Raw genomic sequence first — 71716 nt, forward strand, 5'->3', positions numbered from 1 at the left:
ATGGGTGTTGAAGCAGACACCACACTCAGTGACTCAAAGCCCACAGCTCAGACCCGAATCCATGCCCTCAGACTCTCATACCTCAGAGAAGGCTGGGAGCATAATCCAAGAGCTCACCTCTACAACAGAGAAGAAAGTTAATCTCAAATCAGAGAACTATCGAAGGGCTGGAGCACTTCCATGGAGACAGGCTGAGAGAGTTGGGGTTGTTCAGCCTGGAGAAGGGAAAGCTTCAGGATGATCTCATTGTGACCTTCCAGTACTTGAACTGGGCTTATCAAAGAGGGAAAGAGACTTTTCACATGGGCAGATAGTAACAGGACAAGGGGGAATGGGTTTAGGAGAGACTATTGTCTCTCCTAAAAGATGAGAGATGGTGTCACTTCCAGTGTATAACCACTTCTATTCAAAGTGTACCTGAATCTCCCAGAAAAAGGAGATTTAAGGTTAGTGGACTGCTCCACTTGAAAGATTTGAGGCCCCTGTCTCCCAACAAAGCCCCTTAAACCACCAGGCTACTTTAGGAAAAAAGGCATCTCACCTCCTCACGCTGCAATTAAGTGACTGTGAAACCAAGAGTGAGGAAACACGGGGGAGTCTGATCTCCCTTTGGATGGATACTTTGCCACCTAGAGCTGTCTTTGTATCACAAACAGTGGCAAGTGTTAAATGTGGAGACCACATCCAAAGACCCTCTGCTGCTGGTAGACACTGTGTACTCCTCCTGTGGGAGCAGAGCAACACCAAGCACTTGCAATGGTGTCAGAACAAAGTGTGACTCCAAAGCTACTGTGAAACTCGAGCTCATGTCTTGCCAATTAGGCCTCAAAAGCTGAATCCTCCTAGGTCAAGCAAGTTAAATTCACTTGCACAAGAAAGCACAGAAAGGAAGGAGGAAACTCCACAGTAGCAATGAGACTGCTGGGAAGTGCAATTCTGTATGTCTGAAGATCTCAAAGTTCTTCTCAGCATAAACTAAGAAGCAAAAATCATCTTTTTGCCACTTATCTCTGCCTAATTTAGCAGCTTTTCAGATGTGACCTCTTAGTCCATTGAGGGCATCACTAAGCATTTATGCAATTCATAACATCTTCTTTGGGTCCTCTAGGTGTCTGTAAAGTGCACTGAGAAACAAAGATGTAGAAATTATGTTCATCCAGCCAATCTAGGTACTCAGGTTGGGGTGATACAAGGCACCCACTGGAAGTTCTCTCTACCCATGTAGAGGGAGCCTTTGCAATTTTTACAGCTGTCTCCCTATAGTCAAGTAAAATCGAGTGAGATTAACTTCAGTCCTTAGCAGACAACCAGAATATGGCTCTCTATGCCTATTTATGCACATTAAAAATGAGGGCTAAAGTGGCTGCTCCAGTGGAGCTGAGAAAATACGGCATTTTTTCCTTATTCCCATGACATGTCTCTCACTCAACCACATTGTTTCTCTAAAGGTTTGCTACTCCTGGAAATTTACTATTTCTGGATAATGGCTCCCAAGTAGTTGCTTAATTAAAGCCCCCATGTAGCCAGTTTTATTCCAGAATTCTGGAACAGCTATTCTGGTAAATTCTGAAGTGTCAAGAAGCCCTAAGGCATGTGAAGAGAAGTGTGTGCCTGTCTCAATGAGAAGCTGTTAAAAGGAAGGTGAAAATAACGGGAAACTTTCATATATTGGTAAAAGGCAATGAGTGTGTTGCTGGTAGCATCACTTTAAATCATTCTGGCACACAAACAACTGAAGCTGCACAACTAGTTTGGAGGGGAAAAAAACGACTGAATTAATGCACCTTCTTTTTTGATTCACACATGGTCTTCAAGGTTACAGTTTAGTCATTATTTGAATTAACATTCCAAATAATTTCTTGGAGGCATCTCAGTCTCAGGTCTATGAGCTGTTGATTGTATGTGTTTGATACATGAAAATCAAGCTGTGCTAATTAGTTTTGATTTTACATATAGTTTATGATGTGTTAGCTCTTTGCCTTGATTGGACTAATGCAGCTCTTAGAAACATGTTACACACAAAAAAGGGGATTTTCAAATGCCTCTGACACAAAAAATTGTTGGAAATTCCTTGTTTATGCAGATTTTCCTGCAGTAAACTTACAAGTCAATCTATACATTAAAAAAATTTATGCGCTGGGAGCCCAAACAGGGAAAAAAAATACTTGCAGTGTTTTATTTGAGCAAGAAGCCAATGTTTTGTAGATTAGCCCAGCACTGTTCACTATTGGGTTCACTAACTGTATCCACTAATTCTGTAGCCCTTGTTCCTGGCACTGAGAGTCCTATGCTCGTACACCAGCCCCATCACACACACACACACACACACACCCCGACCTTCAGCTTCAATCATGCCCTCCTGCCTGCACTAACATGTACTCACTCAGACACTTTCACATTGGGTTACATGCCCAACTCCTGGCACTCACATTCAGTTATGTCCGGAGTGTTACACCCACACTTAATTACAATCACACCCTCACACGCCCTATTCAGCTACACCACCAGTGCTGCCCACCTCCCCCCACGGTCAATTATCATCACATGTGATTAAACCTGCAGTTCTGCACCTATATGGCATTCACATCCACTTATGCTCACCAGCCCTCCCTGGGATGCACATCTGCTCATCACATTCGTGCACACATGGAAACACCGGGTTTCTTCTTTCATTCTGACAGTGGAGGGGTTTGTTATTTTTTTTTTTAGTTTTCCTTTCAGTGGCACAAAGAGCACCCACTTCTTGCTGAGGAACAGAAAGACTTGCTGTTCCTGTGGACTCTTGCCCTCTCAGAAAATCACCTTGAATCCTTATTTTATACCTCCTGAAGAATGTATGCTCTGGTGGTTTTTGTTTTAGTTCCTGGTAGGACTTTAAATCAAGGCACCATTTCACAAAATGCTGTGTACTTGAAACAAAAGGCAGTTCCAGCACTGTAGATTCAGGCTGTATCTTTCATCTGGAGAGAGTATGGAGTTTCTTATGGAGGAATATAGTCACCTCCTCAGTCCCCTGTTGCATCCATGGCTATGTTACGAAAGCAAATTCCTGATGTTCCCTGACACATGGACAAGCACTCACCTCTGCAGTGACTCACTGTCCAAGCAGTCTGCAGGCACCTGAGGTAATCCATATAAATAATCCTCTCTTCATGGCTGCATGGTCTTCCTGAGCAGTTGGTGATACGCAGGTGAAATCCTTCTTCTCCCAACATCAGCAAAAATGTTTCAGAGACCACAGACCTGGAGGTGCCCAAGGCCAGGTTGGATGGGGCTCCCAGTAATGTGGTCTGGTGGAACGTTCCCTGCCCATGGCAGGGGAGTTGGAACAACATGACCTTCAAGGCCGCTTCCAACCCAAACCATTCCATGATTCCTTGCTTCTATGACCTTGTCCTTAAGCCCATCATGTCCTCACGAAGACAAGACCTACCTCAGAGGCGTGTGAAGCCCACACAAATGTTAACGAGAAATCTGGGAGGCAATGGGACTGGTTTCACCAGATGCATTCAATTCCAGGAACACTAACCACAGCCATGAATATTAATAAAAGATCAGTAAGAAAAGAGGATAGGAAAAAATGTTGTGTACAGACACTTTAGAGGCATAAACAGAGAAGGCTCATCTATACCAACCCATGTGCACCCACGTGCCCAGACATCACCTTTTTTTTTCCATATTTAAAACCCACAGTCAGTCTGAACCAGACTTAAGAGGAAGCTCTGACAATCTGAAATAATTTCTAAAGCAGGTTTTGATTTAGGAAGATAAGAAAAAGCTCTAAGAAGCCAAATTTCCAATTGTATATTCCTGACAGAGACTTGGACCTGAGTTTTTATTAATCAAGACAAGATCCCAACAGAATTCACTCCTAGAAGTAGTGGCAGGTGGTGGGGGAAAGGAAAAATAAGAATAAAAAAAAAGAAAAATAACAAAAACAAAACCTAAACAAACCCCTGCAGGAAAAGGCAGAGTCTATGGATAAGTGTCTGCCACTACAATAGGATACACATGGCCTGTTCAAGAATGCTTTTGCAGGAAGCCAGGCCACAAATAAAACAAGACACGTGGTGTGGGGTTGAATTGGCCACTTTTTTAGTAAATAAACAATTGATCTGCATCAAGTAACTCTAAATCATTTAGGAGGTCTTTTTTGATCCCAACCAGAACTAATATGTGCAGATAACCTGCACTTGGCATTATGGTTGTCATTCCCTGTGCATCTACCACCCATCAGAGATCCCAGTTCTGTGTGTCTCAGAGGGGCAGGAGAGCAGAGAAGAGAGAAGATAGGGAGGGACCCAAAGAGGGGGAACAATCTCTTTTCATCATCCAAACATCTTCAGGACTGTCCAAGTCTGAAGAGATGCAAACCACAGAGGGGGGACACACCAGTGTCAGTGTCATGGGGATGGCACCCCCATTCCATGCCCACTACTGTGTGTTCTGCCCATCATTCCATGCAGGGAGGACTAAAATAGCATGACTGCTCCTATCATAATTCTTGGCAAAGTCAACAGAAAGTGGTCTGAAAAATATTAATGCATCCTGCCATCTCCTCGTGGAAGGATTAAAAGCCAAATTTATGCCACAACCTGATGACTTTAAGGATGCTATTTCTAACAGAAGTATAATGCAACATAGAAAAATTAGAAAGTATTTCACCATAGCATTGTCATGATCAACAAAGATCACAATGGCAACACAGAAATAATATTTTGTCCAAATGCCTTGCAAAACGCTCTCATTTGAGAAGGGTGAGATTCAGGCAAGGCTGCTCTGAATTCTCCAGGTTCACTCCTGTGATTATTGTGGCTTCAGATGAGTTATCCTGCTCCAATGTTCTTGTATGACTTTTATAAGCCAGAGATATTTTGGTCAACATTTTTTCAAGCTGCTGTTGGTTGTTTGCTCCTCATTCTTTTGCAGGACCCTGTATTTTAACCACCATTCTTTTAAAAGCCATGCTAAATGGCACCACTTCATAGTCACTACTCTTACAAATCCTGCAAAAATTGAAGCATTTTGGAAAATCCAATTTGACCCTGATGTAACTGAGATAACACCTGTGAGCTTCTGCCATACTTAAGGCAAGGATTAGAGAGAAAGGGCAAAGATCTGGGTTCAGAAGAGTGAAAAGCTTTATGGCGAAAGTAAGGCTTACAATTAAATCATTTGCTAGGAACATGAAAAAATTTTTTAATGTTGTCACTCTCTAAGAGGTGTATTCTGCTTTTCAGCTGATGATCAATCACTGCCCATTTTGATTTTTTATCAAAATAGGAGAAATGCCTTCAGAGTAATATTTTTCTGGAGGCTTGATCCTGAAAAATCAGACCCAGCCACGAGAGTTCATTGGGATCTCGGCAGAGTTTCTGTGGCACCACTGGCATCCCAGTGCTCAGTTAACCCTCTGTTGAGAGTGTTTTTGTGGATTTACACCCAAAATGATCCAGATGCGATGTTTGTAGTGGTCTCATTTCCTATGGAGTAAAGGAAGGGAGAAAAATCATACAGCACAATATTTGCCATTGTTAAAACCAAAATGATGATCAGGACAGAGCAGGGAGAGCAACTTTGCAATGAAAAAGATCCCAATCCACATTTTGGGTTCACACCTCTCAAACAGCTTGTGGGAAAATAGTAACAGCGACAACAATAAACACAGGAGCAACAAAAAAGTGGAATCCCAATGCCTGTGCCCACAGTGAGAATAAAAAATGCAAAGCCTGGGCCACCTCGCCTTTAATTTCCTAACTGCTGTTTTGTAAGGCTGTGTCATGCTTCTCAGTTCAAACACGCTTTGGCTCTTTATTATTCATGGGCCTTTTTCTCAGTCAGTGGTGTTGAATAATAAAACAGCCCAGGATCAAATGGGCCAATTCTCCACGCCTGACACCAACTGCTACTGTTCGCTGGGCTCTGCCAAGCGTTGCCTCTGATAATGAGTGGGATTTGGTTAAACAGTAAATTAATGAATAATGAAATATCCAGGTTGATCAGTTAGAGAGCACGCTTGCTTTGCCCCCGGCCAAGTGCTCGGGGCAGAAATTACTCTCAAACGGCACTTGCCTGTGTGCTGGGCTGGATAACTATTTTACAGCCTATTGCTTGACAGGATGTTGGGAAGGGGGCGAGGTGAAGGGGGGAAGTCGGGGAAGCAGAGTGGAGAGGGCAATCTCCTCATCACCCCGCATGGAGGGGAGAAGGGGCCGCTTTGGGGTTGTGCAGACCCTCCTAGAAAGGGGAGAGGGTTGCAGGGTTGAAGGAGGTCGTGATGAGGCTGGATGAGCTCCCTCTTAGGTCTTCCTCCCTCTTCTCCCGACTTTTTAATTATTATACCGGTGTTGGCATTATTATTATTACTATTATTATTATTACTAATATACCCTAGTCAGGATTACCTTGACCCTGGCTATCACTGGGGTTAACCCAGACTTCCCCCTTTCCCCATCACTATCAATTCTCGCCTCCATCAGCCCTGTCCGAGCGTGTTTCAGAGCGGGGCCACCCCTCCTGGTGGGGCTTGGAGCTCAGACGGCAGAAAGAGCCTCCCGGAGCTGTGTGTCAGGTGTTTGGGGCGAATCAAAGAGCCTGTGAAAGGCTCTACCTGCACGGGATGGGGCACAGAAACAGAGAGATGGAAAAAGCAAGTGCGGAAAGGAGAAAACAACCCTGAATCCTTCATTTTAATAACCCCGTACCCTTCATTTTCTGCATCGGGAGTAATAAGTAGCTGTGAAATATTTCCCGCAGGTCAGTAACACAAGCACGTGTATGTACACAAACACACAGGCACGATTTTTACCGCTAGAGAAGGGGAAAAAGCTCCCACATCCGGAACTGTACCCCAGCCCAGGGTGTTTATTTGGGGTGCTGGTATTGCTCCAAATCAGCGAGAAAACCGCTACAATTATCACCTTTTATCCAGAAGGGAAACTCTGTAACCAACTCACCTTTTTTTTTTTTTTTTTAATGGTTATTCTTTCCAAACTTCCCAAACAAGCCCGAACTTCCTAAACCAGAGCAAGGAGTGTGAGGGAAAACCCTATATACATACTAAAAGTAAAAGAAGAGAGTAGAAAACCCATCTTTTTCCAAAATGCGAGGTTTCGGGTCGGGGCTCAGTTACTTTCGCTTGTCTCATGTCACTCCTAAGTTAAAGTTTAGAGAAACCTGTGAAGCGTAAGGAGAAGGAGGTCCCTGCTCTGCCTCGGCCATCGCCCCCGTCCTCCCCCAGCTGCCGGGCGCAAGGAAAAGCCTCCAGGCGCCGGCTGCGGTGGCAAGGTCCCGGGAAAGCAGGTTTGGAGGGGTTTAACGAGAGCCTCCTTCATTTTCCCAGTGTTCATTCATCTGACGGAACGGCGTTGTGCGAGTGTAGGGAGGAACAGGCTTCTCTGGGGCAGGTTAGAGCCGGTGTTTGCTTTATTTCTGGAGCAGAACCACCTCTCACATTCACCGTCTCACCTTAATATCAAAATCCAGAACTTTTCGTTTTCAGGTATTTCGCTTCGTTCCTTCCTGCTCGCCAATTTAAAATGCATTTTTTACTCCAGACTATTTCCGTGAAAACCATTTACCCAAAAAAATGTTTTCTAGTCCCATTTGAAGTTCTTCCACCACCACCCCCCACCCTTTTCCCACCATTACCAGTTATTATACTGTGATTTTCCATACAGAGCTGGAAACAGGCTCCCTTTTTCCCAGCCAAATTAGGTTCCACTCTGCACTGGAATAAAGCGGAGTTTACCAGTGACCGGGGCTGATCTCTCATCCCCATCGTTGCTCACAGGTTTTTGGGAAAACTACAGCTTTCGGTTAAGTTACTGGGAGTTTCACAGGAGCAACAAAATTGCCAGGTGATGCTTTGTGCACGGAGATAAACTATTGTTAGTGCTGATTTCATGAGGCAAAATATCTTCCCTGGTACTTTGATGCATTTTTACAAGGAAAATAAATGCCCACACGCATTTCATTCACATTGGTGTTTTAAACTAGTAAAACCATGGATATAATTGCAATTGCAGAGAATGCTCTTATTAAAACTCAGCACGCACTGGTCCATCACCTGGAAGAGACCAAAGGTTTCTGTTTTAAAGGAAATGTTCCTCTGGTCCTGAGGAAGCATCCTCCTCTCATGCTATCAGGAGACGCAGACAATTTTGCCGTGTACTTAACAGGACTAATAATCACCGTCACAGCACTTCCCCACGCTGGGGAACCGTGCAGGTCCAGTGTTTGCCTTTGTAGTAAAAACACCTTGCAAATGTTAGATTTGGGTGGTTTGAGGGTTATTTTGGTTGTGGAATTTTTATATACATTTGCCCCATTCGGGGCCGGAGGAGGTAAAAAGATTCTGAAAATTCGGGTGAGAAATACATGCACAAACACACACACACACTTTTTTTTTTTAGTTTTGATGTTGTTTGGAGGAAGCTCCAAAGTAATTGCAGTCATTTCGTAATTGCGTGAGATTCTGGGGTTTTTCTTCTTCATATTAAGCAGAGAGTATTGAGACACTCTTAACTCGTAAAGCCCCAGAGATTTATCCCTCCCTGCCCCAGGACGCATTCACAGGCAGAGGGGGGTGTTTGCTGGAAGGGTAATCGGGGCAGCCCTTCCTCCGCTGGGACACCGGGATGTGCGGGAAGCAGCAGAGCCCAGCCCTGAGGGGAGAGCTCCGGGAAGGACCGGCCCCTCGCACCGGCTGGACTCTCCTGCAGCGGTTAAATTCCGAAGGCAAAGACAAGGAGCATATTTGGTTTTCCCTTAACTCCTAAAAGCCAATAGTGGAACCAACTCACTCTTGTGACACGAAATATAGCACAATGTCCTGGTACAGCTGTGCACAGACACACTTCCAGCTACAGGGGAAAAATATGTGTGGATGCCTGTTTACGAGACAGACAGAGAAAACGAAGGAATTCGGTGAATATACTGGTCCTGGGGATTATTTAAGACATTTGACTAGTTCCGTCATAGGGACACCAGATGTTATTTATGAGGTCTCGTATAAATATGGGCCATACCATGCAGGTGGGGAGGGAAAGGCGGAAAAAAAAGCCAGAGGAAGGAAAGAAAGAAGTTCACCCCAGAGGGATGAAAGACAACACCGATGTTTATAACTATATAAATCACGCTGAAGTTTTGTAATGGAAACTAGAACTACCTGGAGTTTATAGGAAGAGAATGGGACAAGGCGGGAGAGGCGGAGGGAAGGAAGGTCCCTGCTGGTCATGGCTGGGAAAGCAGATGAGAACCCAGCGCCGTGGGGAGGGGAGGTGGTGCTGAGCTGGGGTACGGCTGCCTTTGCTGGGGTTACTGCGGCTGCTCCCTGGTTTTATCCTTAGCTGGAGAAAGTGTGAGGAGGAAGACTAGGACATAGGTAGGTAGGTAGGTAGGTAGGACGAGAAAGAGAAAGAGAGAAAAAGAGAGAGAGAGAGAAGGAGAGAAAGAGACAAAGAGAGAAAGAGTGAGAAAGAGAGAAAGAAAGAAAGAGAGAAAAAAGACAAAGAGAGAAATAGTGAGAGAAAGAAGAGAGAAAGAGAGGGAAAGAGAGAGAGAAAGAGAAAGAGAGAAAGAAAGAGAGAAAGAAAGAAAGAAAGAGAGAAAAAGAGAAAGAGAGAGAGAAAGAAAGAGAGAAAGAGAGAAAGAGAGAAAGAGAGAGAGAGAGAGAGAAAGAAAGAAAGAAAGAAAGAAAGAAAGAAAGAAAGAAAGAAAGAAAGAAAGAAAGAAAGAAAGAAAGAAAGAAAGAAGAAAGAAAGAAAGAAAGAAAGAAAGAAAGAAAGAAAGAAAGAAAGAAAGAAAGAAAGAAAGAAAGAAAGAAAGAAAAAGAAAGAAAGAAATCTGATCTTGTCTTGTTGAAGATCGCTGAGAAAATGTAGTGGAAAAGAGGAGATCATCAGGAATACTCCTGCTTTCCTGACGCCACTTTTCCAGAGCCCAGTGTTCCTGTGTCCGAGCTGGCTGCACGGCGAGGGGAGCGGGAGGAGACCCCGGCCCGGGGGGAGGCAGGACACACCACTGCCTCCCGAAGCAGCGAACTGCACTTTATTATAAACGCATACATAGATGTGCTTTGAATTTACCACCTTGACACCGTCGCCGGGGGCCTGGGAAACTCGGGGTGAGCCCTTCCTCGTCTCATCGGGTCCCGTTTTAAAGGGAGCTCTCGATTTCCACAAGCGGGTGCTTCTGCTGAGTTACAAGAGAGCTTTTCCCGGTGCATTTGTTTTTGTTTTTGTTTTGGGGTTGGGTTTTTTTTGTTTGTTTTTTGTTTGTTTGTTTTGTGGTTTTTTTTTTTAATCCCCTTTTTATATAACTGTTGCACAGTCCTTTAACAACACAAAAACTTCCTGATCCCCCCCCCTCCCTCCAAACAACCTCCCCCCAGACTCCGTTGGGAATGGCGAGGGCTGTTTTGGAAGGTTTCATGCAAAACATGTGCTCTACTAAAAATAATACCATTGGTGCGATTAAAACAAAAGCAAACTAAACAAACTGAAAAAGCGTGGCATGCATCCTAGCTTTGGGGAATCAGCTCCAGTGCTATTCCCAGCCCACCGGCGTCCTTACCCCCACACCTGCACACAGCTGGATCAGAGGGACAGAGGATGAGAGGTTTGGGGGTCCCCGCTCCCCGCCCTGCAAAGTCCCGGTAAAAATTAGGAAAGGGAAAACAGGGGGATTCCCTTTGTTCTTTCTCGCGCAGCTCCGCTGCTCCCCCACCTTGTTTTCCCCCTGCTCGGACCCCGGGCGCTGCTGTCCCAGTCCCCCCCATCCACCCACCCGCCTCCTCCATCCCGGGCCCCACAAACTTGCTCCGGGCGTTTTTGCCATCACACCACGGAGAGAAAGTAGGTCACGGCTGAGTCCAAGCCTGGCTGAAGCCGAGGCAGCCGAGCCTCGAAAGCTTTCCCATAGAACACACTTTGGGGTCGTCGTTTGCAATGTTGTTTGGTTTTGGTTTTTTTATTATGATGAAGATGATGATTTATTTTGGACACCATGGGCGATCAGCTGAGCCGGCTCCTGTAGTCCAAGCTGGAAGGAGAGGGAGAAGGGAGGTAGTTTGGGAGATGGAGGTGGGGATGGATTTCTTTTTTGCTATTCCCCCATCCCCTCCGAGAGAAATATTAAGTTGCAAAAACCAATCCACCGCTTGTCAGGGCTCCTGCACCTCTCTGCCTGCGCTCTCTAACCACTGACCGCTCTCTCTAAAAACCAACAGATAAACCCCAACCCAGACGAGCCTTCAAACCGGGTATTTAATTGAAATAGTTCACCGCAGTAAAAGCGAGGTTTTAAACCGGTTTTCCACCCTCAGGGCTCCGTTCGAGCACACGTGTGTGTTTGTTTTCAGGGTGACTGTGCGGAGGGTTAAATTGACAGTCCTTTCCAGGAAAAAATAAAAAAAAAAAAAAAGAAAGAAAGAAAAAAAACCGGGGGAAAGGTGTTTTCTATAATACCAGTAAAAAACAATTAATTAAAAAATCCTGAGGCCCTCATCTGTTCCCCCTCCTGCTTCCCCCAACCTCAGGGTAAACCCCGAGTCACTCCGGAGTGGCTCCGGGTTCGCCCTGGGGATCCGGATCTCAGCTCTGCGGCGATTACAAACCTAAATAAAGCCGATTTGGGAACGAAGGTGAAGGGAAGGGGGAAGGGGGAGAAAGAAGTTTTCATTTGAATATTTCCTCTTGCTAATAGCTGGTGCTGCAAGTGTTGACCCAAAGGTAGAAAATAAACCCGCATTGTGAACACGAACATCACTCCCGATCTCCGTATAAGAGTATATATAAATACACATCTATTTACACACATCCAGGTAAGCGTAAGCGAAATGTACAGTAACAGTAACATAGCAGTGGGAGGGAAAAAAAGTTTGCTGATGTTGCAGGTTTACATAAAATTTTCTTTTAACGGCTCATGCTTTAGAAAGAAAAAGATTTACTCCGAATTCAGCTGGTTAAAGCAAAATGAAACAAAAGCTCACGTTAACATGACATGAGGTTTATTATAGGTCTGCTTAGAATGAAGAGGTAAGTGTGGGAAAAAATATGGACACTTTTGAGTCAGACAGAAATAAAATACCAACATTTCTGAGAAGCAATATTTATTGTCTTTTTTTTTTTTGTCTTTTTTTTTTAAATGTAGAGACATGTCCTGAATTTCCCCAAAGCCTAGATTGGGAAAATAAAGACTTCTTGGCGTTATAAGTAAATCCGTCTGCAGAATCGAAGCAGCACCAACATTCAAAAAAACTGAAGAGGAAAATACAACAAAACACAACAACCTCTTTTTTTTTTATTCTTATTCTTATTATTTATGTAAATCAGGTCATCACTGGACAAGAAACCAATTTCTACCCATTACCATAACAGCTTGTCTATAAAGAACAGAAAAGATTCAGATAGGATACTATCTAGTCAAGCGGGAATTTTTTTTTTTTTTTTGGTTTTATTTTTTCTTTCTTTTTTGTTAGTTTTTTTATACTTTTCGTTTTTAAATTCCCCCACCCATTCACAGAGGTATAGAGTCACAGATAAATAACCCAAAAACTACTTGCTCGCCATATTTACACATTCCCGTTAAATTAAGCATAAATAAATATATACAAACTCAATACTGAATGCCTCTCCGCATTTCTTCTCAGGAAGAGTCGATAAACTGATATTTCTCACTGCATGGTCAGATTTTTCAAGAAGAGGAGGTGAAAGGGATCGTTTGGGGCATAAAAGGAGAATTTTTTATTATTTTTTTCTTTCATCTTTCCCGTTTCTCATTCGCTTTTTCAGAGCTTTGCGTTTGTTTGGGTCTTTTCTTTTTTTTTTTTTTTTTTTGCCTTTATTTCTCGCTGGCACACAGTGTTTCGTCTCTCTCGAAATGTTCAGGCGTTTGCCAGTGTGTTTGGGGATGTTTTCTTTTATTTTTTTTCCCTTTGTATAAGAAAATATACTATTTGTAAAAAGCCTACGGTCTCTCTCACACAGGGAAGCCGGAGGGGAGGGGGAGGTTGTCTGGATTGATCTGGTAAATGCTTACGGCAGCTGAAACAAGCACCAAATTCTCCGAGAAATTTATTAAAACAGAGCCGGACAGGTCTATGTGATAAACCGGTCAGAAAGAGAGGAGCAGGGGAAGGGAATAAGCCCTTTGGGCACAGCTAAAGGTCTTAAAACCATCCTTCCCCCATCCCTCCCAGCCCCAAATGCAAATCTGGGGATTTGGGGAGAGATTGGTCTGGGATGCAAGGGGACTTTAAACAGCTTCTCACAGAGAATTTCTATTAGGTGGGACAAGACACGACCCGATTTTAAAGAAACCATCGGGTTGTAAAAGGATTCCCATAAAATTGGCTTCTTGTTTCCATCACATCTTGTGTGAATAACAACCAGCAAAAAAAAAAGTCCGGGAGCATATGAAAATAAAGATCTGTCCAACGGCAAATAAAGAATTGTTATTAAAAAAAAAAAGTGAGACTAAGAATGAAATAAAATTTACAGCAACCCACCTGTTTGGTTTGAAAACAAACTTTTCACGGTCTCTCCTCAAACTTTTCCCTTGAGTTACAAAGCAAAGCTGTTAATCCTCCTGTTTATTGATTTATGATTCCGAGGAAACCAAATCTTTTAATAACTCAATTATCAGATAAACGTCTGAGGTGCCCCGCCAACACAAGTAGTCAGGCTGGGAAAGTGGAGGGGAGCAGCAAAATAGCTTCCAGAAGGAGGCTGAGTTTAGTTTCGGGGGGACCTCTGTACTCAGCACTGATAGGAGCCACCTAGAAATGGATGACTCCCTCTGGGACCAGCACTAGGCTAGGGGGAAGGACAGAGAGAGGTGCTCCTATCCTATGTTTTCTGCCTGATTGCATTAAATCATAAACCTCGTGAACTTTGTCTCCACACTTTGGGGAGCAAGTGGGGGGAGCTGCAATCAGTGGGAACTTGGCTTTATTTTGCCTGAGCAATGCATAACCTGGCATTTGCAGTTTGTCTCCTCCAGGTAGAAGACACAAGGGACAGACTGAAACTCTTCCCTCAACCTGCTCAAGGTTTAGGTCATGGTCCAGGTGACCAAACCTGTGCCTAGGGGGGATTTCAGCAGTAGCAGGATCACGTGTGTGAGTAGGTCTTTCCACAAGAAGTTCTAAGGGTTCCCTTTCCCCGTTAACACACAGCAGTGGTGGGATACTGTCCTCTGCATTTAAAAGGAGCACTGCCTACATTTCCCCCAAGACAAGGAAAGGCCATTCCCAACATGCCCCCAAAGCCTTCAGCTGGAAGTTCTGGGGTGGCAGGGAAGAGTTTCCCATGGCCCTGCACATGCAGCTGGGGAGGTGGAAGACAGAGCTAATTCGGGGTCTCCCCACACCCAAAAGCCCCCCTGAGCTGGATGATGCTGGAAGGCTGGACCCACAAGCTCCTCACAAAACCTATTTGCAAGGGGCAAACAAGGCAACATCCAACACTTGGTGCTCTGCTCCAATAAACAGGATATTCCCATCAGGCAGAGAAGGGAGCTGTGCTTTCAGGTGGGGCCATTTGTTCCTCCCCAGATCCCTTCTTTCCCTTTCCTGTGCATCACTGCTGGGCCATGCTCTACACTGGATCCTGGATTGTCCTTCCCCAGAGCCCTGATTAACTTTAGGGTGGTTGGCAAGGGGTAAGATTTGGAGGACTGGGGGCTGCCTGGAGGTTGCTTTTCAATCAGGGGGTCCCCAGCCTGCTGGTGGGGGATCCATGATTTGACCACACCTCCTCTGGTGACATCCACAGGGATGTGACAATCCCTGCCATAACCAAATTCACTGCCAGGGACATGCCAGGGTCTGAGACTGCCTCTGACTCATCCCAACAGCCCATGGAGAAGGCTGCCTGCCTCAGTTTCCCCATTTTCTCACAGGAGAGTCCCCACAGCACTCTGCCCCAGAAGAACCAAAGGTACATGAGCAAGGAGCAGCTTGGGAAGCATCAGTGCTCCTTGGGGCTGGATGATCCCTGTATTTCTATTGCTACATGTGTGCAAATCACGAGTAGAGAACAAGCGCTGGGACCTGGCTGCATGAAGATTTGAAAAGCAGAGCAGGCCCTCAGCTGTAACCATGTCTCAGAGAGCCAAGGGCACTAAGGGTGACAAGAGGATCGTTTGCTCTTTTGTTTTGAGAACATTTCATTGAGGGATGTTGGGGGTATTGTTGAATTATTTCTCCCTCACTATCCACTTTGGAAGGTATCTCAAAATTAAAGCAAGGCTAAGCCTTCTCTCTCTCTCTCTCTCTCGTTTTGAGTTCAGGTGTTCCTGCTTGGGATGGTGAGAGTGAGTCCTGCAGCTTTCACAGGGATCCTAGGGGGAAGCCTGACCCTACTGGAATTTTGCCAGCGACTCCAGGAGATTTACCCACACCCAGTTCTGACATTAGCAAAAAGATGTGTTAGTGCACGAGCCCTACCCCACTGAGAAACTCATGTAATTACCCAACACGGCAGGATCCAAACAGAAATTCATATCCTTACACTTCAGCGTTATTTTACCAGAGAAGACAGAGAAATGTATGTAAAAAAAAAAAAAAAAGAGGAAAGAAATAAGACTTCCCATTCACCCGCACCACCCCAAATCATAAGCATAAGACATCCTGTCAGACACCAAACCACCAAGAAAAACATTGGAGTTAAGAAGTTTTGCCCCCCTTACCACACCGGCTTGTTCTAAAGCAAGAGTCACAAGACATTAAAAAAAAAAAAAAAAGCTTTCTGAGAGAAACAGATTTCCTCAGAAATCAGGATATTCCCTGGCAAACCCTCCCCACTCCCATCACGAGGAGCCAGCTCACATGGCAGCTCTTTCCTCCCTGGGTACAAAACCCTAGTGCCAAGCAAGTGCAGTAACATTCAACACAGCTCTTATTTTCTTTTCAACAGTACACCTCGATTTCAACTTATATTTTTATCTCGTTCAAATTATTCCCTTTGAGCTTCTTTAAAGAAGTGCACCTACAGAATTCGGTAACAACTGGCTTTGATTTGAAAAAAGCAAAAAAAGCAAAAAAAAAGTATCAGAATATCAGAATTGTGGATTTTTTTTCTCTGTACCTGATATATTGTGTAGGGATCTCTAGTCCTCTTTGAAGAAGCTCATAAGCCAAGCGGGCAAAGCTTTAGGAAACAGAAGAAAATAAAATAGTGCATACTCCTGAGAAAGAATTACATACTCATATCACTCATTTTTTGTTGTTGTTAACAGTTTTTTAAAAATGGGGGAAGATCTCTCTCACACACACTAGTCAAGGAAATTAAGGACTGAAATATTGGCATAGTTAGGAATATAAAACTCCCTAGAGAAAAAGAGGAGATCTCAGAAAATTAAGAAATCAGATAGCGCTGACATTTTACCAGACCTTACTTCCAAAATTTTGCAACCCATTATAGTCAAGGCATTTTACCATCAAAGATAAAATTACTAAATTACAAAGGTATGTTTGCATGCATTAATATGTGTGGCTACGCACACATATTCTCTCTCTATATATGTATATACCCACATATATACATATATATCCACAAACATACATAGGATACACGCGCCCCCCCCAGGGAGTCGGGTGTGCACATACACAGATGCACACACAGCGGCACACACACACCCAGACACACCTGTAAACGCTGGCAATCTAAACAGAGAGTCTGTCTAGACCAGGAAAAAACACAAAATAGTTCTTAAAAAATAGACTTGGCTAATTCAGCTGAGCCACGGCGACCCCGAACGTCCCTTCTGGTGGCACCTAAAGTTAAGACGCTGCCGTGAACGCAGCAGGTGTTGATGGCTTGGTGAGGGGTCTGGGAGCTCCTCTCCTTTCCTAGTCTAGACAGAGCCAGGGTGGTGAGATGACGTGGGAAGAACTGAGGGGAATGAGGCCATGGAGTTGCTCAGAAAGGAACACTCTGGAAGATCATTTTAGTCTAGGTGGAGACAGGACGTTGTTCAAAACAACAAAAAAAAAGGAATAAAATAAAAAAAATAATAGCAAGACAGACCGTGCAGCTCAAGAAATCAAAGCACTGACACCAAAAATGTTTCTCCGATTTCTTCCAATAAGTTATTCATTTCTTTCTTTTATTATTATTATTAATTATTATTATATTCCCCTCCCCCCCAATCATTATTTAAAAAATGTGAAAGAACAGAAGTGGGAAAAAAAAAATCCTGGTGGTTGTCTTCACATGTTCCTGGCAAGAGACTCTGAACCACTGGTCTTGCGCCATTGTGCTCCTCTGATCTTAAATTATTGTCTTTCTTTTATTATTATTATTTTTATTTTATTATTATTATTATTTTGTCCTACCTAATAGAATTCTTCCAAAGCCCAATCCAGTATTTTTAAAGCTAAAATTAAGACGGTTTTTTTTTTAAAAGATTATCTCTCTCTTTTCTCCTTTTATTTATTTAACTTTTTTTTCTTTTCCTTTCTTTCATTCTAATTTTTTTCCTCTCTCTCTCTCTTTCTCTCTCTCTCTCTCTCTCATTTTCTGTGTTTCTCTTCCTTGTCTCCAGTTTTACTACCTGGTCCTTCGCCAGATGTGTGCCTGTTAGCAGTGTTGTTGTTCAAGAACATCTTGTCCATGCCTTTGAGAGCTTCAGTCAGGTAGTTTTGGAGGGCCGTGAGGGCAGCGCAGATAGCAGGGGCCCCAAAGCCGTGAGTGATGAGGCTGAAGTGAGTCAAGCAGCTCTGAATGCCCGGTTCCAAAATAGGGGTGGGCCGGCTGTTTCCAATGGGCGTCCTGTCCTGGGCCAAGAGATCTGTAAATTCTTTACAAAGTTGCCTGCATGGAAGAAAGAAAGGCAAAGAGAGGGAGAGAGGGAGAGAAGAGCAGTTAGGCTCATCCAACAATTATCTGTGAAAACCAATGGGCAGGTTCAGGCCAAAAGTGGTCCCAAGACATGGGATGGGACCTTTCTGCCACCATCTTTTTCCCCAGCAGTTCTTGGGCATCAGGCATGGTGAGCCAACACCTCCCTGCTCATAACGATGCTCTTCAGGGGATAACACCAGCTCTGGAGATTAAAATCTCTCCAGCAGTCACAAGGATGTTTCTGAAGCACTGTGAAAACTCAGCCCTGCTCGGTGGCTTCAGAAACAACCAGGCTGAAAGGCAGATAGATGTGCCCTGGATCTGCCAAGCACCCATCCTCCTGGAGGCCTGACCCCGGCTCAAAGCAGCTCCCACCAATGCTGTCCCTAAAGGAAAGCGCAGCCATGCACTAAGAACTACTGGGTGACACAGTGACCTGGTACAGGGAAGGGCTAAAACAGAGCTTCTCTGAGTCTGCTCAGGCTGGGCCACCTTACTGAGAAAAATCAGGATTTTGGGACTCTAGGCTGGCTTATTCATGGCATGAGGAAAAAAGCAAGCACTTCCCATTTTATTCTGGGGGTGTGACAACCCAATTAACACATCAGAGCTGACACCTGGCTCTTGGTTGTTTGCCTGCACCTTTGAAAATCAGATTTGATTTTTCTAATGAATTCACACACAATCACTATCTTTTGCATTACTCTAGTGCAAAAGACATTCAAGTCAACAGGTGCCTGGGTAACACAGAAACCCTGGAGGCTGGTGCAGCTCCCACAGGAATAGTCTTTAAGGGTTCCCAAAGGAATCAGTTTTTTAAGACAGGTGCCTACCCAGGGAGTGGAGATAAAAAGGACCAGAATATTAAAAAAAAAAAAGGAAAAAAGAAACCTTTAAAAAAGACATTCAGCTCTCATCCTCTGAAATTCTCTGAAATTCCCAGTGGGTTAAAGGTTTCAGAGGGTGGGGAAAGATAAAGGTCTACTTCTATGTGTATTATCCATTAAGAAAGTGCAAGAGAGGAAACTTTGAATTTGGAGAACAAACAGTAATGAGTCCAACATTTTACATCTTCAAAGAGCAAAGCAGGATCTGCGAGCAATTAAAGTTCTGGGACATTAATATCTTCTGACCCTGCGGAAAAGGGCAATCAAATTCCAATCACGTCTAAAAAACATCTGGACAAATTTGAGCAAATGATTTTTCAACCCTCCATATATTTCTTTAAATTACGCTGTCATCGGAGGCAAGCCACGTCCCAGAGCATGAAGTAAATGAGAGCTGTTTGGGCTGGGATTTTTCTTTCCCCTTTTTTTTCCTGACAGACGAAGGTGTGTGAACACTCAGCACCCACTGCCGAGTACCCGAGCAAACCATGAAGCACCCAGTGAGTAGTCTGGAAGGCACAGCCTGGTGTAAATCATCACATACAGAACACCCACCAAGGAAGTCCCGAGGGAGAGAGATGGATTGGGGGGGGCAAATCGAGAACCATTAGCAGTGCATGGTGGTGGGCTTTTCTTTTTTTCTTTATTTTTTTTCCCTTTTAAAAAAAAATATATATTTTTAATTAAATCGTATGGGAAAGACATTGCAATTTGGTAGCAGACAGACAGGTGTGTGTGAGCAGCAGGAGGGACAGACAGACACGCTGTGGAAGGAAAATACAGATTTTTTGGTCCACTTTCCACAAAAAATGTTTAACTGGGATTGGTTTGAAAATGATGTTCTATAGCTAGGGGAGCATCGCCTACAACCTCTATAGGGGCAGGGTCTGCTGGCAGGAACCCCACTGCAGAGGGATGCAGAGCTCCTTGGGGCAATTCGAGCATCCTTCCTCCCCGCGGGGCTGTTGGAATTTAGAGCCTGGAAATTCCATCGGCCTTCCAAGCGGGCTCAGAGGAAGAGTTTGAGGAGAAGGAGGGTTTTCTCCTGGAAAGGCAGAAGGGGGTTGGTTAACTTGGCACTCACTTTGTGGCAAGCAGCATGTTTTTCCTGGAGTGGAGGTCGCTGGGGTCCGTGTGCTGTCTGTTCAGGTACTCAGAAACAGCTTTGGCTGGGAACTCCGTTTCACAGATGTACCCAAAATCCCGAGCTAAATGAACGGCTTCACCTGGAGGGAACGAGACGGGGATTAACACCTCCGGGCACCGCCTGCCCCGGGCTGGGCTGGCTCCGACCCGCCGGGACACCGGGCGGAGCCCACCGCCCCCCTGGGAGGCAGCAGCTCCTTTGAACAGCGTTTGGAAACCCGTTATCACCCCTTCCACCTCAGGGACAGGCTCCATAGCATCCCTTCCACCTCAGGGACAGGCTCCAGTTGTGTGTTTTCCCCCCACCAGCACTATTTTGGGGACAGAAGTCGATGGGACAGATTTTGAGCTGATGAGATTTGTCTTTGTTACACTGCACTCGTGTCGGTCTGTACCCATCAGCTGCTTGTGCAGAACGGAGGGAAGAGTTCACACACACACCCACCACACACACACAAAACTTTACTGGGCCAAAGAAAAATGCGAGGGGAAACTGGTCAAAGCCTGAAAGACTAAAGACCCACTACAGACCCAAACTTCTCTTAAGAGCAGAGAGACCGTTCCTGTTTCAATACCTCAGATCATTGTCCAAAATTTTACAGATGTGGATATATTGTTAATATTAGTGTTGATTTTTTGTGGGACGTTAGAGATACACTTTATGCACACACGGGGCACTTGCATCATTATCACAGTTATCGCCACATCTGTAAAATTATGGAGACAACCGAGTTAAACCCGATGGCAATTTAACAATCTGCATTTTAACTGACCATCATGAAACAAGAACTCCTGTCTGCCGGGTGGAAAGATAACAACTAACGGCAACTTTTTCTGTGAACAAAATCATTATTATTCTAGCTCTAATTCTAATTCACTTTTCCTGCCTGCCTGGTTTCAGGTTTCTTGCCTCCAGAGGTTTGTGTCATCCAACTCCTACTGATGTACTTCATGCCACAAGAAGAAGACAGTAGCTGCGGAAAGGAGGAAAAAAGGAGGGGGGAAAAACCCCTCAGACTCTAGAGGGATTCCACCAGATTATAGCTCAACCCCTCTAGAATAAAGCGTTAAACCCTTTAAAGCATCGCCCGAGGGACGAGGGGGAAGGTTTCCAACACGCAGGTATGTCTAATAACCCCAGGACCACGTTATTTTTAACTATCAGGAGTTGCTTTCCAACGTCATCTCCTGCTTTCCAATGCTTCTCGCTAATCATCAAACCGGTTAATGGAGGCGAGAGCACCCGGCAGAGCCTGGAGGGGGAGTTCCCGAGCCGGGCAGGGTCTTCCCAGGCAGCGTTCGAGCAACGCGGGCCGGGACCGACCGGAGCGTTCCTGTTCCTGGCGATACCGAGCAGTACAGGAGCAGCTACGCTAAAGCCTGGCTGCTGGCAGGAGGAAAAAAAAAAAAAAAATAGAGAGACAAAACTCCATCAGGTGCAGCTTCTTCCGAAAGGAGGGAGCTCTCTGGAGGCAAACTGTTGATTTGTAAGGGAATCAGGGGAGAGGAGGGGAATGTACACCTTACTGCACACTTGACACAGATTTTAGCATCACTGCGCAGCCCCACCGGCTTTTGAACCTCACGCCAGTTTCGAGGAGGGGCTGGTGCTGCTGAGAGCAGAGTGCACGGTGTTCCACACACACCGCGGGGGTGAAGCTGCACTAACAGGGTGCTCAAGGGCACTTGTGCCCCCCGAAATGCTTCACACCTCCTATAGCGAGACCCTGTGCTGTAACCTACACTGAGCCTTGCACTCTCGGCATCACACACATGCGTGTACCAGGGGGAGCTCCTGCCCCTCAGCCCCCGTCTTTTTGCGAGCCTTCCTTCACTCTGCAAGCGGCAAGGTCTTGTCGCTCACATAACTCAATCAAAAGAGTTGAAAAGTTAATATCTAGCACAAATATTTATGCTCGCTTTATACGCAGAAGAGATAAGTGGATTATTTATACGCCTCTCAGTGTGTATGTGTAATGCAGATACATATAATTCATAATTGCATCCATACTATTCCAGTTAGGTTTTTTTTGGAGGAAATCCAACTTCACTTAGCATAAACACGCACATAACCCTAAACTTTTTAGTGGCTCTAAATTTTCCTTGTCGATACAGTAACAACAAATCAAAGAAACACGCTGGCCACCAAAATGACATTAGTTGAAATGACTTGAAACTTCAGTCTCCCCTGTCTCCTCCCTCAGGAGTAGCTGCTCTCTTTGTTCAGCTCCAGCCACCTAAAGGGAAACCGAGCTCTGCTACTCTTAAATTGCCCTGCTTCATACAAAAAAAAAAAAAAAAAAAAAAAAAAAAAAAAAAAAAAAAAAAAAAAAAAAGAGTAATTTTGTATTATTTCTCCGCACTGAGCATCTTCTGGAGGCCATAAATCAGCTCGGGAGGAGCGAATTAGCGGGAGGATGGAGCAGATCTAGAGTCGGAGATCACAGGGTGGAAACGAATAGCAAAGAGGAATGGGACTGCCCTGCAGAATTACACATGCACACAAATATATACACCTATATCCACACAGACACACTCCCTCACTCTTGCCAGCAGGAGGGATCAATGATCCTCCAGCCAATGACTTCATTTTTGGGAATGGGATCCTTAACCGTGCCGGTGTTCCTCCTAACCCGCCCTGATTTTCACCTCTGCAAGGTTTTCCCACCTGATCCCGAAAGTTGGTCGGGTTTTTTGGTGGCTTTTTTTTGTTTTGTTTTGTTTTGTGAATGTCAGACAGGAGCTCAGAGCAGGCAGGGGTGTGAAGGGAGCTGCGACCCTCGGCTTACCTTCCACCAGGGAGGTGAGTAAAGTGACATTTGCGGCCTTACGCCTGCCGGCTGGTAAATTCAAACCGATTTTTTCTAGCCTTTCTCGCAAAGATCTCCCCCCGTTTTTCGATTTGGCTCTAGAATTGCAAAGAAATTAACATCGTGATTAACCCCGCAGTGTTCCTGGAAGAAACGTTTAGTCTGTGCAGTCAGCGAAGCCTGGGAGGGTTTTCACTCGATGTTAAGGACTCTGGGGGTGTGGATTTCTGCTCGGGTTTGCTGAGATTTTCTTAATTTCTCCCAGGGGTAGAAGCGGGGATGAACCCATTTTTCTCCCGATTTTATCCAGGGAAATCAAATAACGCCAAACAGCAATAATTAATGGAAAGGTTCTGATCTAGAGAGCAAATGGATATGACACCAACTTGTATTAAGACGGAGTAAAGAGATGGATAGGAAGGTAGAGGAGGATTAAACCCTCTGTTATAACAGGAAAGAGCCAGAATGGGACAAGGGGATAAAAAACCGAATAAATCTGAAAAGTTCGAAGGGAGTGTGTGTGCGCCTGTGGATAAACTGTAAAGGAGGGAAATATTTATTAAACCTTCTCGCGCGTGTGAGTGTGTTCCTGTGCGAGGAGGCGACTCTGAGAGGAAGAGCTCACCTGAGGCAGGGTGCGTTATAAAGAGGGAATGGATCGCCTGGGGGAAGATTGGAATATCTGTCGGAGGTTACTGATAAGGGCTATAAAAGAATGAGTGAGCTATACGTGGGAAATTCAGAGCTATTGTTCGAACGCCCATACATATGTAAACCCCCAGGGATGAAATCTTGCCACCTGCGAAGTCGGGTAGAGTTTTGGCACCTAAGAACAGAGTCAGTCACAACACTCTCTTAATTCTTACTTAGAATTTGTTTAAGAATTAGCAGTCACACTTAGAGAAAGGAAACCAGAAACTACAGAGAAGCCACACTAGCTTCCCACTATTATATATCGAAGTAAATAGGGCTGGATGGCAGAACTGCAAGAGAGCAGCTTTCTATATCTCATCTGCTCTGAACCAAAATCTTGTTTAAAATTTAGATTCAAGATAGGAACTGAAGTCAGCAGCAGCCAATGATTACGGGTTGGGCCACCTCCAGAAATCTGCTGAAGTTCAATAATAATGTTTCTTTACCTTGGTAATTATATTTTCTACAGAGCATCTCTCAGATGTTCTCCCTGCTCTATTTGTAGTTGTACAGAAGGAGCAGGCAGGTTAGCATCTGTAAGTAAAGATCTCTGCTGCTGTCCCTGGCAGCTGAACAATGATTACAGACATTCACGTGGAACAGCAGCTATTTTGGGAGACCCGAATTCTCACGTGTATATTTGGGTGACTGACCGCATGTAGCAGAACTTTACCCCTTTTCTCCAGTCACAGAGCCAGAGCCCTTGACGTCATCACAGAATTTTTTGCGGTGGGGAGGGGGGAACTCCAAACACCAACTTCATTTTAAAGCTCCTTATAACCAACGCATCCAAATTGCTGCTGCAGGAGTTGCCAAGATTATTTCCTCCTCTAAGATTAGCAACTTTTATACAGTATCTGAAGTTTATTCATTTTCAGTTTGTATGCATTTGTCTCTGCCTAAAAGTTATGTTTTTTATTACAGTCTACCTCACACACAGAAAATTAAATCTTGTACCCTCTCAGCCTGAGTGGGTGAGCTGGTACCTCATACTGTTGCCTCATGGCTTCTCCCCTGTTGTGACTGGAGATAGAGCCTTAGCTCACCTTTCTTACAGACAAGTCGTGCTGACAATTCACAGTCCCTCAGGCACTGCCAAGAAGAAAAAGCCCTTTCTCCCTGGCAGCCTTTCCAACTAATGGCCCCAGAGCTTAAATCCTTGTTGCTTCTACATAAAAGCACAGTCTCCCACTTGTTATGATGGAGTGGCAACCGGGCCTGTAGGTTGTTCCTTGCTTCCCACTTCCTTCAGTGCCAACAACGCCAACTATTTTGAGGTCTTCAGCAAAATCCACCAGGGCATTAGTGGTGATTCGCACAAATGTTAAGCAGCAAAGGCCTCAAGACCAGCTGTGAGTGATTCCTCTAGCAACTTTCTCTGTGTGAAGCATTTTTTCTGACTTTCAGAGCTACCTGTTGGTGGTTTTTCTTTAGTCAGGTACCTGCATACCTTACAGTTTGCCTATCAGATCCCTGCCAATTTCTTGTATGACACCAGGTGTCATAATTGCCATAATTGCCTGATCATTATTGCCATATAGAGGAAGCCTCGTGGGTTTATCTAGGAAATCCCTAGAAATACATCAGGTCCTGAAATACTTCCAGTTCATCCTGAAACACGCCCATCATGGCATTTTATTTTGTCCACTTTCTAAGAGAGAAGTGTGAGGAGGAGAAAAGATAGAAAGTGTGTGCATGGACAAGGAGAAAATCTTTCCGTCTCAGTTCCTTCATTTGTGGCTAAACCAGGCCAAATCCTTGTCTCCTCTCCATACATCCATCCCAGTGTCTGAACACAGCATATTTTCACCTTATCACCAGCATTACATGCACAGGCTCTATCAATAGGACCAATGCATATTTGAAATCATCTTTACTGTTGACCAAGGATTTCTGGTGCATGCATGGAGGCCCAGACACATTCACACATTTGCCCCAGACTCTTACCTTCTAAGTACTCCTCCTAGGAGAGATGCATTCAGACACTCTGGAGGGGAAAGGCGTCTTTGAACTTCTCCCACAGTTACTTTATACTTTGAAGTTGAGCTAAGCAAAGACAAGCGGCCAGGTACAGAGCAAAACACCTCTCCGGTATTGACTGAAATTCCACCCAGGAAGCCATCTTTATTCATCATCAAAGAAGTAACAGATTTTGGAGGAACCGGAACTGGAGAAAGAAAAGGGGAGGAGGGGAGAGAGAAACCATCAGGCCACAAAGGAGAACAGGATAACCACAGTCTCTCTCACATGCACAGAACAGCAAAATGAAAGGGAATTTTGAATCTCTGGCTACCTCCAGCAACCTAAAGGGTGCTGCTCCCCCAACCTCTAGGAAATTGCTCCATGAATGATGGATGGAGAGAAGGGTGGTACAGTACAGCCTCTATGCAGGGTTTGATCATTGGGAAATAAAATACATATTGGCAAGCACCTGGCAACTTTCGGGTTTGAGCCTGTGTCTCACCCAGAGCCCCCCGATGCCTTTTGTACAACGGACAGCGCCTTTCTGGAGGGGAAAAAAAGAGGAAAATTTACTTTTTTTTGGCTAATGTTTCCATTACTGCTAAGCTGAGCCAGGAATAAATTCACTACACAAAGGGAGTTGCTGTCTTAAATGAGTATCAAGGCTGGAGGATACAGCAATGAGAAGACAGCTCTGTTATTGCTTTGTGTTTTTATTAAGTCTGGTTTATGAAATAAAATGAGTCTTTTCCTTCAGAAAAATGAACACCAGGAAAAAATATCTGGTCTAACCATGGTGTTCTCCACTCTGATCATATTGTGCTGTCCGTGAATTAGTAGGAACTCTCCTGCCCCTAAATAAAACTGATTTAGTTACTGCAACACATATTTAAAAGTAGTTATAGGGAAAAGTAAAAAGAGAATGATAAAGTGAAATTAACAAAATAAAACCATGTTGTTCTCTCCAAGATAAAACGAAGTATTTCCTTTCTCTGAGAAACCAGTGAGGTTATTTTAAGAGTAACCAAGGGGATTATAATGAACAAATTCCTATAATAGCAACCAGACACACTCAGAAATAAACAACAAAATTGGTTGAACTAAAACTGAGAGCCATTCCCCCGTGACATGAATTTTGTTTACAAATGAACTTAAATAGCTCTCTCATAATTGTGTGTAACTGTTATGATTTACAGCAGGTGCTCTAATCAATCACCCAATCACTTTAATTTATAGGGAGCCTCGCTGCATTTTCCCAGTTGTTTCATTTCTGCAAGTAATTGATAACAAACCATACTTAAGGTATGTTTTATGCAAGAGTTAATAAAAGCTGACAGCTGCTACTGCTGCTTCCTCTTGGATCCGCGGCAACACGCATTTCCTTATAGAAAATATACGCTGAAATTGGGGCTTTTGCTGGTGGGAGAGCCCTGGCAGTTTCCAGCGGGCATGTTTCAGAGGAGAAGACTAATTGATTACACACCCTCTTTGAGCAGATACTGCTCCACAATCTCCCGTTTCCACTCAATCAATTGCAAAACCAATTCGGCAAATAATAAGGTTCTATTATGCACATATGCCAGCTATTTAGGTAGTTATAATACATGTCAGTTAAGTCATAAAAGCCCTGTTTATTTGCAACATATCTGGAGAATCAAACCATTAGGGTTGAGCGGATATTTAAGTCGTCTGGAGCTGCTAAACAATAAGATCGGGTATCCTAATATATTACCAAGTGCTAACTACTGGGCAATTGCCAATTTTATAACCTCAGTGCATGGAATAGACACAACCGTGTTTCACTGTTTTTATTACAGATCATTTCCTACTGCCAGACCAGACCCCCACAATAAAAGCTCTATAACAGCTAAAAACCAAAAGGCATGTCGATTTTAGATATACATATTGCTTCGTATGCCTTGTATACAGTCTCCAGTATAAACAAATTATTTTGAGTGGCTTGACTTCAGGGAATCGGAAAGTGAAATGGATTCCTATTTCTCTATTATTTTTAGTTAGGCACTTTATGCAGCTCATAAAGGTGGTTTCAAATAGTTTGAGAGCAGCTCAGAAACAGTTATAAAAGAGTTAGAGGCCTGCTCCTGCTTTCGTTGCTGTTATTAGGAATTTTTTTGCCATTGATTCTATAGGAAAAGACTTGTTTGTACATCAGAGGCAGTTCCAGCAGACCAAAAAATTGTATTTATATTTTCCCCCTTGTTATACATAAGTATATCTCTTATTTCATGCACAATAATCTGTTTGAGTGAAGCATCAAGTAGAAAAAATAGAAATTAAAAAAGAAAAAAAAAAGTTGTATTAAAGCAGTGCCACCAGACAGATTTTCATGACTGGCATTTTTTTCTTGGGACAAACACACGGGCTGTGCAGTTCGAGTACACCTTCACCGTGGCTATATTTAGTGACCAGTTTATCAGGTCACTGTCCAGTGAACTGAGAAATTAAACAAGAGGCAGCAATTCCACGAACATCTGATCTTAGTCCAAACTCACTAAAGAGAGAAGGACCCGTGCAATGCTTAAATGTACCTCACCCTGCTCGCTTTGGCCTTTTGGAGCACTCATTACATTAGTTAACCTTTGAATTATGGATTTTCACGTGCTTGGTGTTTTTTTTCTTCTCCCTTGCAAATTGCTTTTGGGAAGCAGGCTGGCTCCCTTCCCTGCTATGCTGAGAGCTCCTCAGCTTCTCTTCCTAGCAGTGTTTCCCTGAAAAGAACGACATGAACAAACCCATCAGCTGGAGTCTGATAGCTCTGAACCCATCTGAGAGGCTTGCCAGGCGGTGTAAGCATATCTATCGCAATTTCATAGCTTCAGAGAGATCTGTTCTATCTGGGCTCTATATCTTCTGTAAATTACCTAATGCTGCCTCAAAAAAGTGTTTGCCATGGAATGAATTATCTCTATCTATATCATATCTATATGTTTATCATGGCTGGAGCTTTTCAGACACAGCCCAGACATCAGCAGAGATAACAGAACGTGGAGCTTTTGTGGGTGAGGAGATCTCCACGTCCGTGCGTGCAGCGCGTGTGTCAAATCCCTGCGCGTATGTAAATAAACCCGAATGCAGAGGATATTTTTAGCCGATATCAACTTCCCCAGTTGGTTAGGGACTGCCACAAATGCTGAAATGACACAGAATAACACACACGTATCCACGCGGCGTCCCCACCATTCCTGCTCTCACTTTATCCCACTTAGTTCTTGTTATCCCCAGCAAAAGCTGTTTGATTTTCTTTCACTCCCAAATTCTATTTGCTGCGTGTGTGTGAGCACTCACAAATACATCATTCCCCCTTTCAAAATCTCTGCCTCCTCCCTTCCTTTATACTTCTTTATTTACCTCCTTTCTCTCTCTTTTTCTTTCCTCTCCTTTTCCACCTCTTTATCTCTTTTTCCTCCCTTTTGGTTTTTTTTTTTTTTTTTCTCTCCTCCTGTGGTTACTTCCAGCCTCTTTGTCATTTCTCCCCCTTCCATTTCTCTTCAGCTTATCAATAAACCGGGAGAGCAACAGTAGCCGCTTGATTTGTTAGTAATTATAAGCATACTGTTCCTGCAAACGGGATCTCTAGATGAGTGAGATCGCTTTAAAACGACAGCAGGAAATGGTGGGGAAATGGAGCATGGCGAAACTCAGCGTGAAGCTTTCAGTTCTTTACATGTTTACAATTTTCTGTGCATACATTAAGTCTTAGGCTTCTCCTTTTTTTCTTTCTTTTTTTTTTTTTTTTTTTTGGTGGTGGTTTTCTGTTGCGTTGCTCGCCAAAAACGTGTGAAAATGCGCACAAATGTGAACGCACAAGTGGAAATGGGGTGGAAAAAGTTGTTTTAACGACAGTAAAACTAAAGAAATAATAGATTTATGTCCTGCAAACAGCTGCTTAAGAAGGGTTTAAGCTATGGATATCATTGCAATAACCCGGCTGAATAATATGGTAGTCGAACAGCCAGTCAAATAATCAATCAGAAAAATTATTTCTTGTATTTTTTACTAAGAAACGTCCTGGACAAATTAATTACTAATAAACTATCAAACTACTTTCAATTTTTTTTTACTCTGCCTACTGGGCTTTAAATGAGTAAAAAGTTCTTTGTCCATGCTAACAACAGGACTTTGCTGTAACTGGTGATTTGCTCTGACTCTGTAGCCAAGCCTAAAACGTCCAGGAGCAGCATCTTAGACGCTGAAACTAAAGAGACCCGGATTTTATCTTAATTTGAAGGAACAAATATGAAAATTGCGTGTTCATCTCCCATTTCCTTCTGTCCTCCTCGTCCCCTCCTCTCCTCCCGCCCCTCTCCTCCACCGCAGTCCCCGTCCCCTGAAAGCCAGGACTAAATTTCAAAGTGGAATGTATTCCCTCGAAACTGTTTTGCATTTAATTAAAGGGGATCCTTAGGTTCAGCGGGTAATTCAGGAATAAGCACGAAACTGAGTGGCATTGAAGCAACATCTCTTGAGCCCCAGATCTATCACCTGAAAAGCTGAGGCCGGAGTGGTTTTCAGTTAATTATTTATCAGCTGCTTCAAGGGGTGGGGAGGAAACTCGTGCTGGATTATTAACAGCTAAAAACAAAAGGTTAAGAGACCTTCTTTCATATGTTTCCTTAAGATAGGAGGAACAACGGAGCGTGTTTGCAAGGCCATGAATTAAGGTCTTCCAAGTTAAAATGGCCTTTCATGCTAAATCAGATGTGAGTGTGCAGAGATCGTCAGAAACAGTTGAAAGTAAATAAATACATCAGAATAATTTTAAGGTCACTGACTGTGCCCCAGAGTCACAAAAATTAACTTGGGACTCGGGCCACATAAGGTTTTGCAGGAAGACAACTTCTTTCGCCATAGAGAGTGCCAAGCAAATTTCAGATGAGCATTTGATAAGGGGACCCAATCTTTTATTCCTGACACATGGAAAACCTTCCCTTCATTTCAGCAAAAATCGAGGGAAAGGCCTCCAAACGTGCAGTCAGCAAGCTCTGAAAGCTGAGTTAAATCTGATATTAATGCTCTTGGTGATTATTATCATCTTGATGATTTATCTGGCTCCCTCCCTCCCACTTCCACCACCCAAATCCTAATGGAAGTGGGAGTTAAAGATGATTTTTTAATGTCTCGTTGGATTTTTAGACTGCTAATGTACCGCATCCTTCTCATTATTAGTTTATTGATTGTTCATTGATCAGCCCCCTTCAAATCGTATTAACCACCCTCTGCCAGTTTAGATTAGGAGAGTTTAAAAAGCACCTTCCATTATTTCAGCGCCACCACCACTACAGTGGAGTTCAGGCTTGGTAGCTTAATGCTCTCTCTAATGGGGCAGCTAAGAGACAAGGGGCCACGGTCCCTGCCTATTGCATTAATAGCTCAAAGGGGGCTAATACAGAAAATTAGCCTTAAACGAGCTCTGGAGATCTCCAAATGAAAGAGCCATTTATCACGCTGGCTACCTTCACTCCACTCGTTTGCTCTCTCTACTGGGAACAACTCATTTCCTCTTAACTAAATTACTTCAGAAATGTCAAGTAAGCTCAGATAGCAAACATAACAAGAGCCTGGGTATATGTAATCTGTTGTGCGGGATCGATACCTGAGATAAATCAATAGCCATGTATGAATCCCTATATAATTTCCTTAATATTTTGGCAAACCTTTTGCATAGAGAGACAATTCCCTTTGCAGGCCTCAAAGGCCATAAAGGAACAGACAGAGACTGGGTGATATAATTACGTTTAGGCTTCAAGTCCCCATCATACTTTTCCCACTACTTTGCAATTAAAGAAATTGAGGCACTCAACTAGGATTGGGTGAAGCAGACCCCCTGCGACCCTTGCCTACCAAATATGTAGCCCAGGAGTGTTCCACTGCACAAAAATCAGGCAATACCCGTGTGTCTGTCTATCTATCTGTGCCATCTGCCTGCAAGAACGACTCACAGAGTTTAAATAACTTGTTCTTGTTTCAAAGTAGATCCTCACAGCTACAAACTGCAGGGAACAAAGCGAAATTGATACTGAATGCTCTCTGCATTGCTCCTTCCCTTGTCCTGATTAAATATTGACTGCCACAAATGTGACCTGCTATTTATTACCCATTTATTTTCCTCTGCACCCAGGAAACTCACTGTGAAAAAAAAAAATACAATATTCCTTTATGCTGAAAAGTTTCTTGGAGCTCAGCATTACTTCTAAGGAACAAAATGCTGCTACAGTGACTTTTAAACAGTTGCAAATGCATCTCGGGCTCTTTTTTAGTAACCTTATTTCCAAAGAACATGTGTCTCCTGTTCATCATGTGTAAACTCAGAGTATCTCTTCTTCTGTCTGCAAATAGGCACAAGTAATCCCACCTAGATGGGACTGAGTCTCTTTAGGCAGCAGCTGCTCCATCTGGGACCATTTCAATGCCCACACACACAAAGCACACCTAAATATATGCCTAATACATATAAAAACCTATACCTAACATGTAATAATTACTGGCATTCACATTCTAGTGCTACTCGCTGTGTAATTGCACCACCCAGCACACACATGGAATGTCTCTGCTGTCCTCGTCAGCTGAAGGATGGAGAGACAGAAGGCTGCGTGTGTTAAAAAAAAAAAAAAAAAGAAAAGAAAAGAAAAAAGAAAATAATATTTTAGGTTGTGTATTCTGCGAAAGACCAGCACGGAACAACCTTAGAAAGGAGCCTCTCGACCACAAATCAAGTAATTAGTCAAATACACCCAAGAGGGAGTGTATGAGGTGTCAAGTGGGGGTGGGGAAGGGGGAGGAGAGTGAGGAAAAAAAAAAGTTAAAAATACAACAACCATCAGGTTACAGACCCTGAGGAGAAACCCCACTAAAGATCCAAACTGAACCAAAACAGCAGAAACAAACAACCTTTTTAATTTTTCTTTTTAAAGTTAAGTAAGTTTCTCTTCCTTAAAAAAAAAAAACCAAAAACAAAAAACCCTTTGACGTTTCAACAGATAGTCATAAATGGTGCTGTCAAATGGTCTTCAAGTTTTCATTTGTGCCCGCTCAAATAACCAGACCTTGATCATGTGTGTGAGAGACCGTGCATGGAGATTTAAATTAAAAAAAATAACCCAAACAACCAACAACAAAACAAACAATAAATACACGGAAGGACCTCATGCTGCCTTCAACACATTTTAGATAAACACCCTCCCTGTTATTTTGCTTTACATCCTAGAAGATCGTCGCTGTTAAGCTATTTGTGCGCATTTGACAAATAACAAGGTCCTGGAGATAAGTGCCGTTGGTAGCAAGCATAAGGGACAGCGTTTTTAAGCCTCATCTCTGGTACTTAAAATTGAATCTAGAAGTAGAAACTCCTTAGATAATTAAAGATAGCTTTCCTTCCATTTGCAGCGTGTGATCTGTTTAATGTCTATCAGCATAACACAACACTAATCGCCAAGCATCTTTGAGTGACTGTCAGAGAAATGTAAAAAAATTAAGCAGCTGCAATACGCCCAAAATGAGTTATTGTAATTACATTTAATTAGTTTAATTAGTTAATTATTTTGCTTACAGCTGTACAAGAGACTGCAAACATTTGTTAATATCACATTCGCTTTAACAGTATGGGGTGATTCTGCAGTTACACTAAATCATGGGCGCATATGTAGAAAGATGTAAAAAATGGGCATGGGGAAGGGGGGAATCTTGGGGGAAGGAGGGAATGTTGGAGGGAGCGGGGAAGGGGGCTGAGGCTGCCTTTCCATGGGCATCTCTTTCTCTCCTCTCCACGTTTGATTCGCCTGGGAAATGTATTTAAGCCCCAAAGGGAATCAACCTCTTCCCCCATTAAAAGCCAAGGGGTCCCCATCGAACACTATCAGGGGGAGGAGGGGAGGGAAGAGGGGCTGTGGAAACTGCACTGGAGCACGGGGTGCCCCATTAGAGAGCATTTGTGTAATTAAACCCTTTGAAGGGCGGGGGAGGCGGGGATATAAACTTTTCCTTTCGCATGTCTTATCCCTTCACTCTGTCTGCTGATCCAATCAGCTATTCATCTTGCTGCCATGGGTGCCTGCTTCCCGGAGAAATTCATTGCCCCAAAGTCAAAATATATCATGAAGATATTGCTACACAGTAAAAGTTTGTCTAGCTTGTTGGAATAATCCATACCTTTTTTAATGACAGACTGGTCCAATAAGTTCATACCGCTGTTATTGGCATCTTCAACTGACTGTGGATATAAAAACATCACTATTCAAATTGACTGGATATTAAAGAATCGCGTACATAAATCATGTCATTCCAAACTGGAGTCCCTGTTACTTCCATTTGTATTAATTCACTAGGGGAGGAGGGATTTTTTTATTGTTGTATTATTATTATTATTATTATTATTTCCCCAAATCCACAAGGAAATGAAATTCTTACAAATTATATAGTCTTCTAATAAAACAAAAGGAGGTGTGGAGCATATGGGGTGCAATACTGGTTTTGTTATCTTATAAAACATAGATATCACATAGACTTCTTTGCATTCCATAAAGCTTTATATTTCTTCCTTTGAAAATGTGGCAATTTGGCAACATCTGCAAGATCTATTGCATGACATAAATGAACACGATTAAGGACAACTTAAATGCTCCCTCCCCTTTCCTCCCCCTCCTCCTTTTTCTTTTTTTGTTTTTTTGTTTGTTTGTTTAACCCTGCTACATTTTAATAATTCAAGGACCATTTACTTTTTATATATCATAGTTTACATTATGGACTTTTAATTAAAGCCTGAGCCTTTCGGAGTGCAGTGCAACGCCCACATCATATAGGGGATGAACAGAAAGAGATTTACAGCTCGCAAGGTTGCTTCCATGTCCTGAATTAGTGGGGACGGGAGGGAGGAGCAGGGATACACATTATCAAAAGTATGAACCATCAAGTTGATTGCCTAGGAAAAAAAGTCTCCCGATTTCAAAGCCTTGTTTTCCCCCCTTATCCCCCTTTCTTTTCAGCCCGCTGAGGAGCACACCTGTTATTATGGCATTAACTTCTTTAGCAGGGAAGAGAACAAAGACGGGCACAGAGGACACAGCAAATGCTGGGTTTCATTTCTCAAAACGAAAGTGGTATATACAAAAAAAAACCCAAACAAGCCAAAATTACTGCTGAATCTGCACTCGGTACTGTAAAATCATCTCAGAAAGAGAAGAGGTGTCATAAGAACAATTTATTGCAGAATTCCAACAGGTTCTGTTTTAGGGTAAATTCTGGGGAAAAGGGGGACCTGTGGGTCTCTTGGCTTTATTATTTTATTTTTCCCATTACTATTACTAAAGGATTTGGGTTTTTCAGTGTTATTGCATATCTGGGAAGTTGTCACGTTTTTCCTTGTTAAGCAAAACACCTTTACAGCAAAGCAATGATTTACTTCACCATTATTTTAACTTTATCTTTGCTACGGTGAAAGCCTGAGCTTATCCGGATCCGGCCCTTATCTCCATCTCTGTGCTCAGCGGAGACATTCCAAATGGAATGAGACTTAGGAGAAAATTACATCTCCCCAAAACGTGATGGAGCAATATTTTCTATGAGATCTTTCCTTTCATTTTCCTTGAATCCACCCTCAAACGAACGCACACACGCACCCACAGAGCGGTGCCTTATGTGCTGTGTTTGGGCATGGCTGTGTGTCTCTCTCATAATCAATAGGCTACATACCTAAAGGGCACAAAATAAAATTACAAAGTCTTCCCTCCTTTCCCTGAGCAGCTCTCAACGAGGGATGATGAGCAAACCCTGCAGCCTGCTGGAGCGCAGCGTGGCGCACCTCCATGGCACAGAATCGGAGGTAAACGTGAAACATCACCTTCTCTTTTATTTTTTTTTTCCCATCTTTCCTCCTTACCTCACCTTATCTCTGGAGCCGATGGTTGCGCACACCCTTTATGTGTGTGTGTGCACTCCGCTCGCTCCATCAGCAACGTGGGTTAGTTGTTGTAGTTAATGAGAAGACTCCTGTCTGATTTTCTATCTAATTACGCCCTCCTGCTGGGTTTTTGTACAGGATATTCGCTCAGCATGCTGGCAGTTAATAGTCACAGAGAGGATCGTAAAGATTTAATTAGGACTGCATGCGGAAACGTGGAAAAACAACTCAGACTTTTAATTACTAGACTTCTTTAGTTAAAAGTGATACCAGGGGTTACTTTATAAGAGACTTGGGTGTTTTGGTGCAACTTAACTTTCCGTGTCTCTAGCTAGCACATAGCAGCAGTGTGAGTGAGGAGGAGGAGGAGCGGAGGTGTGTGTGCAGGGAGGGGAAAGGTGATGAGTTTCCAGATATACTTAGAAAATCTGGAGAGGAAGATTCCCCTCCCTTCCCTCCTCCAATAATCTGATAGCATGAGGCTTCCTAAGCACTATCTATCACCACCTTATTCGACTCCTATGGATACATCTGAGTGAAAATCTTAAAAACGGAGCTCTTTGCTTTCTTTCAAAGAGTCTAAAGAATCTGAATTTCCCCCTCCATTTTTCCTTCATCGAATCTTTTCTTGCTATAACCATACTTTTGCCCAGCTGGTGGAGGGAAAAAATATCTGGGGTTGCAATGGGGGATTTTTTTTCAGAGCCCCTATTAGATGATGCAAATTTGTTCAATAAGTAGGTCTTGGGTTCTCTGTTCCCTGTCTGGAGGTTGTAAATCGCAGATTGAAAATTCCTCTCGAGAGGGGCAGCAATAGCAATACAGTATGTCCTGTTTACAATAACAGAGCGCTATCGTGTTACAATCACTTAATTCTACCCCTGGACAATGCCTCACACATGGACTAGATTTGGTGTTTATAAAATAACCACTGTTTCTTTCTGTCACGCACTCTCTTTCTCTGTCTCCATCTCAGCCCAGCCCATTCTCATGGCACATATTTGATCAGACATGCACATACTAAAGCAAAGAGAAATATCTTTATCCAACTACATATCTCGAAATCCGTTCAACTTTTTGGACTACTAAAGAAAAGGAAAAAAACCCAGTATTTGAAACCCTTCCTGGAAATTTAATCTAGCGATGGTGGATAATGGGTATACGTCGCCTAAATAAAAATCCCTGTAGCTAGAAAAGGTTCCTCGAATCTAGAATAAATCCATATTAAATATCAAGATGGAAAACTGCCCAACCTCATCTGTCACTAGTGGGGAGACGAGAATAGAAAATGCTGAGCGGCAGCAGCGAGTTCTGGGCTGCTTTCCCTCCTGCCTGTGTTAACTTGCGGTTGGACACCTCTTCCTTCACGTGTTTCTCCTTGGGATACCCTCCTCTCCCTCTTCCCCTCCTCCCCCAGCCTGGGAACAAACTTTCAGAAATAAAGGACCTGTTTAATTTCCTGCTGTCTCAGCACCCCAAATCAAGACCCCCAGCCCTGCTGGTCCACAGCCTCGTCTGCCCCATCCTATCCTCATCCCATCGCACCCACCCCGGCCCGGCCAGCCCGGGCGAGCAGGTCGTGGGTGGCCACGGGTGGCCCCGCTGCTCTCGGAGCATCGGGGGGAGGCACTTTCCGCGAGTGCAGTCCCCTTCCCGCAGAATGGATGTTTTATTGGGAAACGGATGGACGGCTGCTTTATTTGAGCTCCTTCTTTCCTATTATTTCCTCTCTTCCCTTCCTTCTTTATGTCTTTCTCTCTTTCCCTGTCTTCCCCCTCCTTTCCCTCTCTTCTCTATCTTTTCTTCTTTTTCTCTCTCCTTTCGTCCTTTCTGCCTTTTATCTTTTTCTTCTCTCTTTCTTATCTCTTTCCTTTCCCTTCTCTCTCCTCTGTTTTACTCTCTCACAAAAGCACAACAATTACCGGCTTTTCTTTGGGGAAAGTGTAAATATCCAAGCACAAACAGTACTTAACGCCTATCGGTTGCAAAGAGAAAGGAGGAGAGCGATCCCCTCTCTGCATTCACAGAGGTAAAACTCGCCTTGACTTGCAAACCACTTTGTCTGAGCCAGGAATGCGAGACGAGACCTGCGCATCGCGCCCGTGGCGGTCAGGGGCTGCCCCCAGGTCTCAAAGCCACCTTGGAAACCCGCAGAAACCAGCGACCCGACGGTCAGTGAGCTCGGAGGCGGGAGCAAATCCAAATAGCAAAACCTTTCTATTTCTAAAACACTTCGCCCCAGCAAAGCTCGGGGATTTTCCCGTGCAGCCCTAAGACAAGCCTCAAGCCAAAGCAATGCATCCCCTCCGCTTCCCTGCCGCTGATTCCTCTCATGTACAGCAGCATCCTTTTTCACGGCTATTTTTTATCTTCCCAGCTCCTCTTTTCTCCTTTCTTTTTCCCTTTCTGTAACTTTGAAGTCGTTATTTCATCCAGTGGTCCATATCTTTATTTAGCCCAAGACTAAATACATGTACAGATATGATATATGACAAAGAAATTTTGTGAAAAAAACAAAACAAAACAAAACCGAAGCCGCATGGAGGGGAACCCACAAAATTCCGATTAGGAAAGCCTAAGGCAGGACTTGGACTCTGGAGGCTCCAGCCTCCGCCTGGAGGGTTCACACGGGCTGGCCATGCCCTGCCCCAACGAGGTGCAAACCACCCCAGCACCGAAGCTGTTAAGGGTCCTTCTGTTTTTAGGAAATAACACGTGATGATGAGTTTCGCGTGGGATGGAAGAAAGCTGGGAAATACTGTGCTTTGAGCCCGGCGAAACTCCTTTGTTATCCAAAAGAGGGAATGAAACTATTTAAAATCAGGGCTACCCTACCAAGCACACTTAACAAATAAGGGGGGTGGGGGGACGGACACAGGACTTGTTCCTGATCACCAGTTATTGCTTTTGGTTTGTTTATATTTTCCCTCCCTCCCGGATGAAAAATGTAGTAATTCGACAGTTTCATCAAAATTTCTGAACGGCAGGAAATTGGTTGGGGGGGGGGGCGGGGGGGAAGAGGGGGGTGGAGGGGAGTGGAAGCTGAGATTGCATGGGAAATAACTGAAATTTGAAAAGCCAAGCTTGAACTCTGCCAGCTTTTGAAACACGTGGAATATTTAGAGCAGCATGTCTGCCTTCCCCCTGCACTTTGCTGCTTTGCCATGTAGGGGAGGGTTTATAAAGCAGAGCCTGTGCGTGACAGCAAGGAAACAAATTCTCTTATTAAAAAAAAAAAAAAAAAGAAAGAAAGAAAAGAAAAATAGAGGTGGCGGGGTGGGGGGGGGTGGGGGGGGGAATACCAGAGTTACAAAGCCAGTGTGGAAAAAGAATGGCAACCCACAGAAATATTGCTGGAAACCCCTCAGCGATCATTCCTAGCCCAGGGACAGGGGCTCCAGCTGCACTGCCCGGGAGAAAGAAACGCGGTGCCTTACCTGGACCTCCTCCATCCCTGGGTGTCCGATGCCGTGCAGAGAAAGGCTGTCCCCCATGCCGGAGTCAAGGCCATGGTGAGCTGAGTGCAGGAGGACATCTGGCCTCCTTACTGAGTGGTAGTCCCGCCTGGGGTCCAGTCCCGAGAGCTGGGGCAGGGCGGCCCGAGGCTGTGGCAGCAGTGACCCGGTTTCTGATCCCACCTCTTGCCTCTGCCTCTGTCCCCAGGGGTGCTGCTGGGGCTGATGCAAGGGGTTTAGGGAGTAGGGGTCATTGACATGGGAGTAAGGGTCCTGGCTTTGGTGGTAAGGAAGAGGCTGATAGGGGGGTGGGAAATAAGGCGGCTGGAAATCCGAGGATGGGGTGTGAGAGAGCGGAGGAGCGCTGGAGTAGGGTCCCTGCGAGACGGATCCCAGCTGGGACAGCCTGGAACTGTGGCTGGGCACTCCATCATGCCGGTCCTACAAGCGGAATGACATACAAACAACAACAAAAAAGAGGACCTTTTTTTAAAAAAAAAAAAAAAAAAAAAAAAGTAAAAGGAGCACAAACCCACCCCGAAGTAAAATAAACCAAAATATAAACAGTTGGAAAGTGGGATTCGGATGTGCCCCCTTCCCCCACCAATTATTAGAAATGTTCCAGTGTTTAGCACCCACATCGTGTCTATTCCCAGAAACAATCAAGAAGAGGGAAGGGGGCGGGGGGTGTGAGTGAGAATTGCTAAGTATCATAATTAAAAATGTAGGACTGGTGCTCCAAATACATGTACGATCTGCAATTTCAGACCAGTAATATAATTCCCCATCCACAGCCCCCTCAAATCAAACCAAAGGTAAAAAAATAATAAATTAAGAGCACAAGAACACCCTTCTATGAAGACAACCCACCCCTTCTCCTGCCTAAATTTTCCCAACCTCTGTTTATTCCCTCTGCTGAAGTCCTGTAACTCAAAATCACCAACCCATTTTCACGTGGAAAAGCCCAAAAAGAAAGTTGCACTTCTCGGAAGACTCCGAGGTGAGAAGTTGTGTGAAAAAGGACTTGGGAAAAATAAAAATAAAAAAATAAAAAAAAAAAAAGGGGGGGAAAAAAAAAAGCCAAAATAAAATTTACAGGGAATCTTTTCTTAAAGGGAGTCTACCCCTTAAAAATAAATTTTAAAAAATTCAAATAAAATAAAAATGAAACATCAGTATTGAGCAAATCCAGCCGCTATGATTTCTGCAGCAACTTCCAGTGTCTTTTGTTTCCTTTTTCAATATTATATTCCGGAGAATGGGGTGGGGGTTAATTGTAATGAAAAGTCTTTGGGGTGTGTGTGGGGGATAGGGGGTGGGGGGAGTGTATAGAGGCTTCAGAGAAAAGGTGGGAGAGGAGTTTTGTCCAACTCCAACGCACTGAAGCTGTGAGGCTAAAGTAAACAAGAAAAATATCTATTCCACAGAGTGTAGCTCAAACCCCCACAAGCAATGGTACACATGGTTTAAAAAAAAAAAAACAAAAAAAAAACAAACAACAAACCAACAACAAAACAACACGGAAAAAAAGTTCTTTTTCCCCCTGCTCTTCCCCCAAGACTCCCCTAGCTCAAATCGGGAACACACAATGCAAAAAGGGAGAAGCAGCTGCAAGCCTCCTCCAATTATTGTGCTAAATTACCAAGCCAAAGGCGTTTAAAAAGAGAGAGAGAGGGAGAGAGAGACACAACAGATCGAGAGAGAGAGAGAGAACATGCAATTCTAGTACAACATGGATCCAAACTCACCATGGCGGAATAGGTGTGGACTAACATCTGGAAATAAAAAAAGTCTTGTAATAGCTAAAAATAAAATAATGGTGATAATACTAATAATTGGAGGGAAAAATATCAAGGAGATCTGCAAAGGGACGTGTTGGACACAGGAGAACAGCTTGAGATATTTCGAAGTCTATCCATCAAAAAAAAGAAAAAAAAGGTTAAAAAAAAAAAAAAAAAAAAAAAGAACAATGCCCCCAAAACTGAGCCTGGAAACCTCTATCTACATATATGATTTACCCCTCCCTCTCGGGGATTTTTTTTCCTCCTTTTTTTTTGGTTTTTTTTTTGGTTGGTTTTTTTTTTTTTTTTTTTTTTTCGCCTTTGAGCTCCCAAATACAATCCTCTTCAACCCAAGGCTAGGCTCAGACTGCTCCGCTACCCCTTCCTCCCTTTCCTTCTCTACACCGCCTCATAATAATTGATATTCATGACTATTAATATTACACGACTACTTTAAAGGGAGAATGCAGGACCAAATGGAGCGTGAAGCTGGCAGCCAGCTCGAGAGCTCCCCTACTATTGTAAATGACGTTCATTCAGTGGAGAATTACTAGATGTAATCAGACGAGGGGGGCTGGCAGAGGCAGAGTTTGGGGAGAGGGAGAGGGGGGAAAAAGTTTAGCGAGGAAGAGGCAGAACTTCAATTAACTCGAACGGAGGAAGATGCGGAAAGTAGACACTGCCGAGCTGAAGCAAGGAAGTGAGATGAAGCAACGCTAGAGGCTCAGAAGAAGAAAAAGAAGAAGGAGAAGAAGAAGAAGGAGAAGAAGAAGAAGAAGAAGAAGAAGGAGAAGAAGAAGAAGAAGAAGAAGGAGAAGAAGAAGAAGAAGAAGAAGAAGAAGAAGAAGAAGAAGAAGGAGGAGAAGGAGAAGAAAACATATTTCTTTCTTGTTTTAATATATATTTAATTATACATTCCTAATACGAGGAATTGATTGCCTTTGGTGCTTTTGTTCTTGCAGTTTGTTGTTGGGGTTTTTAAGCAAATCATGAAGAAAAAAGAGGCTTTTCTAATTTTTTTTTTTTTTTTGTAATTTTTAAAAGAACGGAAGAAGAAACGTGCAGTCACTGTAATATATGTCTATTTACAGCGAAGATTAAGCCTTTCTGGTGCGTGTTACAGAGCTTATTTATTCTCAATACCCAAATAAATACTTGAATCTGCGTTAAGTTGGGCTCCACTTCTTTTTTTTTTTTTTTCTGAATCCTCTTTCTACTGCCCGATATGAAAAAAAAAAAAAAAAATATATATATATATACGTACATAGATCTCACGATTTCCACCCAAATGTGAAATGCATGGAGAGAATTTTAAAGGATAGTAAATTTATAGTTTTGAGGCAAAGCCAGGGGCGATATAAAACCTTTTTGATGTTGCAGGAACCCGTTCAACTGGACTGTCTGCCATTTCTGTTAAAGTTCAACTTACGTTCCTTCCTAAATAGACTCACACTTCCCAGAGCTGCCCCCCCGCACACACACACACACACACACACTTTTGTTTTAAGAGCAGATTCAGTTTAAGTGGCTGACGCCTCTACCATCGTGTTGTTAATTATAAATCGGAAAGAAGAGACCGAAATATTTTTTAACATAAATCTAGAGGGTTTCAGCTCTTTAAAAAAAGACAGCAATTTTTTCCCCTTTTTTTCTTTTTTTTTTCTTTTTTTTTTTTCTGGTAAGGCTACACGTTGCAAAATGCCCTGGAGAGCATCCCCAAGTTAGGATATACCCTGCCCGCAGCCAAATCCCACCCAACCGCTCCCCCAACTCTTCTCTCCCACGGCAATCTACAAACGCGGGTGTCCGTAAATCCACAGAGCCTTAACCCCCCCCCCCATCGAAAGCAGGGTGGAAAAAAAGCCCTCATCCCCGACCTCGGCAAGCAGGGAGGGGAGATGTTTTGTCGCCTGCTGCTGCGGGCAGAGACAATGGCCGGGCTGTGCCTGGAGATGGGGAGGGAAAGGCAGCGAGGGCTCAGCGGGCTGGGGACACGCGGGGACACAAACACACACACAGGCACACACACACACACGCACACGTGTGTGCTCATTCTCTGCTCCTTCTGCAGATGCCGGCTTTTGCCAATGATAATTAGCTTGACGGCAGCTTTTGGGAGTGGAGACATTTCTCCCGTGCGGCCGGCGGGTCCCCACCCCGCTTCCCTCCATCCCGTTCTTTCTCCGGCCGGGAGCAGCCGGAGCTGTACCTTGCCTGGGTCTCTTTCTGCGCTTTTCCCAGGAGTTTCCCCTCTGTAAGTGCCAAGGCGCTCCCGGAGGGGAGGGCTGCGGGCGGCGCGGCGGGGCTGGGGCTGGGGCGGCCCCGACGGCGCTTCCCCGGCGGGCTCCGGCCGCTTCCCGATCCCCAGCCCCTGTCCGGCTCCTGCCCGTCCCCGTCCCAGTAGACATCCACTGCCCGATCCCCGGTGCCTGCCCAGCAGCCAGCCCCTCGCTCGGTATCCTCTCTCTCCTCTCAGCCCCTACCCAGCCCCTGCCCTGTCCTTGCCCGGTGCCCGGTGGCTGCCCGGTCCCACCCCGGCTCCTGTCCGGTTCCCAGTCCCTGTCCGGTCCTCGGTCCCTGCTTAGCGCCCAGTCCTTTTCCGGCCCCTGTTCAGTCCCCGGTCCTTGCCCTGTCGCTGCTCCCGGCTCGATCCCCAGCCCCTCCCCAGCCCCTGCTCGGTCCCTGCTCAGCACCCAGTCCATCCCCGGTCCCTGTCCTGTCTCCGGTCCCTTCCTTGTCCCCGGCCCCTTCCCGGTCCCCGGTCCCTGCCCGGCCGCCTGCCCACGGACCAGCTCCCGCGCTGGACGTGGCAGATTGCGCCCTTCTGAAAATCTCCCCCCATGATCGCCGTGCAAACGCCTCCCACTCAATTAAAAAATACAAACAATAGAAAAAAAATAAAATACGATTTTGTGGAGCACCATTCCTCACTCATCTTTTTCTTTCTTTCTTTTTTTTTTTTTTTTTTTTTTTTTTCCCCCATTTCTGAGCAAATCCCGCACGCTGGTTTAACTTACAAGGAACACATTCGCGGAGCCCTTTTGGGAAAGATCCGGCTCAGGGAACCATACAAAATTAAGAAAGGTTTCGCAGTATTTGAGCTGTGATTTTTTTTTTTCTCCCCCTTTGGTTTGCTTTTTGACCTCGAAAATAAGGTCTGGATAAAGCTCACAACTTTTCGTACCCGCGGACTACGCGGAGCTGCCCTCGACTGTATCGGTTCGGGTGTGTGAACTCACACACGCACAAGAATGTATATGCCGCTTAATTAATGCCAGTATATGTACACATGCACATCTTATCTACTGGTGTAGAGGTATAAAAAGTCGTAAAAGACGTATCCGATTGTTAAAACAAGAAAAAAAAAATCCATATTCAGGTTGAGCTGAGCTTGGAATTGCAAAATAAAAATAAAAGAAAGAAATGCATCCAGTCCCTGAATACCGGATTGTGTTTCTCTTCTATTTTCTCTATTTTCTTTAAATTTTCCTCAACATTTGTCCATATTTAATCAAATTATATCTAATTGGAGGTCTAAACAATCAAACTCTTGCCTTTAAGTTGCCTCATTCCAATCCCCAGATCATTTCTTTGATGTTTTAAATCGCATCAAACAGCTTTTCCTTAAAAAAAAAAAAAAGTTTAGGACTTGGCATGCTGAATACAAATATGCAAATAAATAAGCATTTAAGCATTTACTCTCGGTTTCCCGTCTCTATATTGGTGTGTGCTGGTGTATGTCTCTATTTCTGCCTGGATGTATATGTAGAACTATATAAGTATTATATAGCCATGCCTGTATCTATATGCTAGATGTATATTTAAATATACATATACTCTCTTACTCATATGCATATTATATACTCACCTCATAGATATCTTCATACTTGACATTTTCAACCAGTTTCCAGAGCATGATGGCAGGCTGTTCTCTAGGAGGTGAGTGCATTCATGTGAAGAGCAGATGTCTGGATTCTCAGTACTTCTCTGTCTGTAATGATCCATCTATAATTGGAAATGGGGGACAGACACCAAATCCGACGTTCCTCTTCCATCGCAACTTATATCTGTTGTCTGAAACAATAGGCTGCAGAAGCCTACCTCAATCGGATAGTAAAAAACATTATCTGTTACATAGTTACATATAGCTACAGACATATATGTGACTAGATATAGACATATACACACATATACAGACTTATATGCAGGCATACAAAATATATACATACACGCAGCTGCACGTACACAGATTTATACATACAGGCACCTATACACACATATAGCTCCGAACAGGCAACTTTTTCCCATGTATAGACATATTAGTTGCCACATTTATATATGTAAATTAAATATATTCTTCCACATGTAGGTACATGGAGACTACATGTTACATATGCACATGTGCATGCAAACCTGGTCAATTTATATAGGAGTGCATTTAAATGCATATTTGTGAATCTAGTTATACATTTACACATACATATGTTGATACAGAGGGATTAAATATGCGTATTATGCAGTGCATATATCTGTTATTTTAGTAGATGGATGGATGGATGGATGCATGGATAGATAGATAGATAGATAGACGGATGAAATGAAATGAAATGACTATTTTTTCGATCCCCCTATGAAAAAATAAAGGATAAGTTGTCTCTGCACTAAGTGATTCATCATTTACAACGAGATATGATGCTTTTCCCCACATGCAATATGCTTTTATTTACATGTCCAGAATTATCCGCTCATATGCAGTTAAACACCAAAACAGCGTCTCATCAAAGCACATTCAAGCAAATCTAAAAGGAGTAAATTTAGATCAGTGATTTCCACTAGAAAGCCCTAGACTTCAGGCTTGGACTGTATATTTTATAACTTAGAAATACTTTATATGTGGAAAAAATAAAGGGAAAAAAAAAAGGAGTTTAGCAAACCCTTCTCTGCACAAATTTGAATGGCATTTACTCCTTTCAGAAAACAATTAAAAACAGAGTTGGATTTGTGCATTTCCCGGGTAGCCCTCGGTTTGGAAGGGGAGAGGAGGAGTTAGACCAATTTTAACCTTTATTTTTTTTTTCCTCAGGCAAACCTTCCTTCGCATTGTCCGATTTTTTTAACACGTTGCACGGCAAAGAGCCGACGCAGGCAGCAGAGCCCATCTCTGCCTTTGAAAGGAAACAATCGAGCTTTGCAGTGGGCTGGTGCACCAGGAGGGGAGAAAAATGGGGAAAAAAATGAGACACAGAGGCAGAGAGACAGAGAGAAAGAAGGTGTTTCTAAATTCAAGGTCCTGTCTCTGGAAATTTCAAGCTCTGCCTGTAAGGTTCCTACAAATCTTTGTTATTCTGCACGGGATCCTATGGGAAAGTGCACAGTGTCCTTTGTACTTTCAAAGGTCCTACAGGTAAAGATGCTTTTATATATATAGATAATCTCGGAAACGAGGAGAACTTCATCAGGAGACACATTTGCTGGTGTGTGGTTGGCTGGTGGGAAGGGTGGGCTTTGCTTTTTCTGTTCGCTTTGGCCTCAAATTAAGGCAGAAAGTATAAATTCATCCCTTTTCTCCTCAGCCTCTTCCCGCCACCCCTCCCCATTTCACAGTGTGCATCTTCTTCTGAAACCTCAACCCACAAAAGGCAAGAGGCAAACAGCACCAGATATTACAGCAGGAGATGGACAACGGTCTTGCTGGAAGTTGTTAAAGCAGATAGGAGTTGGTTTTTTTTTCACAGCACAGCCAGCGCTGCACTGAGGAGGAGGAGAAAAAGGGCACATCTTTGAGTGGGTTGGACTGATCATTTCAACGGAGGCAATAGGGTAAAAAATGCTGAAAAAGGAAAAAGGATGTGAGCTGTCTGCATGGGGATGTGCGGAGATACCCATGCAGGCACCCTTATGCACCTATAGATCTGAATGACCCTCTTAGAAAAATACCAAGCTCATAAAGGGACAGTTTGCCATCACTTTTGTGGAAGTCTTTGAGTCGTGAAGGCTGGCACAGGGCAGGGTGAATGTTCTTCGTGACTGCTAATGCTTTACAATTCCGTGGCACCCTGAATTAAATATGCTCTGTGTGCTGGGGGAGGGGAGAGGAGCGGAGTGAAAAAAAGGAGACTCTACTTGACGTCCACTGGCTCTTTGCTAACATATTGGTATAGACAGTAAATTCTGACTTCTAAACCCCACTATTATGACATTTCTCTTGCATTTGCAAAACATGACAAGCGAACAAGTGTTCATTTAGAAAATTAAGGTTCTTTGCATTTTTTTGTTTCGCACCCCCACCCCCGCAGCTGCCTCCAGTCTAATTCAGCAATTCCACACAGCAACACTTGCACCGATTTATTCCTCAAATGCTCAATGAACCCTGCGTCCAAAAGGCGACACACGTACTCAAAACTGACCATCACAACCTATACTTTCAAAACTAAATAAACAAAAGGGGAAAAAACAGCCGTTTGCTAGCAGTTTCGGTTGCGCTTTTCCAATCTCTTCCAAGGAAAATCCCAGGATTTTTTCAGCTGTGAGCTGGGCACGGGCACTGCAGCCTCAGCCTGGCAGCTGCGATGACAAAGGAATATTCAACAATTTTTTTCTTTTTTTAAAGGATGCCTTTATATGTAGCCCTGCCCATGGCGGAGGAAGCCCCCCGCTCCCCCCGCTCCGTTCCGGCGCTGGAGGTGCGGGCGATGCCCCGCGGGATTCGGGAGCTCCGGAGCGCGTTGAGCGGGGCAGCGGCGCCCTCTGATGGGGACTCGCTTCCCGCAGCAGCGCCTTCCAAGCCCCCCGGGTCATGGAATGGCTTGGCTTGGAAGGGAGCTGAAAGATCGTCCCGTTCCAACCACACCTTCCACTACCCCAGGTTGCTCCAAGCCCTGTCCAACCCGACCTTCAACACTTCCAGGGACGGGGCAGCCACATCTTCTCTGGGCAACCTGTGCCAGGGCCTCCCCACCCTCACAGGGAAGAATTTCTTTCTAATATCCAATCTAATTCTCCTCTCTTTCCGTTTAAAGCCATTCTCCCTTGTCCTGTGCCTTCAGGCCCTTGTTCAAAGTCCCTCAGCAGCTCTCTTGGAGCCCCTTTAGGCACTGGAAGGGGCTTTAAGGTCTCCCCAGAGCCTTTTCTTCTCCAGGTTGAACAAACAATTCTCTCAGCCTGTCTGCTCCAACCCTCTGAGCATCTTCGTTCTCTCCTCTGTACTTGCTCCAAGAGGTCCATAACTGGGAGTTACAAACACCCAAATTCCCTCTGTCAGAAATGCTGCTGATATGAATTTTTCCTCCTTCAGGATAAAGTTGCAGGTTCTTATTTACACTGATTTTTAAGTAACAGGCCACTCAGTGCTTGAACCTCTACCTTAAAATCAGAATAAATCTTTTATACCCCACTGTTCAATACAGTGAGTACTACTCACTGTAGAAAAGTGAAAATACAGACTAGGTTGAATATCCAAATCATCCTGAAGAAATAGCTGGTAATAGCCCTGAGGGGGAGAGGACCTGCAATAAGATGATGGCCACTTTGTTAAGAAGTTAAAAAAAAAAAATTAATTTTAATTCAGTGAGTTATGCTGCCTTTATTTCATATGCTTTTTCCAGAACTATTGTTTGTTGTTTGGGGTTTTTTTAAACTTTGCCTGCCCTTAACCAAGGCCATGTTTCAGAAATGGGTTTTAAATCCTGCTCTGCCTTTTAAATCCAGCATGGATCTCTGTAAATAAAAGTCTATCTCCCCTAGTATCCAGTTCCCAGCAAATGCGTATTGTTGGCTGGAGTTTCAAATAAATTCATTTATCCCAGCGCCCTCTGCTGCTCGCTGAGCTCATGGAAAGGCACATTTCTGAGTTCTGGCAAAATACAGTTTTCTTGAATGTGTTTGGTACCTTTTCCTCCGAACCAGCTCCTTTTTTTTCCTGAAATTTTTCTGCCATATGTTCTCACAAGTATTTCAGAAATCAGTATTTTTTACTAAAAAGCTTGCTTTTAATTATAAAGCTTTTACTTCACAGGGGAAAAAAATCACATTACCAGTATCTCAAAATTTACTGTTGGCCTATTAATGGATTTACAAAATTGTTGCTTTGGTGAGCACTTTATACCTTTTCATTTTGAATAATACCAATACTCTTGTCTTAAAAATCCAGATTTCCATAATGCTTGTTGGGAAATTATGTTTCCTGCTACATCTCCAGACATAACCAGGGTTTTTCTTAGAATCATACAATTGTAGGATCATAGAATAATTTGGGTTGGAGAGCAACTTTAAAAGGCATCTAGTCGAACCCCCTGCCATGAGCAGAGACATTTCAACTAGATCAGGTTGCTCAAAGCCCTGTGCAACCTGACCTTGAAAGTTTTCCGAAACGAGGCATCCACCGCCTCTCTGGGTAACCTGTGCCAGAGTTTCACCATCCTCATTGTAAAATTCCTTCCTTATATCTAGTCTGAATCTCTTTTTTCAGTTTAAAACCCTTGCTCTGTCATTACAGGCCCTGCTAAAAATTCTGTCCCCATCATTTTACATTTTCCTGAACCCACCAATGCTCATTCTTCAAGGAGTGGCATCACCAAACCCAGCAGCAAGAAAGGTACCAGGAACAGCTTTTAGCAAGCCAGGAAAGCTCAGCCACATGTGTTGAACCCTTATGGACAGGTCCAAACTGTTTGGCACATTTAACACCCCCAGCTCCCTCAGTCATTCCTCACAGGACAGGTTCTCTATGTCCTTCACCAGCTTAATTTCCCTTCTCTGGAAACAATCCAGCACCTTCTTTAAGTGAGGGGCCCAAAACAGAGCACACTGATTTTCTCTAATTGTGATAAGAAACGAGCTCAAATGTCACTCACTTGTCTCTGGTACCCACTTAGTGACCAATTTTTGATGGCAGGAATCCCAGCTTGTGAACCCCTCACATTGCTGGGTCATGTCCAGTTTTTCCCAGTCTGGTTGTGCCAGACCAAGCCTCACACAGCCTGTGGGCTCTGTGTAAAATGGAGCCCCTCCAAGTGTTTGCTGTGCTACTGTACTGAGGAGAACTCTTGTATCCAAGTTTAATTGTGTTTGCAATCTGTGTGTTTTATCCCTCTGTACTGCCTGTTTATTTTTTCCACAAAAAAAACCACCTACATGATGCCAATAAGCACCCTGACCTTGAGGCAGTGTGGTGGGATGCAGCTTTGGCATCCCCTCTTCAGAACGGTTCTACAGACCCCAAACCCTCTGGAGCTGGAATGAAAATCAGATCTCCCGGGTTAAGAATGAAGAACATTTCAGGCATTTTTTTCTCATTCCACTATCCTTTAATCTTTATTTTGATTTGATGTGGGTACTCAGCTTAGGTTGAGTGAACTTCAAAAGTGCTTGGCTACCTAAGACAGGGAGCACAAAGCCTTGCTCAAGTCGTACTGCCCCTCCAGATGAGCTTGGATTGCTCCATGTTCTTGGCTTATTTTCGCCTGTCTTAGGACCAAAACCTCTTTGAACAGGAATACTGAGTGCCAAATTCACAACATCCCATAACTAACAGGAAAAACAGGAGTTAGGTGACACAGCATTAAGTTGAAGATTTTATGCACAATCTACCACTGGATGATTTATCCCTTGAGCATAAAGGGGAGGCTGGGAAGTCTCAAGAGCTGCTGTCACTGCTGTATGGTTACCCTTCACATCCACCTTTTGAAAGTGAACTAATCCTTTCTAAACCTTCTTCCTCCTAGAAGCCAAGCAAAACACACAGAAAAGTTGCTGAATTTGTTTCCTTGAAAATTTGAAATCAGTCATATGAGGTTATCTTTCATTTTTCTCAGCTGAGATATGGACCATCACTGAAACCAGCTTGTACATCTGAATAAAGCATATCCTTTTTATTTCTCTATTTCTCCCATTCCCAAACAACCCCCCCCACACACACATAAATGGAGCCACAAAATCAAGAATAAGCAAATCTCACCCATTAAAGGGAGGTCTTAGTTTTACTGAATATTTAAAATGACAGGAAGTTAGGAGACTCTATTTTTATTAGTTTAATTTAGTTCAGCTATACTTATGTGGATACAAAGTGTTTGCATGTGATTTAGCCAAAAAGCATTATTTAAATTACACTTATGTGAGGAAATACAATTTTTCCATTTTAGGATGTAGGCAGTAGAGCAAATTATCTATTTAAATTTCATGGCAGGAGAGAGTTAATCAGTTTTAAGGGGAGAGAAGTAAAATTAAGACCTGGCCCATTATCTGTTTTGAGAATATAATTTTTTTCCCTCCACTATTGCCCTCCCTTCTTTCCTTTTTAATTTCTCCACTCTCTTAACTTGCTTTCTAGCACTAGGCACTCAGATAATATGACCACAGGCAATGCTTTAGGGAGAGAAAAATTCTGGGTACATGAAAGAAGATACAGCAAAGTCAGCAAACTGCACCTATAGGGGAAATTCATTTCAGGCTCCCAAAATTGCTCATAAAGTATCTGGAGTTACGCCATTCCCTGGATTCTCCCTCCAGTTTGTTCATGTACTGAACTGTGGCCTTCAGGGACTTTAGCACAAGTAATTGTGGTGTAGGTCCCTTCCTTTCCCTTCCCTTCCCTTCCCTTCCCTTCCCTTCCCTTCCCTTCCCTTCCCTTCCCTTCCCTTCCCTTCCCTTCCCTTCCCTTCCCTTCCCTTCCCTTCCCTTCCCTTCCCTTCCCTTCCCTTCCCTTCCCTTCCCTTCCCTTCCCTATAAAGAAATATCTGACAAGGAACATTTCTGGCTACTCATTTTTCCTATTCCTCAGAAGTTCACAGGATCCTGACATGGTTTTACCTCATATCAGAAATGTCAGGCAGTTTCCAGGCACAGTTTGGGGGGTAGGAATGACCAGACCTTATTCCCAGGAGTCTGAAGAGATATGCCCACCTTGATTTAGAGTCCCTTCAGTCCCTTAAAGTTTAGTAATATCAATATAAACTACTCTGTGCTAGTTAAGTCATGGCAAATAATTCAGATATAGCCTAAAAAATTAGGCACAAACTTGTTTGATTTAGGTTAACTGCATCCTTACTGCTTTCAATGCACTATTCATTCTAGTGATAGAACATGATATTAATATTAAAATAAACATGCAATTTAGAGTTGTAATCCTAAGGTAATTGTATATCATTGCTTTCATATTATAAATGCAGAAGCACAATAAAAGTCAATGTTTCCTGTCTAACAGGCATAAGAATGAGCACGTGCAAATGAATCGTTTTTAGCAGTTCTGAAATTAAAAATTTTGTTCTCCACTATCAAAATGAGAGATTTGAAAATTCAAATTTTAGATTTCCTCCCACTCCTAGTTTTGAAATGAACATCTAATGATTTGATTTGGCTACCAGAAGAGAACTTACAATGCAAAAAATATTAAAATCTGCACTTTGACAAACAGGTTTACTTATGGAGTTTCAGAATACTTTCCTAAAGATGTAATGACAGTGCTCCTTAAATAAATGGCTCTCAAAATTGCTGCTCCATTTTGACAACATTGGTCTTTGTTATTAAGGTTCATCATGGTCAATTTTTTCTCTGACAAGGTAATCAAAAGTTTTTTTCAGGGCCAAATTTTTTTCCAGGGGCTTTAAGCTGAGTTTTCTCACATGCTGGAATCACAAGAGCAGTGTCAGAGTTCCTTGAATGATCAATCTTGTTTCTGTCTTTTTTTTTTAATAAAGCCTCTCTTTTAACTAGAGTTGTTTCTAAGTTAATGATGAATCTGTAAAACTTCAGTGAAAACATAAACCAAAAATACTCTTAAAAGCACATGGAGTATAAATGAAGGGACCTTAATCAGTGTCGTGGAGAGGGGCACTGGAATTTAGGAGAATGCTTCCTTTTCCCAGTCCTACCTGGATTGCCCCTGTGTTCATAACCTTATCCACACTAGTTTCTTTACTGAAGCTCCATTTTGACTTACCTTGTTCCTTGTTGATCATCATTCACAGAATCCCAGAATCCCAGAATTGTTTGGGTTGGGAGGGACCTTAAAAACCATCTCATCCCAACCCCCTGACATGGGCAGGAACACCTTCCACCAGAGCAGGTTAGCCCAAGCCCTGTCCAACCTAGCCTTGAACACAATTAATCAAAAAGATCTTGATCACATCCCAGAGGTATGAGCATTAGGAAGATGCCTGGCTGACAAAAAAAAAAAAAAGATCAATGTTGCAGCAGCAAGAACAACATTCAGCAAAGTTCCCTATTATGCCAAAATTCCTTATGCTGTGTAGAATCTCTTGTACAAATGAAGGGTGCTGCTGTTTGGTCAGCTTCTCTCATTCCCTAGGGGTTTCCATTTGTGCATCCTCTGAATATGGAATTAGTCTGAAGTAGAGCAGCAAATCTATTTTGTGCGTCATGAAAATAGCCACAAGATAGACCAGGGACTGTGGGATGATCACAGCTTTGTGGAACAAAAGCTGCAATTGCTCAGTTAATGTAACTCATGCAGAACACCAGCCAGAAAATCTGCATGGAACAACTGCTGGATGAGCCACAGTGCTCCTGCAGAAGCACTAATAATAACACTGTCTTGGTTTTACTTTTTAAGGCCATGGACATAAAATCTTTGCCTAACTTAATAAATTGTTCCTTTCTTAATCACTACATCTGATAAAGATATAAATCTGTTTTCCATGTGGGGTTTTATTGAAGCTGAATCCTTGACCAGTAAAATCTTTTGATTGGGTGTATCTGTCAACTCTTGCAGTTCCCTGTATGAATAACTTCAGCTTGTTTTGTCTTCATTACATGATAGATTATCTTACACTTCACAGAATCACAGAATGGTTGAAGTTGGAAGGGACCTCTGGGGGTCATCTGGCCCATCCCCCCTGCTCAAGCAGGGCCACCCAGCCCTGGTGCCTAGGACCATGCCTAGATTACTTCTAATAGGTCCAGAGAGGAAAGTCCACAACCTTCGTGCGCAACCTGTGCCAGCGCTTGGCCATCTTCACAGCAAAAAAGTGTTTCCTGCTGTTCAGAGGAACCTCCTGTGCTTCAGTGGGTGCACGTGACTTCTGGTCCTTTCACTGGTCACCACTGACATGAGCTGGCTCTGTTCTCTTTGCATCCTCCCTTCAGGGATTTAGATACATGGATAAAATTCCCCTTGAGCCTTCTCTTCTCAAGGCTAAACTGTCACAGCTTTCTCAGCCTTCCCCCATGAGAGACGCTGCAGAATCTTACTCATCTCAGGGGATCTTTGTTGGTCTCTCTGCAGTCTGTCCATGTCCCTCTGGCACTGAGAAGTCTTGAACTGGACAGGGGTGTGAGCTCACCAGTGCTGAGTAGAGAGGAGTGATCCTCTCCCAGCTGCCCAGTGCAGCCCAGGACACCATTTTACCACCTTTGTGAAGGACTCATTGCTGGCTCACATCCAACTGGGTGTCCACCAGGAGCCCAGGTATTTTCTGTAAAGACTCAGACAATGTTTTGGTGACACCAGGGATGCCACATCACTTTATTCAGTTCGCCAACAGCTTTATGAAAGGGATGTGTCAGAAATATGCCTCATATTCCACGTGCTGTTGCTTCATACCTGTGACAGATGCAACATGACCTTTACGAGTAAGTACATTATATCCTTTTTTTAGTCAGACACAAGACACTCTTGGCCTTCTGCCCTCAAGTTCAAGCTCATGCTTGGTGGATCATCCCCTACAATCAAAAATTCCCTTTCAGAGCTGCTGCCTTCCAGAGGACACTCTACCATCTCATAGAAAAAAAATAATTATTTTCTTCTTATATATATAAATTCATTTTTCATCTGTTAGTAAGTTGTTTACTGACATCCAGCTTGTTGAACAATCAACCAATAGTACTTTTTTCCCCTTAACCAGTTTTTCTGCAATCTCTCAGTCAAATTACAAACATTATCATCAATGATATTATTTATTCTCATCAATGAGAATATAAACTATTTGCAGGGCAGGAACTGAAACCTGAAACTCTATTAAAAATGTACATGTTTAATCATTATTCTCTCTTCTTCGTCCATTTCTGGATCAAATAGATTTCTATCCACTTACGGCATTTAGCATTTTGATGGATTGTTATACTTGTACTCAACATCCTTATGGTTGCAAGTTAAATGTGCTTTAGAACTTGATCAAATTTGTCATCTCATTAAAAGGAAGAAAAACAAGTTCATTTGACAGCATTTATTTTCTATAAACCCATATTGATTAGCGTTAATTACATTATCCTCCTTTTTTTATTAATTGAGTCCTCAAAAAATTCATTAGTGAGAACAGAACCGATGCCAGACTGTTAAGTATCTAATTAAGTGGATTTTTCTGTTTATATTTTGAAAATTTTAGCAACAAATTAGCTTCTATGCTTCACCAAGTTATGAAAAAAATATTTATCTTCCTGACAGCTGATCACTTTAAAAGATCCCCAAGTTGTCATATTTTACGGTATTGTGCAACCACAAATGAAGTTACTCCTTTGCTTTTATCCATAGCATTTGGTTTTTTCTTTCAAGGCAGTAGTTAATAATTGCTGTGAGAAGTTACTGGACTGTCTGCTCTGGTTTGATACCATTATTGCACTGGGCTGATATTGCTATGCCGGGGCGCCGTGGCTTCTGTGCCGTAGCGTGGGGTGCTGCCATCTTCCAAAAGCATCTCCTTAGCAAAGCTGTTCGGCAGGATCAACCACACACTCACACACAGGTGCACCCACAAACATACGGATAGCTTCAGCAATATGGGTCGACGGCAAAGAGGCAGGAAGGGTCCCCATATTGAGTTCCAAGGATGAAGATTTATTGCAACCGCATCCTGAAAGAGTCCAGGGACGACAACCAAAGACGACAACCAAAGACAATGCAGGCTCCAGGTTTAAGTAGGGGAGCGGGGCAAGCACCAGAGACCAATGATCTGAGGGCATGAGGGTGGTACAAAGGTGGGAGCCAATGGGGATGCTCTGGGGGAGCGGCGAGGTGCAAGGGCCAGTGGGGGGAACCTGGAGTGCAGGACTTTCTAGGGCATGGAACATATAAGGCAGCAAGGGGGCGGGGAGGCAAACGGCCGGCCAGGAGCACAGAACTGCTCTACATTAACATAGCCGCACAAAGCAGCCTGGGGGAAATTTCTTTTCTCGCCATAACCTGAGGCAGCAGTCTCTGGTACTAGGGACTCTCTTACCGGGGGATTTGTTTTGTCCCTTGTACCGCAGACTAACTGCCCACCACAGGCTGATCCTTGCTATTGAAATCCTTTCTCTCCCTTTTTTCTCGTTCTTGAAATCTCACAAACCTAGAAATAGTTGCTTTCCATGATTTCAGATGGAATATAGAAAAAAACCCTGTGTTAGATGTAAAAAAACCTAAAATCACCTGAAACACCCTGAAACATCTCCACTTCTTGTGCCACACTGTTCCCTCAAGATGGGTATGAAATCAGAGCAACTGCTTACAATGATCTGACAGATTCTCTGCAGAGCAGAAACTGAAATGCAGCAAAAAAAAACCTTGTGCAAACTCAGTGTGGATAACACACACTTCTAAAATATACAGATAATACACAGTGAAATCAGATCAGTAATTATATATGGACTTGTGTGTATTCCTCCCAGAAGCAGTCTGAGTGCTGTTCAGCTGTGTAGTGGACACATTGTAGTTGTAGGACAGGTTTTTCGTAGGCCTGGAGATGTTTGGGAACAGCCAGCTGGGTTTCAGGGGCTAAAGAGAATCCAGTTGTGTTGTCATTGTCATTTTTGAGAATGGGAATTCTGGGGAGTCGAGAAGGAATTGTAAAATATTAAACACCTTTAGCATTTCTCTGCCATCTCTAGGAATCTCCCATACTCTTCTAATGCTAGAACAGCTCCCAGAAAAGTTTTTGCTTGGATTTACTCAGAGTCTCCCAAGCATAGGGAAAAAGGGGTAGGACACATCAGAGATCTTTCCTATTGTGCAGTCTGGATTCAACTTTTTGAATTCAGCTGGATTCTTTCCTTCGAAGGGGAAAAGCCGTGTTGTATTGCTTTTCAGGCTTCATATTTTTGAGGAATACAAGAAACCCTATAGAATAAGGGGAAAAATATTGCTAATAAACAGAGCTGTCTGGAATTAATCCTGGCCCTATTGAAGTCCATGGGGATTCTGTTATTGACTCAAGTAAAGGCTGAACAGGGTCATTAAGATAGCCCCAAGGTACTTGAGTACCAGAAATCAAGGATGTAGTGTGATATTGGAAAATAAAAGGAATTATCACTCTTTTGGGGTATTCTGTAACCAGGTGAAAGAAGGAAACTAGGAGGTTCTCTTTGAACTGGTATTTAGAGGAGATAAAAGAAAGCCCATTGTTCTCCATGGTAAATAATAGACACACTTTATATAATCATCTTTAAATATTATTCAGTGAATCAGACTTTTGTTTGTCTTCCCAAGAATTATTAGAGTGCTGCTAGCATTAGAAAAAAGCTTTAGCATTTTTGAATATAAACAGATTGCCATTATTTTATATATATATATATTTTTTTTTTTTTTTAAGCAGACCATCTTGATTGACACACATTATCCTTTGAATAATATGGTTGTTTGTTTTGTCTACAAGGTGGGACTTTTACTTTGATCCTGGGGTCATTCAGCAGCTACAGTCGATGCAGCCTTTCACACTGGAGGCTGGGAGTGCTCGCTTTACTGAGGTTTCCTCTGATCCTAACAAGACTCCAGGAAATGTAGTGCTGACAGATGTGACACAGGAGTTCCGGGAGATCTACATCACAATTCTGTAACACTTATTTCAACATTATGAAATGAAAAATGTACCTTACTCTAAAAGCTAATGAGTGTTTTACTTCTTCTGGCTTTGGCTTCATCTTTGGTGCTCTCCCCACATGGTCCTTGTTGATAGTTGCCGTGACACATTTGTCTGATCTGAATTATGTGCAGGTATTTTATGGAATGTTTTTAATGACCTTCCTGAGGGCAAGCTGTCTTTACTGCACTTTGCACAAAGTTCAAGATGATCTGTGTGTCAGAAGTGAATGATAGGAACGTTTTATGTAGTGGAACATAATCAACTACTCAAAAGAAGCAGGTGAGTGGCAAGGAGCTGCTTATGAAAGCTGAGGTTACAGACTCCTGAGAAAGGCTACCCAGAAGTTACTAACAGCAGCTGAGACTGAAAAATCAAAATCCATCTTCTATCATAATTGAATGAATAATGAATAGGATGCAGCTTAAGTTTTGGCAGGCAATTAACAAAAAAAAATGTGCACAGAGCTGAAATGTACTAATAAATAAAGACTGAAATATATTCACTGCCCCAAATATTGGTTTTGCTGATTGAAATAGCTGAAAGAGCACGTAGATCATCTGGTCTTGCTGCCTGTGTGTCTTGTAGAAGACATCACACGTCAGGGAACTCACTACATCCTTGGTTATCTGATGGAAACACCTTTACAGCACAGTCTAGGGACCATTCCTTGTCTGGTTTCCAGCTGAAGTTCAATTACACAGGTGTGGCCATGCTGTGACAGCTGGTCTCAGGACCAGAGATCAGTCTGTTTAGCAGCACTAATGAAAAAGCCCAAAACCACAAAAAAACCAACCAATAATAAACCAAATTATTTACAACTTCATCTGTGACTGCTTGGTTTCCCACTGGTGCAGTCTTTCTATGAGCCTGTTGGTTGCCATGAGGAATATTCTTCATATGCTCATCTTTGCTTGTCTAATTAGCGACCATTTTTGAGGTGCTCAGCAGGTTAATAACAGTGTAGAATCTGGAGCAGAGGCTGTAACACCAGCAAACTGACAGCAATTGGAAACGCTGTCCAATCTGGTGGATGAATTGAACCTGAAAAACTGGAGGGCAGGACGGACAACAGGTAAGGTTGCTGTAACTCTTTCTTTAATGGCACTAATTCAGTCCTGAGCTGACCTAGTACTATTAGAAGTTTCTCTCATTTAATTTTAACTGAAGGTGAGTTTAGTGGGTTGGTTTTTTTTTTTTTCCTTTCTATTTAAAAATTAAGTATTTAGTCAAACTAAGCTGCTTCTAGCTTCTGGAGTTGCTCTAACCAACCAGTCTAAATTGATACCTGACTTCTATGTCTAAAATAGGAGACCTGTGCAAAACTGTGCTTTTGTTAAGGGTTCAGTGAAAGGCAGATAAATGGAGCTCAAAACTATTTGTATGGTAGCAATGGAAAGTAGGCAAAGGCCAGTGGTGCCTCTCTATTAATTTCATTACAAAATGGAAAGAGTGGGTCCACAAAACAACTCCTGCTGCCACAGTGTACTTGGCTGTAAATCAGGCATGAAATATTTTTTATTTACTCAAAACAATTGATGCCACCACAAGCATCAATCCCCCGATGCAGTTTTCAAAAGTGGTTTTGTCACACAGCATTTATAGTTTCTGTTTTAATTGATAGGAATAAAGGGGGAGAAACATAAACTTTTAATGTGATTCAAACCCCATAATTTTTAACCTGTTTTCCTCATACACCAGTCCCTAGCTCATTGTGCAAGATTTTTATCTGTTATCTCTGTTATCTTTCATTTTTATTTTCACATCATAGGCAATTTTCAAGGAAAAGTTTTCCCACTCATTTCCCAGATCCAAATCTGACAAATAAGGAGATGGTATCTTGGCATACTTCCAGCAGTTTATTCACAGAGCATCCAGTTCCACTAACATTCTCACTACTGACCATTCCTAATTTTCTGTGTAGTTTTATTACTGGCTTCACATTGAGTGTTAATTGGCAAAGGCTCTGTGCTTTGATAACACCTTAATTTATCTGACCATAATGATGGCCCAGAGTGGTTCATTAATATTTGTGTTAAATGCATTAATTAGTAAAAAAAAAGCCCACATGTGAAAACTAGATAGCTCTGGGTGATAGCAATAATGGGACCATCCTCCTGCCATCACATGCCCAGTCTAAGGCTTTGGATCACAGAATCGCTGAATTGTTAAGGTTGGAAAAGAGCTTTAAGATCATCAAGTTCAACTGTCACAGCCATGTTCGACTCTGAACCATGTCCTCAAGTGCCACTTCCACATGTTATTTTCCCCACTTCCCTGGGCAGCCTGTTCCAATGCTTTACAACACTTTCCGTGATGAAAGTTTTGTAAATATGTAATCTAAATCTCCCCTGGTGCAAGTGGAAGGCATTTCCTCTCTTCCTGTCACTTATTACCTGTGAGAAGAGGCTGACACCCACCTGACCATAGCCTTCTTTCAGGTAGTGTAGAGACCAAAAAGGTCTTCCTCAGCTTCCTTTTCTCCAGATTAAGCAACCCCAGTTCCTACCTGGGGGCCTCTGAACCAAAATGTTACTACTGTGCATGTAGACAGCACGTGAATATGCTGCAATATACATTTATTCTTACTGAGAGATGATGCTCAGCACCATTTCAGGTTTCCTTAAGAATCCAAAGTATACACAAGGCATTGACAGATGCAGTGAAGCTGTAAGACCCTGATCCTTCTAGGGAAGCAGTGGCAAGCCAGGGTAGACAGGGCCAGCCTCCAAACCTTGACTTTTTGAGTTGCTTCAGGAGCTGCAAATTCAAATTCGATTCAAATATCGTTCCATTAAAAAATACCACAACATAAACTCTGCTCAGAGCAAAATGCCCTTTCCATTAAGGCTTGAAGTTCCCATTAATTTCTTATTTGTGTCTTTTTATGGGAAGGTGAACCTGAATAGAAGTTAAGAGGTTACATTTTGTTAGATTAGGCTTTTGGTGCCTGCCTAGAAACTGAGCTGTACTTTCCAGCCTTTATAACAAGCGGGAGCTCTGCTGTTGAGCACAAAGAATAATATTACCATACATACTTGAACAACTCTGCTAATTCCTGGAGTTCAGGACACTCAGTATTTTACAGATTTGATCTATTTTTTTGCCTGGTCACTTACTTTGAATGCAAATTTGCCCAAGCTCTCTGTACGCAGTTTGCATATAAAATCTGGCAGGGATTTGTTTTTTCCTATCACTATTTTTCCCTTTTCATCTTATTGTATGTTGCACTGCCTACTACTTAGAGGCTACTTGTGCATATTGACTTGTATTTTGGCACTGGACCTCTGCAAGCCTCGGTGGAATTGTTTTCTTTTTGTTTTAATGGAGTGAGTGGAAAAATTAACACACCAAAGTGAAGAGAGATAGGAAAGGCAGCCTCTCATGTGACTGTGTTTAAAATATGGGTGAATTTTTTACAGTTGTATTTCCTCTGATTTTGGATACCAACTGCTCTTCTCTCTTGGAGAAGAGCACATACAGAATTGATTAGAGGAATTCACTGTAACACCTGGGGAATTGTATTTCCTAGAAGATTACAGGGGGAATATTAATTACTGAGAGTTCATTTGTTAGGTAACAGAGGTGATAGTTGGATAAAATAAGTTTAAATATGTGGGAACTTCCTCCCAACCCATTTCCTTTTCTACCTGGAAGTCTTGAAGTTTCTGCCACTGCAGCTTTGCCCTTGGTGTGTTGTCTAGACTTGCTCAGAAAGTCAATTCTGCAAGAGGCACTGAAACAACACAGAATGAAGGGTTGTCATCAGGTTCCCAAACAGTTTTGAAACTGTATGTCTGGAAAACTGCTTTTAAAAAACTTTTTTTTCCTTTTTTTTTTTTTTTTTAGTAAAAGCTTTTGGATCCATTTGGTTTGGAAAATTTAGATAAAACTCTGAGCTAGAGTTTCTTCAAGTCATACCTTAAAGAGAATACCACTTACATCTAAAGACTTTTTTTTTACTTAAGAGTCAAAATTTGTGGCACAACACTGGAATCAAAATCTGAAGTGGGAGCAGTGGCAGTTAGCCCAGGCCCTTGGCTGAAGTAGGATTTGGAAATGAACTGCTGTAAACTTTCAGGGAGAAGATTAAATAATTAGTTTGAGACTGTGGAGATGAGGATTTGATTGCCAGCATTGTCACAATCTTTCCATGCAATTATGGGAAAGGCACCTCTGAGGACCTCTAAATATTTAATGTCAAGGGTTAGCAAGTTTTCTAGGGTGTATCCATTATGAGTTAGTAGACATGAGGACTCCTGTTACTTTTCCTAATCTAATCTACCACTAATGTAATATAATTCATCCCAACCAGTCTGATTTCCTATTTTAGGACAATACAAATTGCCTTCCATTAAATCTTTCTCTTTACACACAACCATTAAATCTGGTTAACAGATTCTAGATGAGATAACTATTTAACATAGCCACATTTAAGTGGGATAAATCCCAAATTTAATCTCTGTAAAAACTGATTTTCTTGCTGTAATATGGGAATGATATTATTGTCATTTCTCTGCTTTGTATGTCTTACCTGTTAGATGAAAATTCCAGGTCCTGTAATGTCATAGACCTTGTTCCTGGTCAAGTTTGACAATCTTTATTCAGAGATGGAAATTATTTCGAAGCACCACACAGATCAGGGTTAAATCAACATAGATTTTATTGCCGTGAAATGTTTGATCAAATGTGGTCATTATCTTCATAGACTCATGTAAAACAGGTAGCTTGTATAGGAAATAGAAATATAAAAGATTATGTTTTTCACCACTGAATTATAAATTAAATTAAGTGGAAGGAAAATAACCAAAACAAAACTCCAAAGCAATAAATAGGACATTGTTTGTTGGTGACCAAGTGCGCACTCACATTTAAATACAATCACAACAGCTGCTGTACAGAACAGAATTAATTGTACAAAATAAAGAAAAGTAAAGAATAGCAATAAAAAAGATCAGACCTCTCCAAATGACCTTCACCTGGTAAAGGAAAATGACTTTATCTTCCTCCCTCATTCCCCACTCAGCTGTATGTGAATTCTTGTTCAACCTGTAATGAGGGCAGAGGCAAAGGATACTTTTATAAATACAGTTCCTGTATAATTTATTGATTCTTCCTCGTGTTGCAGGCTTGTGTCTTCTATAAATGCTGTTTCTTCTTGTCCTTAGAAATAAAGAACTATTTATCCAAAGGATAAATGAAAGTCAAATGACCTTGGAATTCACCAGCAGCCCTTTTGGATACCTAAGACATCTAAGACCAAAATTGCTTGTTGGTATTAGGAAACAAACAAACAAACAAAAAATAGTGGTTAGAGATTGTAAAGTTAAAACTGGCTCTTAGGACAATAAACAGCCCTTCTTGAGCCTGGCTGCAAAATTGTGAGCTGCGCCTATGCCACTGAGTCACGTCCAAAGGAAGAGATGAACTGGGGAAATATTTACACAGAGGTCCAGGATTTGGAAGGACTATACATTGTGCCTGCTTTGTAGCAGATTTTTCTGGATTTAGGAAAAGTTAAAGAGAAGCTTCAAAGAGCAGATTCCATGTTGATTTGGAGAGCTGAAGTATTTTCCCAACAAATGTTGGAGTTTATCTTTATAAAGGAAGCAAATGAAAGGTCTAAATTCACCCTTTCTGCCGGTTCTCCAAGGCAACAGAATGACACCTAGAAGGTGTTAGGGTTAAAGATGGCAGCATGAAGGACAAAGTTCTTGACAGTCTTCAGTTGTAGGTGGCAGGGTCATCACTGCTTGTCTGTCGTTCACTCCCCTTAACAGGCCACATGAACTCTGTTCCAGTTCTCAACATCTGATAAAACTCTCCCTTTTCTACGTGTCTGTCATGTAATGGTGCTAAAGGAGGGCTCTGTGAACAGAGAACCAAATCTCGGGGCAGAGGTGAGAATGTTGCTCCTACTCTGCCAGATTCACCTTCTGAGCTTAGTCAGCACAAGAGCTGTTTGTACTCACAGTGAGTAACACCTTGCTCCAGAAAAATAAATTTGTAGTTAGTCAGTGTGTTTATTAGCAAGTCAGTGACTTGCTAATAAATCCAAGAGTCAGAAGCTGGTCTTTGTGAGTCAAATGTGCCAGAGTTTAGGATAAGGAGTAAGTTCAGGGACCTACTTAAAATGTTTTGAGATTGGTGGTAGGAAAGGTGTAACTCATACAGAGCTGAGCAATGAGCTGAAGCACAACAGGGTCCAGCTACCCAGACAGCACTTGGGTTATGAATCAATTTTTGGGGTCCAACAGTCATAATGACTCGTTGTCCTATCCATGAAACTTCGTAGACTTTTCTCTATTCTTTTGATGATTTTGACATTGAATAAACACTTCAAAATCTCTTAAAGAAAGATTTTTTTTTTCTTTTTCTGAGCACATAAATTTCCAAGTCAAAGAGGTAAAAATATACTTGAATATGATACCACTGAGCACCCACTAACTTCAAATCATGAACTTCCTTCAGGCTAATCTAGGTCATGAAAGTGTTTTGAGATGACAGTGTTTCCACAGAGACTAGAACTAAGAAAATAATAAAAAACCCAAAAGCACAACATGAGAACATGGGCATGTTCCCATGGACAGCACAGGAGTGTAAGTGGATGAGAACCTAGGCTGAGATTTTAACAGGAACATCAGTGAATTCATTGCTCAAAAGCTCACAGAAAGTTCCAATTTCAAAAACTAAAGGCATTTTGACACCAAACTGCTTTGACAGCTAGTTCAGCAGAAAAAGCAGTGATAATTATTGTTCACTTAATAAAATTATTAAGTGCAATTTAAAATAAAAAATAGAGCCTGTCAACGTCAACAAACCTGCAGCCACATTTAAAAAAGAGTTTTGCTTTTAAAATGTGCTACTATACTAAGGGAAAAACCAGAAAGCTTGGCATGGAAATAGAAAAAACTTCTTAATGTTAAGAACATACAGCAGTTCAATCAGGTTGAATCAGATCTGTATTGAACATCAACAAAAATATACAGGGCCATTAAGTCAAAAACTGGAAGTTCTGGAGCTTGAAGTGTGCTCAGATTTATTAATATTAATAGATCAAAGGGTAATCCAGGCCAAAAATAATTTGTTGCCTGCAGAGCAGACACTCTTAGTGATTATGTAACAGCAAAAGACGCAGGTCTTGAAATAAATTATTGTTGGGACTTTGGACAATATCCTGAAAAGGCAAATATTTCATTTAAGGCTATATACATATTATTTCCAATATTAAACATTTTAATTTGATGGTAATAAAATGCTGCTTTCACATGAGTTTCACAGATTTATCAGCCCAACAGTTTATTCCTCCTTTTCCAAAAAGTTGGTATTTTAGTGGAGAAAACTGAAAAGGATTTTAAAAACCTTTTTCTTATATTTTTACCCCATCAAAATGTAATTTAAATTTATCCACATCTTGAAATAGGGGTTCAAATTAAATTGTTTTAAAGCACATGTTTTACAGATGTGGCAAATCTGCGTATCTGACACAGTCAAACTTCTGATTTTTCCCTTTCCCTCAGTTTGGGCAGTAGAAAAAGCAGAATGAGTTTCCTTTCATGGTTACCTACTTTCACACTCATGTTCTAGGACAGTTCCACAATGTTTCTGCTGAAGACATCTCTGAGGACTGTTCATTTGATTTTAGCATTTCATTTCTGCAGAAGTACCAGTATAAATTCATTAAATCCATTTAATAAAGTTTAATTTTTTGAGGCACTTATCTGATCTTGGTGTGTTAAGGAGATGGAGTCCATGGAGATACACCTGATTCCCTCAATGCAGGATGGTGCCTGGACAGCACTAAAGCAGGTGTCTGAGTTATACACCTACCCTGAGCAAGGACAAATCTAGGCAAAAGCATAGGATTTTTTTCCAGGTTTCTTTAAATAAACAATCAGGGACTCCTTACTTTCTAGAGTGTTTTCTCATGGTGGTGGCAATGTCCTTACTGACCTTGAGAGGAACAGCATCATACCATCATCACTCTACTGCCTTCTGTAATTTGAAAGGTGAGGGTGATCTTGTTAATTCAGTTTGATTCCTTGCATCTGTCTCTAAACACACTCAGGTATTTGTCACAGTCCCTAGGTTTTGTCTAAACTGGTCATCCAAGGTGTAATACATGTTAACATCTTCCAGAAAGCTAAAATTTGTGTGAGAGCTTTTGTCACCCACAGTTATCTAATGCTGTTTCTGGGATCCTCCAGCTCCTCCTCCAGGTGAGCCCAGTTCTCCTAAAGGTTTCATGTCATAACTTTCAAACTCTGTGGCTGTCTTAGATACCTAAAACATCTCAAATGGCTCTAAACATTTACACATGGACAACTATATTAGTTCCTACCACAGAAAGAGTTGAATTGTCCCTTGGAAGAAAAGGTCTGGTTCAGCTGATCTTAAAGAGAGTTTAGATGGACAACATCAAGCCCTCCCAGTAACACCATTCCTTCCTAACTTCCTCAATCAAGTGATGTCAGAGAAACAAGAAAAGGAATGAAATAAAGGTCTTGTTGAAGAAAGAGTTAGAATGTGATTGGAAAAATCCCTTGACTCAAAGAGGCTTGAGCTCAAACTATGCCTCCCATGTTCTCTGTGTGAGGATGTGTGGTAGGTGGTAAAGTAATATTTCAAAAGTACATTAGCAAGGTTATTACCAGTCAGCTGCTGTGGACTAAGCCAATCTGTCTTATTTGTCATTTTGTTTTTATTTTATTTCCGGTGAGTGGATTCTGTTAGACCTCTGCACTTCAGCTGGATTTATAAAGACAATAAAGCTGTGGAAACAAGCTGTTGAAGAAAAGAAAGCATCATAAAATCAAGGCAACACAAAAGGTGACTCCAATTGCCTGCATTGATCATGTTGAACAGAGACCCAGGTATGGCAGGGTGCTGTGGGGCCAGGGGCTGAGAAAATAGAGGACAGAAGCCCATGCTGTCATTTAAACTGAAGTTCACAGAGGGATCAGGGCTCTTACTGAGACTATCAAGATTTGTTTTCGTTTTAGTCTGCCATGCTCCTTTCACAAGAGACACCATGGCTGCTGCTTGAATGGTCAGGACAGATTCCCAACAGGTTCTGGCCTCATTCCAGTGCAGCTTTATTGTACATTCCCATGTACAACAGGTCGTTTGTCCCATGACCCAAGAATTCCTCTTTTGCCAGATTTCCATATTGTTTTCCCAAAGGTGAGTAGATCAGGCATTTCCGATGGACCAGAGGAAGCCCTTCTTTCAATCTATCCAGCATGCAAGCAAAGTCAGGATGCTGGAACTGCGTGTCCCACAACTGATGCACTGACCCTAACTCTGCTGCCGGAGAAGAAAGTGCTTCAAATTTCATGTGCCACCTCAGCCAAGTCCAGAAGTGCTTATAAAAAACAGTGTTAGTGTATCATTCAGAACAATCAAATACTACGTGCACAAAAAAGCAGTTTAGAGCAACATAAATTTTAAAAAAGTGACAATTTCATCACACAATTACTGTACACTGCTGTTCTTAGGGTTGAATACTTTCCTCTCTCACGCTCTCTCTTTCTCTCTGTTTTAATCTTTCTTTTTTTTTTTTCTTTTTACTTTTTTTCTCTTTTTTTCCCCCCTTTTTCTTTTTTGGATTTGGTCCACTGGAGATAAATTGCCCTCAATGATATATATATTTAAAAAAAATATCAGCAGCAAGACTCTCTCGAAATAGATTCTGTTTGATGTAGCTAGTCTGTCTTTTCTGTTTTGCCCTCTTTCACAGCAGCCTCTGAAGTTTTCCGCAGGGGGGCTTTCTCCGAGTTGGCGTGTCCTTGGCCGGATTCCGCCGCTCCTCCGTTTTTGTGCGATGTGTGCTTTTCCAAGTAGTTCAGCATTTCACTGAGAACAGTTTGGAAAGTGCTTAGGGCAGCACATATTGCAGGAGTTCCAAAACCATGAGTGATCAAACTACAAATGGGAAGGAGAGAGAAAAAAAAAAAAAGGGAAAGAAATACACACACACACATAAATATCAGTGTGCTCACAAACACTGAGGAGTTTACAGTTACACTCATTTTGCTATAGTGAAATTCAGGATTTGCTCCCTAAACTATTTATTACCTGTGGGAGAAACAGAAAAGAAAGGAATAGACCCAAAGAGCAGACTGAATACAGCTTCAAAGGTTGTTTTTGGTGGAGCCTCAGTTCTGAAATACCATGGGACAGACCCTCAGCAAGTGCAGACTGACACAGGGCTGCTGACTTCAGAGAAGCCAAGACAGAATCCACACCCTCAGCTCGCCAGCATTGCTAATTTTCCAGTGTCATAAAGTCTGGCTCCCCCTTCTCAGGTAAATAAAAGGAATTCTGTGTGGTTTGTTCACAATTCTAAATCATACTTGGTTGACTTGATCTTGGATGTCTTTTCCAACCTTAATGACTCTGTGATTTTATAGCTCTTGAACATGACCTGGTTATTCTACATGAAGGTATGACTGCATTCATAGTAGGAAATTCAGCAAAGCCCAGGATACCATCTCCAACCCTCATTGCAATTGTCATGGTTTGGCCATACCCATGCTGCTAAACTCCTGGACCATCCAACAGGGGGAGATCTGAAGTGCCTGTTGGGAATTGACCCTGACCAATACCCTTGGCCAATACCCAAGCTCAAGAGATGAGCAGAAAATATTTCACATGGGACTGGTTTAATAGGCTGAATTAATGGACAATCCTAACCAATTATTGGCAAAAATAACCCAGTTCCAGCAATGTTGCCCTGGTAGTGTTGAATTTACTGGTGTAGATTTGCTCTGTTGCACCTTTCATCTGAATAAGGGGGATCTTTCAACATTGAATTTTTCTTGTCATTGTTCCTGGCTGCCACCTGCAGATCCAGAAGTGTGTAAGTTTCCCACAGGTCCCATCTTTTGGATACCATCTCTGTGAGGATCACGGAATCCCAGAATGGTTTGGGTTGGAAGGAATCTTAAAGATCTTCTCATTCCATCCCCCTGCCATGGGCAGGGACACCTTCCACTATCCCAGGTTGCTCCCAGCCCTGTTCAGCCTGGCTTTGGACACTTCCAGGTATCCAGTGCATCCACAGCTTCTCTGGGTACCCTATGCCAAGGCCTCCCCACTCTCACAGGGAAGAATTTCTTCCCAATATCTCATCTAACTCTGCCCTCCGTCAGTGGGAAGCCATTCCTCCTTGTCCTGTCACTCCATGCCCTTGTCCCAAGTCCATCTCCAGCTATTGTGGAGCCCCTTTAGGCACTGGAAGGGACTCTGAGGTCTTCCCATGGCTTTTTCTTCTCCAGGCTGAGCAATCCCAACCCTCTCAGCCTTTCCTTGGAGCAGAACTGCTCCAGCCCTCTAACAATCTTCATGGACTCCTCTGGACTTGCTCCAACAGCTCCATGTCTTTCCTGTCCTGGGGACCCCAGAGATGGACACAGGACTACAGGATGTCCCAATCACCACAGGATATGGGACATGGCACTGGAGACCAGCTTTTAGGCAACTGACTTCAGTGCCATTTGCCTTAATATTATGTGTACAGTATAAGATGATCATGTAAGGGCTAAAGAAACTAAGGTTATTATGGGCAACAAAGCTGTTTTCCTTGTTACAATGATTCATTTTGATAAGTGGCATGTGAAAACAAAAACCCCTGCCCAAATCCTCCAGATTTTTAGTTTTCCTTTAGAAATGTAAATTAAAAATTATTTCAAAGGTTGAAATGTCATTGAAGTTTTCAAAAGTGATTTCAGATATTCTAATCCTGCTCAGGGAAGAAAGAAGACAAGAGGAACAGAAGCTAATTTTTATGTTTGTTGGCCTTTTTTTAGAAATCAATACTTTGTATAAGTTAGGGTGAGGGGGAAAGAAAACCACATTACAGTGATTCTGACAAGGAAAAATAACTGTTTCCCAGCCCTGCTAGTTCAGAATTTGCCCCTACAGTTACTCTCTGGGTGTTTTGGGCACCACATCAGTAAATCCTGATCTGATGCAGAGACCCATGTGAGGGTCAGAAATAGGAACATTTCCCTTCAGTGACCTGTCTCCTCTGCACTTTGGCTTCTCAGTCTTTCCAGGTCTTTTAGAAAAAAGTGAAAATGTAGGGACTGAGGGGAAAGAGGTTTTATAGGACATGGACAATTGATAGGATATTTTAAGTATCAAAAAAACCCACACGGGAAAGGCTTCAGGATATTTTTTTGGGTTACCTTTCTGTCTGCTAGACATGGGAAACCTATTCAATAGAAAAGCTGGTATCTTAGGGAAGACACCAAAACTAAGTGAATTCTAATCAAAATGAGTGCTCAGTATGGAAGTATGTCTCCATTTCAGATTGGGACTGGCATAGCCTTTTATAAAAGGTCTCCAAAAGGCTATTAACAAATAACTTGCATTTAGAATGTTTATCCATCAGTCTCCAGGCACTTTTCAAAGCAGGAATTTATGTTTATCCCCAGTTAGTAATGTGAGGAAAATGATAATTAAATATTTACAAGCAATATTTTGCAGACATCAATTAATAATACCACATGAAGTTTGGAATCTTGAAGTTTGGACTGGTAGAAATATCTGGATCTTTATAATTTAGCATTAAAAAGAGGTAAACATACCTCAGTTTAATTTTATTTTCTTTTTAGGAATACCTGGCATACCAGAAATATAAAAATCATCATCATCATTGTAATTCATGTTTTTAATAGTTGTAAAAACTAAACCAGAAGTAGCATATGTATAAGTATTTTAAACCCTTTCATGTCACTTTAGGAGTCAGGCGATTTAATGATTTTGTGTTGCATTTTATCATAATTTCTGGTCTTCAGAAGTTCAGAGAAATGAAAATGTGATGGAGTTTACAATAAAAATAAGCAAGATAAAGGAAATTAAGGGTATCATTACTAGTTATATTATTGCATGATTTTTACACTGCTTGTGTGATCTTCTGGGTCCTGATTTGGGAAACTGACTATACTGAGACACATAAAAATACTAATGGTCTTGTAAAGAAACTAGTTTGTGTATTTTAGAAGCTGGCAATATCTGCATTCATGCATTCATTTCCAGTAGCTTCAAACCATATAATCATAGAATCATTTAGATTGGAAAATACCACCAAAATCCTCAAGTCCAACCACTAACTGTGCACTGCCAAGCACACCACTAAACCATGTCCCCAAAAGCCACATCCACATATTTTTTTAACACTTTCAGGGATGGTGAACCCACCACTTCCCTGGACAGCCTGTTCTGATACCTGACCACCCTTTCAGTTAAGTTTTTCCTAATATCCAGTCTTCTGGTTTAAAAACAAGTGCTCATAGGAAATAATTTTTTGGAGTGAGTAAGGGATCTACCTCTTTTACAGTTTAGCCTCTTAGTCACCAGTAATCATTAAATATGGCAGCTCTCACCAACACAGCTTTGTGTTTCTTACTAAAAACCAGCCCTTTTTAGTGAAATGATGCTGCAGAGTCTCATGGTAACTCTACTTTCTGTTCCTGATGAATAAATTCTTCTCCACAGACAGGGATATGCAGAGCCTATTAATTTTCCCATGAAGCTTATTAAGAGAAACCATTTTATAGAAAATTTCTAACCAGCCCTCCTTGCCAAGCTCCTGTGAGGGTCTATTTTATTAGGCTCACTTTAGGTAATGAGCATAAAAAGGCCGAGAGATATTATCTTCTACTTTATCTTACATTTCTATCAGTAATTCCCCTTGCTCTAATTTTGGTGGTCTTTACTTCTCTGCAAGTTAAAGTCTCTGAAAAATCCAAGAAAGTTGGATAATTTCCTTTTGCTGATGAAAGTAAGTTTCAAGTTTGGGAGAAAATCTGATTTTACATTTAAATCAGACATGACAGACGGAAGATTAATGGCAAAGCATTAAAATGCGTTTCCTGAAAGTCAAATTTAGCTGCCTGATTTTCCAGGCTAATTGTTCTCACACTGAAATTGGTTCATTTTTGGTATGCTCCACACCTATGAAAGGAGTTGCTTTCATTATCATACTTTCATTTGGGTTTATAAGCCTAAAATTAAACATGGTGGTCTCATAATGGAGTCTTCTGGATATTCTCAGCTTTGTAGTGCATCCCACCATAGCTCCTATAAACCAACTTTATTAGGCTGAAATCTCTGATTCTGGTGTTGGAGAGCTGCAGAAAGAAGGCAATGAACATCAGGCCAACATATTACAAACCCTGGTGCTTAAGGACATCCAGACCTGCCTGTAATTCTGCCCAGCGCTATGATGCAATTATGTCTGCTCATGTTTTAATGATAGCCTTACTTAAAAGTGAAAAGATCCAAGTGTGCCTGAAGGCTTGGAGTCTCGTTTGGCAACCACCTGAAGGACTCCTTCATACCCCAGGCTGGTGAGGCTCTGACATGAAGCAAAAGAAACAGCTTCCCTCTCAGTGGGGGGGAAGAGGCCATCTGCACTCAATGTTT

The 71716-nt window shown here is 42.6% G+C and overlaps 2 protein-coding genes across 10 annotated transcripts in view; both read right to left on the reverse strand.

Annotated features, from left to right (window-relative positions):
* Positions 1-10950: 10950 nt before the first annotated feature.
* Positions 10951-44850, reverse strand: TFAP2B (transcription factor AP-2 beta). 7 transcript variants are annotated; one of them, XM_032104126.1, is made up of 11 exons: positions 44365-44850; positions 40464-40490; positions 38698-39156; positions 33514-33574; positions 25817-25891; positions 25333-25552; positions 22672-22790; positions 19821-19962; positions 17560-17819; positions 16092-16154; positions 10982-11043 (listed from the first exon to the last, which is right to left on the reverse strand). In XM_032104126.1, the coding sequence occupies exons 1-10, from the start codon at positions 44443-44445 to the stop codon at positions 16114-16116; spliced, it is 1485 nt and encodes a 494-aa protein (XP_031960017.1). In that variant the 5' UTR covers positions 44446-44850; the 3' UTR covers positions 10982-11043; positions 16092-16113. The 7 variants fall into 7 exon arrangements, with proteins under 7 accessions (XP_031960015.1, XP_031960018.1, XP_031960019.1 ...); XM_032104124.1 differs by lacking the exon at positions 16092-16154 and having other exon boundaries at positions 10951-11043; XM_032104125.1 differs by lacking the exon at positions 10982-11043 and having other exon boundaries at positions 11790-16154.
* A 17072-nt stretch (positions 44851-61922) lies between these two features.
* Positions 61923-71716, reverse strand: part of TFAP2D (transcription factor AP-2 delta) — a 51985-nt gene continuing 42191 nt past the window's right edge. For all 3 annotated transcript variants that reach the window (XM_032104522.1, XM_032104521.1, XM_032104523.1), the window contains one exon: positions 61923-67207. In XM_032104522.1, the coding sequence (XP_031960413.1) occupies positions 66988-67207 (220 nt within the window). In that variant the 3' untranslated portion in view covers positions 61923-66987. The remainder of the gene's footprint in view (positions 67208-71716) is intronic.

Source organism: Corvus moneduloides, chromosome 3, assembly GCF_009650955.1.
Source record: "Corvus moneduloides isolate bCorMon1 chromosome 3, bCorMon1.pri, whole genome shotgun sequence".
Classification (NCBI taxonomy): Eukaryota; Metazoa; Chordata; class Aves; order Passeriformes; family Corvidae; genus Corvus; species Corvus moneduloides.

What these genes read in the sequence shown, in the direction of transcription:
- TFAP2B (XM_032104124.1), bottom strand. Translation starts at nt 44,445, where the DNA reads ATGCACTCACCTCCTAGAGAACAGCCTGCCATCATGCTCTGGAAACTG. An exon ending in CCAGTCTGTCATTAAAAAAG is followed by an intron (nt 25,892 to 33,513) that starts GTATGGATTATT and finishes TTTCCCCTCCAG; the next exon opens with AAAGGCGCTGTCCGTTGTAC. An exon ending in AACATGCTGCTTGCCACAAA is followed by an intron (nt 17,820 to 19,820) that starts GTGAGTGCCAAG and finishes TCTTCCATGCAG; the next exon opens with GCAACTTTGTAAAGAATTTA.